This window comes from Astyanax mexicanus, chromosome 17, assembly GCF_023375975.1.
Source record: "Astyanax mexicanus isolate ESR-SI-001 chromosome 17, AstMex3_surface, whole genome shotgun sequence".
In the NCBI taxonomy this organism is placed as follows: domain Eukaryota; kingdom Metazoa; phylum Chordata; class Actinopteri; order Characiformes; family Acestrorhamphidae; genus Astyanax; species Astyanax mexicanus.
The window spans coordinates 12,920,296-12,992,384 of record NC_064424.1 but is presented as its reverse complement, the minus strand read 5'-3'; the positions used below and the strand labels follow the sequence as shown (position 1 = coordinate 12,992,384).

Here is a 72,089-nt window from a genome sequence, read left to right as displayed (position 1 = left end):
GTATCGTTCACTGTAGAAATAGAATCAAAAAGACTTAAGCCAGAAGCAATGCAGACAAATAATAATAGATGCAGTACCAATCAATAGCTGGGACACACCTTAAATTAAGTGGGTTTTTTATGCATTGTAGATGAATACTAAAGTCATCTAAACCATGAAGAAAACATATGGAATTATTTAGTGAACTAAAAAGTGTTCAATCAGGAATGTTTTATATTTTAGATTCTTCAAAGTTGCACCTCTTGCTTGGATGACAACTTTGCACACCTTGGCTGAATTTTCTCAGTCAGCATTATGATGTAGTCACCTGGAATGGCTTTTCAGTTAACAGCTGGTCAAGAGTAATTAATTTATTTTCTTGCCTTCTTGCCCAAGAGCTTTGAAAGTATCCTCAAATGCAGTCGCAAAGACATTCAATAAACATTATGATGAAGCTGGCTCTCATCAGGTCTGCCCCAGAAAATAACGACCAGAAGTTACCTCGGTTATAACTCTTAAAAGTTCATCACCCCTGATGAACCAGCAGTAACTTGTATTTTGGTTTGTTTAACATTTTTAAGTTACTACATAATTCTTGATGTGCTCCTTCATAACCTCTATGATCTAAGTATTCATTCATGAAAACATTAAATCAGTAGGTGTGTCCAAATATTTGACTGGTACTATATATGATTCTTAAAGAGACACTAAACCCTAAACCATATTTTTCATTAATAGCTGAAATGTGTTCCTCTGAATTAAAGAAACATACCAATACTGCTCAAAATTTTTAGAATCCTTTTCTAAACCCATAAAAAATGTCTGCCGCTGTCATACCCTCGCAGGTTCAACTGAGCTGTAGTCGAGGATGATGTTTCTGTTTACTATGGTACCCAGACATTCACAATATGCAACTCAATTAATCAATAATACTGCACCCCTGGTAATGTCCACCGCTAGCAAAGGCACACTGCTGCTGCAGCTCAGCCTAATCAGCTCTCCCTTCTGCCCCACCTCTAAACCCATACATCACCCAGTGCCCCTTCCAAACTACTACTCCCATTTTTTTTTTACCATTTTTTTTATTTGAGCTGAGGGTGGAGTCAGCAAAAGACTAATTAAAAACATGGTAAGTCTCAGCAAAAAAAGGTAAAAAATGGTTACATAATATTTTTGGTACATTAATTATCTACATGATGTCAGTATGAAATGATAGAACCTGTCAGTTTTTTGTAAAATTAGAATAAAAAAGATTTTACAGAAAACAAACCTATTCATATTAATATGAAATATTGTTTTTTTTTATCTAGCTAAATGTTAAAAGGAAAAAATGCACAGTTATTTGTGTAGTTATTTATTGTAGAAATCAAATCTGTGTAAAGGATGTAAAATTATATACATGGAAAATTAGTAAACAAATGTAATTTGGCCAGGAACCTAAATCATTGTCTGCGACTGTAGCTACACAAGATAGAATATACATGTTGTAAAATGTATTTGATATTTTAAAGAGAGTAAGTTAATTGGGACTTTTAATTTGACATGACACTCTCCCGCTTGCCATCGGATGTGGATGGTGGTTGCTTAGCAAAGCCGCAGTTTTGGCCTCCGTTAAGATGGCCGCTCGAGTGAGCCGCGTTGACTCGAGCTCGGTCGTGGTTTCTGATGGAGGTTTGGCTCCGTTTCAGTCTGAGGGTCTTCTGTTCAGCGCGGGGGCTGAGCTCGACTCTCTGCAGGCTGGAGGAGAGCCGTTCCGCCGCTGCAGCGCCAAGCTGAGAGCTCTGAGCGCCTCTGGAGGAGCGACAGTGAAGACCGAGCTGAACCTGCTGCTGGACGAGCTGCTCTCCCACAACTACAGCCTTCAGAACAGTGGCCACAACATAACAGCACAGGTAACATACCCAGCACAGCACAGCATTCACTACATAACAGCACAGGTAACACACGCAGCACATCCTAGGTAACACACCAAATACAATGTAATAGCACAGATACCACACCCAATACAACATAACAGCACAGGTAACACACCCAGTCCAGCAGCACTGCATAACAGCACAGGTAACACACCTAGTACAGCATAACAGGTAACGCTCCCAGTACAGCACAGGTTACACACCCAGTGGAGTACAGCACAGCACAGGTAACTTACCCAATACAGTGTAACAGCACAGGTGACACACCTAATACCGTATAACAGCACCCACCCACTCCAGCTGCACAGTTAAATCGCTCACGACCAACTGCCATAAATGCACAGTTTGCCCAAATACAACAAAAATGAGTGTTACTCTGAGTTTGATAAGCATTTGCTCTATTTATCATCTCTTATAGGACGTGTGTGTGGTGATCGTCCATGCCAGTCGCCTGATTCCTCACAGCCAAGAGCACCTTGTGATCAAACTGTGCCAGCTGATTCACCAGCTGCTAAACCAGCTACAGGTTTGTAATGATTATTAATTACAATGACTGCAGTCATATTGCTCTCAAGCCAGCATAACTGATACAAATAAATATTGCTTGTTGGCAAATTGCAGGTGATTGTGGATGAGCAGACACTCTACACACTGGTATCATACTGCACACGTGCTCTGCGGACATGCAGCTCATGGACCCACTCTGAGATATTGCTGGCTGTCTCATCGCTGGTGTATGGCAATGGGCCGAGATGCCAGCAGGTAAGAGTTACTCAGATTGTTGCTCTGTTTGCTGTCTGGTTTTGTGGTAAGTGCTTTGCTTAAAACTCTCGTATTTCTCCAGCACCTTCCAGAGCTCATTGGACCAAATGGTGTTCTTCTAAAGTATGGTGACCCCAAGCAGACTGACATAGAACTGCGGCGCTCGTCTGTACACTGCCTGGCCAACCTTTGTCTTGGGTTTGTAAAATAATTAATTTCATTTGAAAGCTTATGAAACTTTGTCCATGCTTTTTAAAGATTGACTACTGTATTATTACAACAGTTTGTTAGGGGTAAAGGCCCTTTTACACCAAGTAAGAGTTTTTGAAAGGCATAACACTGGGTATGACTCTTAGCGAAGCGAAACATTCACACTGCTAAAATACAGTCCAACATGTATTTATTTATTTTTTTCCCCCCAGGGCTAGACTTTTCATGGCTTTTAAAATGTCTATTCTTTCTGTTTATCTGCTTTTTTGCCCAAGCATTTGCTTTAGTGTCTTTTGAGTGATGGTTTGCCTATAATCCTAATACTGTATAATCATGTGTTGAATGTGTCTGTGTTTGTGTTAGTGTTCCTGGTCATCCTTATTTGGAGGAATCTTACAAAGGAGTTTGTTACAGAATCTTCTTGCACAATCTTCAGTCTCTGAAGCCGTCTGATGTTGAAGATGTGGTCTTTTGCACGGTCAGTATCTGTCTTACAGATATTAATTAGTCAGCTTGGTTATGGAAGAGCTCAACTTAAAGGTTGGCAGAATGCCCATATCTTTGTACTGTTCTAAAATGTATTATTGTAATAGACAAAATGTGCTTTAAATTGTGCTATAATATTCTTACCCTTAGTATGACCTGTTTCTGTTTTTTGTTGTGTTTTTTTATAAACTGTTATTTTCTACTGATTTTAAATCTTATGTATCATTTTCCCAGTTGTTGCAGAGTTCCCTAAAAGGCATTCAGTATTTTCTGAATGGGGCAAAATGGAAGTCTACTCCTGATCAGGACTTGGGCACCCTATTGGCTCTACTCAAGGTAACCATTACATCATCAGCTGCATGGTTTACACAGTTGCTGAATGAGTAAAGGTGTAGTTAAGTCCTCTTTGCTATACCTCAGAAGAAGTTTGGCTTGTGAAAGTTGAACATCACTAGTCGCTCCCAGTCTCTCTTTCTCAGGTTATTACCATTCAGCAGTTGCTACATTACCAATGTTGCATTTTTTTAAATGTATTTAATTAAGTTATTTAACTACATTGTTTTATGGGACTGTGTTTTTGTTTTTTCTGTATGGTAGAAATATATGTTCTATGGGTTGCCTGGAATAAATGTGGAGATGCCTCAGGTTCTGTACCCAGCGCCTCTCCCCCAGTATGAGGCAGTTCCTGCAGCCAAAGCTGAACCTGCACAGGATGTACCAGCCCAGAGAAAAACATCAGGGGTAAGCAAGAGATGCTTTTTGTTGCTCAGTTTTAAATGAGTACATGAAAATAAACTGCCAATTTTTTTTTTTTACAAATCTTGCTGTTCAAAAGTTAGGCTTTTTTGGTTTTGTGCTGAAGGTAAAACGATAATCAAACTAAATATTTATGTATTTTTTGGAACCTTTCCTCAGTTCTATTTTTATATATGGAATGCATACAAAGCTGATTAAAATAATGCCTGCTTGTAGTGGTGAAACAGGCCACGAAGTGTTAAATGCGCCTTACTTTTATTTTTGGTCACATCTTTGCTGGGTTTAGGTTCAGTGATCGTGGAAGCCAAACACTTTTTTTCATTTACTAAGTAATCCCAGATGTTCCTCAATAGTTTTGATGTGTTCATTTGTAATATGCTGCATAGAAAATAACAGAAATACAGAAAAATTGTACGTATTCATTTTTAGTAGCAGTTACTTATAAATATATAAGAGCAGAGTCACTTGCTGTCTTCAAACGCTGACTGAAGACTCATCTTTTAAAAGATTTCTTAAACTATTCTAAGAAGTGAGAGGGCAGATTTGTGTATCTCTTTATCATAGTCTCTACAAACTAGCTATGGATATTTTAAAGTAAACAACAAAGCACTGTTGTAAGTCACTCTGGATAAGGGCGTCTCCTTAAATGACACAAATGTAAATGTAATTAATAGTTACCTAATAATAATATTTGAAATTAACCACTTAAATTTCTTTAAATTTCTTTCTAAATACTAATATTTGTAGTAAGACTTCAGTATTTAGTAACTAAATAAAAAGTAGTGTTTTCCAGCAGAGGTTTATTACTGGAGAATGCTAAATTATGCTAACAATTACTCATAGGACTAATCACTCCATCCTTGCACCCCCAGTCCCAACAGAATAAGAAGCGAAAGTCACGGGGGAAAGGGAAGAAGGCCAAAGCAGAGGGGAAGACAGATGGTGGACCAGAGGAAGGAGATGATGAGGAGCCAATCTCGGTCCCCGTCAGGACTGGAGGAGGTGGGGGAGCAGGACGGGGAGAGGGACGGATTGGGTGGCCCAAAACCTCCAACCCCCTCACTCTGCCTCTGCAGACAGGAGCCCACTCCCAGTTTTACCCCAACTGGAAGAAAAACAGCTCCGACTCGGAGTTCTCTGACCCTGAAGGAGGAATGCAGTCCAAACTCAGGTTTGATAACACCCATCTAATCTCTATACTCCTACAGTAGTACTTTTTAGCACTGATTCATGAGTTTTTTACGGACTCCCTCACAGCAATTCTGAGCTCAGTCTCAGTTTTGGCTTTCCCAAAACACTGTGCATCCAGTTCAGGAAGGGCTTGTTAATTAGCTGCTAAATTGGGTCAAAGGATACCTGCTGGTCTGCAGAGCTTTGGGACTAGAATTAAGAACCGCTGTTCTGAAGTTCCATACTTTTGTTTAAGCAGGATGGTCTATGGCAGGGGTCGGCAATTAAGTGTGGCCGCGGGCCAGATTTATTCCAAGCCATTACATGGCGGGCCACAAGCACTTGGCGGGGGGGGGGGGGGTGGGGGGGGGGGGACTGACCATTGGGGGCGCTATTAATGATATACCTGTTTGTTAAATAAAAAAAAAAAAACGAATAAAAAAAAAATAACAGAATAAAGAAGCTAGCAGTTATCTAACAGCCCGTGTCAAAAAATCTTTAATAAATTTTTCTGTTTTGGAAAATTAAGTTTCTAAATAAAGAGCATTTTTGAGACGGACTGTCCGATTTTTTTTTTTCATTATAGTTCAACCTCCCGGGCCAGATGTTTCTTGCTTGCGGGCCGCATCTGGCCCGCGGGCTGCCTATTGCCAACCTATGGTCTATGGTGTCTATGGTGTGCTCTATCTATCTATCTGTATCAGGAGTTAAAGTAGAAACTATGAGTCATACATTTTGAATTATGGGTCGGTTTTTCTTACTTGGATAGTTTTTTTAGGTGGTCAATAGGGCTATATATCAGCAAGGACTTGCCGATGCAATACATGCAATTAGGGCTGCCACAAACGATTATTTTTATAGTCGACTAATCACCGAATATTTTTTATGACTAGTCGACTAATCGGATCATACGTTAATTGAATATAAAACACAGTTTATCACAATAGAATGCAGCTGCTATTATACAACCAACATTAGATTTCAGCTATATGCTAACTAAAAATAAAAACAATTAAAATCATAGTTCATTAAACCTTTAATGAAATATGCAGCTTGTTGTAACAGACAATTATTTTACTGTTTAGCATAAAGTGTAAACAACTGTGTAAAATAAGGATAAGGCACTGGCATTTATGAAACATCTCAACCGTGAGGTTGTTTGAACTATTATGAAAAAAAGGTATATTAATAAAAAATGCCTCTCTGTCCAGATATTGTGTACATTACCGTACACAGGGCAGCGGTCTGCACAGATCTGATTGGCAGAGGAGAGCGTTTGGTGATTTTACACCACACATGACTGATCTGTGAGTTTACTGCACCGAAAAGCACTGAAAACAGAAGCCACTGTCAGAATGAAATCCTTCTCTGTAGTTTATCGGTTTGGGACGGCATTTGTGACAACGTCTGGGTCCGGATCCGGATCGCGGTCCGCCTATTAGTGACCTCTGTTTTAAAGCTATCAAGATGAGTAAGTTAAGTACTAAGTTAACGCTCTGTTTACGCTAATTTTAGCAGCTAAATAGCAATTTAGCTTCTTCGTCATTTAATCAGCCACAACATGCCTCCTTTTCAGGTGCTCGTGCATCGCGGTTGTGCTGCCGAGGAAGGCAAGTTCTTCATTGCAGATATTGCATTGCACGCGTTTCACTTTTATTTTCTTGGTGATCCCACACTTTTGAGTTCTGTAGCAGGGTAGCCATGAAACCAGAGCCTGTCTGTATAATGTCCTGAGATGTCGTCCACTACCTACCCCGGTTTCCACTACTGCGCATGTGCGTCCAGGACAGAAAGGCAGTCGCAGCAGTTTGGAGAGAAAAACAAAGAAAAAAAAAAAAAAACGACTAATCGACTATTAAATTAGTCGTCGACTATTTTAATAGTCGACATAATCGTGACTAGTCGACTAATCGTGGCAGCCCTACATGCAATACAGGGGTTATGATTCAGTATATTGTGATGTATTGCTGTTTTAAAAAACACACAATTCAAAAAATAAAAGTAAAAGAAAAACTGTCTATCCAATCAGAACAATGGGATTTAAAGATCAATTAGGAAATTTGTTTCTAAATGGATCAAAGTGTGTAATCAAACCGTTTATTCCTGTGTTTTTGAGAACAGTATTGCAAAACGAAATATTGCAATGCCTCAATATATACATCAGTATTTTCTTACATCTCATTGGGCAAAGACAGGTTGCTTGGCATAAAAGCAATCAAGGCCATTCTATTTACATTTAATTTGAAATTGATGTAGAACATATTGATTTTTACAATTATAACTGTTTTAAGAGTGAAATTACATTGCAACTGGCATCATTGGGTCCAAGCACTGAACGCCTTTATGAAGTCATTAAAGCACAAATAGAGAGCAGTGATTTTAAGATCAGTCTAATTTATAATAGATGTGGGGTCTCTAAGATGTTTTTCTGGGATGACTTGAACTTAAATAGATGTTAAACTCAATAAGTTTAAGTAGTTCCAATGGGGTTACCCCTACTTTTCTATTTTGGATTAAATCAGGCCAGAATTACCAGAATTGTTATTTTGGAGTCAGAGAGGTTAGGTTTCTATCTTTTCACGTTTTTCTATTGCTCATGAGTGTGTAAACAGTAAAATAGTTGTGTGTACTGTGGTTTAATTAGCTGGCCGCTCCTGTTGTAGGCTTTACCAGGCTCGCGTGCGCCAGAGTGCTCTGCAGTGTTTCCTGGCAGTTGTAAAGAGTGTGGAGAAGAGGGTCCTGCATGGCTACTGGTCGTCTTTCATTCCTGACGCTCCTGGAACTGGAAGCCCTCCTTCACTTACCCTCCTCACCATTGCTCTGAAAGACCCTTCTCCTAAGGTACCACTGCCAGACTGGCCAACTTTTCAACTAATTGAAAAAAAAAAGTTTACTCATGTTCTTTGATTTTCTACCCATGTGATTTTGTGGATGTTTCCTAGGTGCGAGCAGCATCGTTGCAGGTGCTCTCCGCCCTTTTAGAAGGTTCTCGTCAGTTCCTGTCTGCGGCTGAGGACACCAGCACCCCCCGTCAAGCCTTCACTCCATTTTCCGCTACATTAGCAGCCAGTCTGAGAGAGCTCCACCGCTGCCTTCTGCTGGCACTGCTGGCCGAGTCCTCCTCCCAGACCCTTATACAGGTCATAAAGGTAATGATGCATGCACACACACAACGCCGTCTATGCATTAACTGTTTGTCACTGTGTGTAAATGTATTTATGGTTATGATGTCACAACTATGATGAATTTAAAAACAGGCTGTGTTTCCATGTATGTACTGCATGAAATAGTCAGTAACAGTATTTACACATCAGACATTTATTTTATTAAAAATTAATTTTGTTTTTTTCTTTGATATGAGCTTTTAAAAACCTGATGAATAATATTTTCAAATGATGATATGTGTGCTCTGTTTCAGTGCCTTGCCCACTTGGTGTCTAATGTGCCTTACAACCGTCTCAGACCAGGTTTGCTCAGCCCTCTGTGGAAACAGATCCGCCCATATGTCCGGCACAGAGGTAGGCCACCCTCACTCATTCATTAGATGCTCATCTTAAAGACTTGCATACACTTGAGATACATGTCCAGTTCTTGCCCATGGAACTATTATGTGAACAACCAGAGAGGATATTTAGTTTTTTCATTGCACATGCATCACACTTCAGTATTTATATAGCTATACACCAGACTTGCCAACATATTTGCATTTTGCGTAACAGGCACGCATTTTGACTTACTAGTATGCTTGTATATTCCCATGCTCTAAAGTATACATATTGTTTGAGCTTGCAATTCTCTATTTTGTCCCAATTTTGTCTGTTGTGAATGTGTTTGTGTTTCATCCACACTTCATTTTCCTCCAAATTTTCAATACACCATTGCTGTGCTGAAGGGTCTCGACATTCTCCTTCTCTCGTACTTGCTCACACACTGATTCTGTCTCTCACACACAGATGCTCTTGCACGCACACACATAGCCGATGGCACCGTGGAATATGCAGCTACACTAGGATTTATTTCCTCCAATTAAAGCTCTCTGTTAATTTCATTAACTCAGCACATAAGAATATTATCATTTTAAAACTTTCAAAACTGCCTTGAGATAAAATAAAGTAAAAAAAAATATATAGTATCTAGTCTGCCAGACCTAAACCATTCTAAACTATTATTACTGTCCCCTCCCAAAAATACAGAAAAAAAATACCAGGGGTAGATGAATGGGGTGTTTGGTGGTGGTTGCTGGCATTAAGTGGGGGGATTTATACTCACAAAATTCTTTCATGGTTGGCAGGTTTGCTTGAGTTCTGTTGTGTTTTTTGTAACTCAAAAATTGTCCTGCTGGAGAGAGAATAACACAGACAGTAAAAATTACACAGGTGTCCAGGTGAAAAAGAGAATTACCATAGTGCAAATGTAATAAATGTAATCACGTCTGAATAGGGCAGCAAACCATTTGTTATTTAGTCCGTGTTCATACTGGACAGATGGCAGATGACTACTTGAGTGCACTTTTGAATGTAGAATATTATGCATGACTCACAACAAGTATTTGGAAGCTATTTAATATTTGAACTTAGTTTAATGGTCATCATGCAGGTGGTTCATTCACATAACATTAATTTGGATGTCTTTATGCGGGACATTTGTATATACTCACTCGAATATGAACGAAGGGAAACAAATTATGTATAATGCAATTTACTATGCACCTATATTTTCCCTTGTCTGTAGCATCACTTATCTCTCTGTCTACTTGCTTCTCTTTTTTCTTTCTTTTTTTTTTTTTTTTAGATGTGAATGTCCGTGTGTCCAGCCTCACTTTATTCGGAGCGATAGTCTCTGCTCAGGCTCCTCTGCCTGAGGTGCAGCTCCTTCTGCAGCAGCCCAGCCAGAGCATGGGACCGGGCACTTCTGGAGGAGCTACGCCACAAGAGCAGTGTCTCAGCTGGAGGCAGCCTGTCCGCAGGGACAGAGAGCCTAATCTGCCCTCCCCTGGCGGGACTGGTGTGGATGGTGTTTTGGAGGCACCTTGCTGGCTGCTGCAGTTGTGTGTGGCTCTTGTTACCCAGCCCAGAGACGAGCCCTATTCCGACAGCGATGCAGCCGGGTCCACTGGAGGTGCACTGGAGCCTTCCCCTGTCCGCCTTGAGGCACTGCAGGTGAGAGAGGAGGGGGTTTAAGGGACAGTACTGTAGAATGAAAGGATGTGCATCCTTATCTTGATATAGTTGGATAATGAGATTTTGGTCCATGGAAATGGCGTACCCTCAACTTCGAAAAAAATAAAATAAATAAATTCCAAAACCTTAACATTTATTTAGGCTCCCAAGATTTACACACACCAAGCCCACTAGTAAAATCCCCAGTCACAGCTAGTGAAACTGTAAAATGTAACTTATGGAAAGTATGGTGGTGGTGGTGTTACTAGAGAGCAGCACATCACCGCCAGCTCTACTAGTAACAGGAGTACGGGTGGATGCACAAACCAGACCATGTGACAATAATATTTCCTGTCCCAGTGTTCGCAGGAGAGGAGCTTAAATATGTTAAATATGTGTTAAGTATGTGACAGAAGAAAAGCTGAGGATATTTTTGCTAGGCTAAAAGCTAATGCTGGCAGATTGGATTTTACTAACTCTTACTTCCTCCACTCCCCAAAACAAACTACACTACATCACTGGACTACAAACTGGTTCCAAACGCATTTCAGGAAGAAAATCACTGGCTTATTTTTTTTTTTTAAACTAGTAAGCTTCGAGAAAGCCAAACCTGGGAAATCGAAATGGGGAAAGGCTAAAAGTAACCCCAGCTACATTGCTTGTATTGGGTGGTACTGGTTAAACAGTAAAACAGAGCTTCAACCTGCCCTCCTTTAAAAGAGAAGCAGTGTGTTTAGTTTTGAGGGATACAGGTTGTGGAAAAGTTTGAACCATAATTCTGCACTGTATGGTCGCAAAGATATTATTTAAAAAAAAAAACAATACAGCTGACAAGAGTTTATATGAAAGGTCAAAATCCAAAAAAAAAATTTGCACAATTTTCCTATCATGCCAAAATCCATCAAACAGACAATCAAATTTTATTGACTTTATGTTTGCTCCTGTTATTTGGCATTGTAGCTGTAAGGGACATTTTGTTAATGAGTAATGGTATCTTAAATCCCACCCCCCACATATTAGCATTAGAAGGACTGTATAACATGTGATATGATTTTGTCCCTGTTTATGGAACAGTATATCATAATGTTTGTAAGTCATATATATTTATATTTGTTTTAAATACAGAGCATTTGAAATAACTACTGAAATATCCTTGCATGAGACTGAGAATGTTCTCATGCTCTCCTGACTTCTAAATTGCTACTCTATGAGAGATTTCCTTGGAACATGTTAATAACTGGTTGCACTGCTGTCTCTCTAAGTAAGCTCCAGCTAGTTTAGCATCTTACAGCCCATGTCTTTTCAACAGAAAAAGCACATAATTAGTCTCACTCAGGCTGGATAGATAGATTTATGTTTTTTATACAGTTGTATAAAACGGGCTTCATAATATGAAACTCCAGTTCCTTGGTTTGTGTGTGTGTGTGTTTAGGTACTGGCTCATTTGGTGAAAGGCTACTTCGCTCTGACTCAGACGTCTCTGCTGGAGTTGGCCCAGCTCAGCGCTCGCTGCCTCAGGGAGCAGGAACCCTCTGTGCAGTTACATGGAGCTAAGGTGACGCTTCGTCCATCTGTCTCTCTTTTTCTGTCTGTCTATCCGTCTGTTTCTTCTCTCTCTCTCTCTCTCTCTCTCTCTCATATTCTCCCTCCTACTTGTTAGATTCTCAGTAATGCTGTAATATTTTATGTTTTTGTAGTTGCTGGAAGAACTGGGAACAGGGATTATTCAACAGTACAGATCTGATGCTAGCACTTCTGAGAGTGCCGGTGCTGTGCCTCTGTCTCAGGTAGGTCAGATTAAATGAACGCAGTCATGTACCACAGTTGTATTCATACATACTACAGATAATTTTGTATAGATGTAATTTCTCATTTCTTTTCCATTTGTGACAGGTAGTGCAGTTCTGGTCTGAGGTTCTGACTGGTCCACTGATAGGAGCCTTACAGAATGATCAGCACCCAACCTTACAGACCAGCGCATGTGATACACTCTCCTCCATCTTACCTCAGGCCTTCAGCCAATTTCCTGTAAGTGTGCCAGTCCCAGTAGTAAGTAGTGTGTTCAGACTGATTAAGGATATAGGATGTATTGTTCCACCCATTTTATGTTGCACAATTAAATTGTTAACATGTAAACACACTCAAAAGTCATTTAGTGGGGCAGAGCTCAAACTGTTCATAGTATCCATGATATAAACCAGACTGTAGCCCTATCCGGACAGGATTAGTTTCACAGGGGGGATGTCTGTGAAAAATATTTTACACTTCTAATCAGTAATAAAACTTGTGCATTCAGACTGCCATTAAAAAACAGGAGGACCAGTGAGTTTTAAGGCTTTCTCAGTCACAACATCGCGTTCAGTAGATCCTCCATTTCCACTCACTGCTGTGTTTAAGTGGATCTCCATGGCATTCGAAGTGTAATTACGGTGCGTAGCATTGGACAAATAGTTATTTTTTAAACGTGAGGAGACGAAACTCAGAGATGTGGGTCCGGACAGGAATTAAATTACTAGAGGACCACGGAGTTCGGGAAATAGTAGATAATTCAGCCTGTAATTTTCTTAGAGGTCGTCTGATAGTCGTTCCGGATGGAAGTAAAATCACATTGTGCTCACATTTTACACAGACCTTAGCTAACAGTCAAAAATGTTTATTATAACTTAAGAACAAATTCAGGTCAATGTTACTCATGATCAGACCTACCATTAAGATTGCAAATCAGCTCCTTGAAAAGCTCCGGTCCATATGAAAAGCCGCTTGTGATCTGCCGTTATATTTAATCAGTATTGATTAACAAACACACACATCCAGATACATCTAAAAATATTCCAAACACAGATTATATTGTTTTACTTTTGTAAAAAAAAGTTTGTAGGGAGGTAGTGCCCGAATTACCTTTTTTTTATTTGCTAATGTTTTTAGCATGTTGGAACAAATTCAATGCACACTGAATGGTTCTTTTTCAAAATTTGAAAGATCATGGCAGCCTTTTTTCATATTTATGGAAAATCCAAAATAAAGGTAGAATGTTTCTCCCTGTACTCAAGCTTGGAATACTGTCCTTAGCCAAAATTACACAAAATATTGAAACTGTGAGAATGTGAGTGAGTTTTTTTCATTTATTTATTTATTTATTTATTATTTACTTGTATAATTATATTGTCCTGATATTGTTTTTTCAATGAACTTATTCACTCTGTGTGTTTTAAATTCTGTAAACCTGAGCAGTGGTACTTAGTGCAACATAAGCACTCTGCTTCTCAATGTTCAATGTCAAAGCAAAACAGGCAATAATAAAGATTTACTCAAATATAATCCTGATACTCAATATGGATGCCATGACCAGGTGAAATAGGAATCTGATGTGATTCCCAATGTGTTTGTAACTCATTATCTTGCATCTGTCTGTTTTTTTAAAGGACAAGACTCAGGTGCTCTGCATTACGATCTTGCTGGGGCTGACCTACAGTGAGAATTCTCTGGTAAAGGCAGCTGCAGTGAGAGCACTGGGCGTCTACGTACTCTTTCCCTGTCTGAGAGAGGTAATGTATGCCCCTTCAGATCGTGGAACAACATGAATTCCTCTAAGAGCCTCAACCTCTGCTGCCTCGTGCTGAATCAGATCCGTTTCTTCATCTGTCGCTCTCTCTGACTCACAGGATGTGATGTTCGTGGCAGACACGGCCAATGCTATCCTCACCGTTCTGGACGATCGCTTTCCCAATGTCCGTGCCAAGGCTGCCTGGTCGCTAGGCAACCTCACTGACACACTCATTGTCAACATGTAAGGGATGGAGAAATTTGTGTGTGTTTTGTGTGTGTGTGTGTGTGTGTGTGTGTGTGTGTGTGTTTGTGAGTGAAATGCTATGAATCACTTCAGTGTACCGTTTTTTATTTTTTTTATTTTTATAAACACCTTTCTTTGTCCTCAGGGAGTCTGTTGAATTGGAGTTTCAGGAGGAGTTCTCTGACATGCTTCTTCTGAAGATGCTCAGATCTGCCACTCGAGCGTCTGGAGACAAGGATAGGGTGTGTGTAGAGTATATATAATAACCAGTTGAGGTGGGCATGTTTTAATTGGAGGCAATCCTAATATAAATAAATATGCTGTGTTTTTCTTAAGGGAGCACTAAGTGATCCTTTCTGCCACTAGGTGTCACACAAGTGTACCAGCATTTCAGACCAATACCAATGGTTTTTATTCAGCCATGCCACCCTCCTTTCATTCAGAGTGACCTTACTAGCATTATCAGTCTATATTCGTGTTGGATGTTAAATAAGCTGTTGCTAATGAATTATAGTAATGCGTTGAGTGTTCCTAAAGTGTTTTATCATACTAACATGTATTGTAGGTGAAGAGTAATGCTGTGCGAGCTCTGGGGAATCTTCTTCACTTCCTGCAGCCAGCACACCTGAGAAAGCCAGCGTTTCAGCAGCCCCTGGAGCAGGCTATGAGGGCCCTTATAGATACAGTCAAGGGAGATGCTACTATGAAGGTGCGCTGGAATGCCTGCTATGCTCTGGGTAATGCATTCCGAAACCCTGGCCTCCCTCTGGGTGAGTATGCTGTCATGTGCTGTCAGTTGTTGTAATCCCGTTTTATAATATATCCTGTATAGGGATGTCTAAAAACTATAAATTGTATCTTGATTTGATACCAATACTATGTGTAATATTGCAGTGCTTGATACAAAAAATACAATGTATACCAGGGGTGTCCAAACTTTTTTTGTTGGGGGCCAGAAGGAGAAATATATTTGAAGTCACGGCCCACAGACTCTGTAATAAAACAAATAATGAAATATACCGCTTTAAATAATACTTTTTACCTGATTATTTCATTTACACACCATTTTACTTGACTTACTATATTTATCTTTGACAGTGTTTTATAAACTAAGATTTTTCAAATTGATGTTTCATTTTATGATGTCTCTTAATATTAAACTCCTTAATTACGGCAAGTTTTAGACTCTTTGGCCCGTTTTTCTGCGCTAGAAATGCGCACTCTCTCCGCTTTTAGATTCTTTGCCCCGTTTTTCTGCGCAAGAAATGCACACTCTCTCTGCTTCCTTGGCCCGTTTCTGACACCTAGCGTTCAAACGTTGAATCTCACATTATAAAAACCTGCTTAACACCGGGCCGACTTTCATTCTATTTCTAAAATACCAAAAAAGGAAACGGGCCGCAAATGGCCCACGGGCCGTAGTTTGGACACCCCTGGTGTATACACATAAGTATTGGGACACATACACATTGTACCTACAAGAGCTTTTGAGACAGTTCTAATAGCAAGTGCGAAGCTCTGCACAAGAGATGAGGTGAGGTGGTCAGCATCCTGACCTCACGAACCCTCCTCTCACTGAATGTGATCAAATCCTGAGAGCAGTGCTTTTTCAAATACACTTAAATTTGAAAGAAACAATACTTTTGTCCATATAATGCATGTGTCTTGAGTTAACTTGACAAGCCTTAACCTTCTAATTTTTGCCAAGGGTACAAAAGAATCCTTAATTTTCTGTCATGCTTGCCTTCATTACCTTCTCAGGCACTGCCAGCTGGTCTGAAGAGGCCTACTCCGCCCTCTCATCTGTCGTCACTTCCTGTAAGAACTTCAAAGTACGCATCAAATCTGCTGCTGCTCTGTCTGTTCCTGCATCACGTGACCGCTATGGAGACACGCGGCAGTTTGCCGAAGTGTGGTGTGCCTTGGCCCAAGCTCTGGAGCACAGTGAGGAGACGGAGGATTTCCTTGAATATCGCTATTGCACTAGTTTACGCACCGAACTCTGCCATGCTCTCCTTCACCTGCTGTCCTTGTGCCAACTGGACGATCTAGCCAATGTGCAGGCATCACTGAACAGCCAATCAAAAGCTGTGCTTTTGGGCTTCCTGGTTCACTATCTCAGTGATGTTGCTCTGGTTTCCAGGCCTGAGGATGTAAGCGGGGAGGATGCAGGAGATCAAATGGAGCCGAGGGACAGACTGAAGGAGCTGGAGCAGGCCCTGAGTAGACTGAAGGAGCTGGAAGGTGAAGATAGAGTGGATAGTAAGTCTGATTTGGACACGGTAAAGATGTTTTTAGAGGATGTCTCAAAGAGCTGTGAGACAATAAAGGCTGCAGAGGGACTGGATGCTTCTGTGACTCACACTAACTCACCTCCAAAGTTTTCCTCAGACTGATGTAAGCATTACTGTAATGCAGACGCAATGAAACTGCAGATCATGTAAAGCCAAGCTTCGCAAGCTTGTGATCTCTTTTGTTTATCGACCAATCACAGGTGTTCTCACTTAGTGCCTTTGTTCAGTCAGTTTCCATGTGTGCGACATGACTACAGTCTCTGTATGAAGTCTACAGTTGTTCATTTCTCTGTACTTGTCACATAGTTTGCCAAATCCAAGCAATTATTGTCTCTGCAAGGTATATGCTAAGGCCTTTAACATGTGGGAGATCTACGCCTGCCACTATAACTTTTTTTTTGCACAATATATTGTCCCATAAATTATTGTGATTTAATTATATTAGTATATTATTTTAATTTTAAGATCTTGTCATGCCAGTGATATAATGATAATATGGCATAATCATGCTTTCATTTTTTAAGAGCAATAAAATAATAATTTAGAAGAATCTTTAGTCACTTTAATTGGAATACAAAAAAGGTTAAATATACTAAATACATAAAAACAAAGTAAATAAAAATACTTTTTTACGTTTTTAAGCTAAGTCAGCATAACTGCTCAATCAAATTAATTGTCTCTTCTCACTAAGTAAACACAATTGACATAATTGAGGGCAGCAAAAATAATTCAGGTTTTGTCTATACATCGTATGATACATTAATAATGTATTAATAATATATTTCTTGTCACTGACAGAACAAATGACAAAAAAAACAAATTATTCAAGTTTCTTTTGCTTCTGATTGTTTCTTACAGCAACTAAATGGCAAAAGGATTTTAAGTGCGCCTTTTAAAAGCCGCTATCAGTTAGCAGTTCATCCGACGTACCTTGTTTTAACAAGGTACACGGGCAGACTTCAGTCTAATAAACTCACCTCTGAAAGGTGAAAGTTAGCAGCAAATGCTAATACTGCTGCATAGGGGTGTCACGATTCTCTAAACCCTCAATTCGATTTTATTTCCGATTTTAGGGTGACAATTCGATTCTCTTTTATTTTATTTATTTTTTTTTACAGCAGAGAGGCCTATGCCAGTTTTAGATTAGTCTGGTCAGTCATTGCTTTGATTCATTAAATTTACAATATCTTATTTTAAAAGGTGGGCTTGATATAAGTGATGCAAAGTGATCTGTAATACACCACATTAGGCACTAATGGTCAAATTTAAATAATTTAATTAAGATATATATGTAATGCCATCTAGTGGCTTTTTTTGGTAGCAGCAGTGTGCACTGTTAAAACAGCAATGTGCAACAACACAAAAAAAATACAGAAACAGTCATGTACAAAATAATAGAACCATTAGAGGCTTAACAAACTGAACTCTATCCTACTATAACAGTTAAACATGAAAAATAAGACTCGGTCCCTGAGAATGACAAGTTTTTTTTCTTAAACAAATATATATTATTAACTCTATCTGAGAGAAAGATGCTCCTTAAGGTACCAAAATTATTAACATATTTGAGGCTAGACAAAACAACTGTTATTTTTATATTTTCAAGTTTTTCTTTAAGAAGATGAGAATGTCCACATTCTCTGGAGAAAGGGCTGCTCTTTGAGCAGTCACACTGTCTGCGGCGTCGGCTACAGTGCACAGCGACATTTGTGTAGCGTGCTGCGCCATTTGTGTGCTTGCGTAGCTTAGAGGGAGGGATCGTCGATTATCTTTTTGATTTTAAATATCAAAATCATGACACCCCTACTGCTGCAGCCCCTTTGCTGGAGAACTAAACTGAAACTCCTCTATAACTCTGTATTTTAGCGCCGTGGCTTTACTGCTTTTTACAACCTGACTGGTAGAATTTATACATAATGCGCACCGAATCCTGAGGCCCACTGACTATAGTTCGAAAAATATGGTATAAGGACAGCCTCATTTCTATAGAAAATTCGGCCCACTCTTTATTTATTATTTGCTTATCCAGACTGTTAACATGTAAGTCAGCCAGTGTGTCGGCTCTTCATGTGTATCAAAGGTGCTTTTCAGTCCTTGGTCACTAAGGAGGACTTTTGTTTATTAATGACCATACTGTTAGACTGTAAACCATTGATCTAAAGGTCTAGTATTTGTCGTTTAGCCTTGGGTGGGATTGTCTGCTCTATTTAACACAGATAAATACTGACCTTTTAGGAACAGCAGTCACAGCTGCAAAACACAATAAAGATATTTTAAGTTAAACTGACTACTGGACCCATTTCTAATGAACCTGCGCTGTCTGCAACTGACACAAATCACCTGCAGAGGGCAACAGTGAGCTGAGTGGATGCTTGTTTGTGATGAGACACAGTGATAAGACAATTACAGTCTGCTTGAAGATAGTAATGACAGAAGTAATAATATTGATAATATTAATACAATATTTGATTAGTTACTGTTATTGGGCAAAAGGGGGTCTCAGTGAGATATTTCAGAACGACATACCTATATGATTGGTACACTGGGTTAGTCTGGAGATTAAATTGACATTGTCCTAAAATCTGTGGTAAGTGTATACTGTAACACTGTCAGCAAACAAAATTCACAGAACTACATTTAGGACCATGTGAATGATGTCACAATAAGGAAACATGTATTGCACCACCCTGGCACCACCCCTCACCCATTAATTCTCACCAGAGCCCCGTCCAGTAGATCAGACGATGAAAACTTTTCGGGCTGTACTTAGCATACAGCAGGATTAGCCAGCAGACTTTGTCTGATGGAGGGATCTGTGGCAAGTCAGCAGATGAGGTGATGAGGAGATGTAAGTAGTTTTAAATAGAGTTTTGTGCTTCTATCACAAGGTAGCCATGAACTAGCTTGTTTGTGTGTCAAAGGCTCAGAATAAACCTAGGTGTGGATAGCAACAGCTTATTTGCATAAAAGTGACGGAGCCCTTAAATGTCTCATACTGAAAGGGACTGAAAGTAGCAGAAACAGAGCTTGAGAGATCTCTTTAATGTGCAAACAACTTCATTAACATGTTTTGTATAGCCCATATACCAAACTTGTGTAAAAAAAAAAATAAAAATAAATAAAAAATACGATATATGTCCACTTTAAACAGAACAAAATAGTGTGATGCAAATATATTGCAGGCATAAAAGATAAAAGTAAAATCTTAATAAGGCATTATAATTGCTTCAGATTGTTCTGTCTCATCATTAATTTCAGGATCTTAGAGTTCCTGAGAACTGAACTGTATAAAGGAACACATGGCCTGAAATGCCTCACTGTAAGGTGTTGTTGATGGCAGGGTGAAAAAATAATAATGTAGATAATAATTTACTTTCTTTGGATTTTTTTTCTTGCTTGCTTGGCAAGACTGAGGTGTTGTTTGACAACAGTGCCAGTCATCTTGAATGCGTCTGCATATTCATGAGAATTGCAGATGAAACTACACTGACCCACACTTTTACTAGAGTTTTATTCATTCGTTGATTTGAGAGAGCATCGTGCTTAGTGGTTGCATTAGAGACTATATAAATATTTTATAAACTTACTTGTGATTTAGTTTTGATTTAGAGTTTTTGTTGTTTTGGTAGAAATTAATTCATTGGTTTTGTTAGTTTCTGTTAACAGTATTTTTCGCCCTATAAGGCGCACTTAAGATACTGCATTTTATAATTTGCCTTATAATCTGGTGTACCTTATGTATAAATTTTACCAGTCACGTATTAAGGAGCAGTAAAGCCACACAAGAGTATACAGGAGTTTCAGTTTAGTTCTCCAGCACCTAGGCTGGAGCAGTATTGGCATTAGCCGTTAACATACTAAGCGCTACCTTTTTTGCTGGTCAGAGGTTATAAGTTATTTGTATTATTGGCCTGTAACCTGCTGCTAACCCCGGTTAGCACTGCTGGATTATTATTAGCCTCTAGTGCCTAGTGTAGTAAGAGGCTAATGCTAATCCAGCAGTGCTAGCCGGGGTTAGCAGTAGGTTACAGGCCAATAATACTCTCTTTCAGAGGTAAGTATTATCTGGCTGTAGTCTACGTGTTTGTCGTGTTAAAATAAGCTATGTGGGATGAAACCCTAGCTAATATCGCCCTGGGGTAACGGAACACTCCGGGTTCTTCAGTGTAGAACTGTCGGGTGGGATTTACTGCTGCACCCAGCCTTAGTGGAAATCTGGATATCTAAGCTTACTGTAAAAAATATGGTATCTCTTTTTTATACTGGCACATGAAGGTAACCCAGAAACATTTGATTTTGTGTACATTTGGGGCAAAGTCGTTGATAGCATAAATTCCATAAATTCATATGATATTAGATCACCTTTGGTCTTTCTCATAATCACTTTAATAGCCCAAAGTTACCTTAATAAGGTTCTACAATGGGTTTCTTAACCTTTTTGAATGTATTTCCAGTACGCTAGTTCAACAGGAAAATGCTCATCCACATACCATCACAATAGCTTGCCTTGAGGACTCAGATACTACTCTATGGCTAGATGCATCTCCAGGCCTATCCCCAACTCTGTTGGATGTGTTTGATGCTTTTTTACGCACTATCAACACTCCATCCCTGGGAATATTCAAGCTGCCATTACCATTAGTAACCTCTACAACTCCATGGTGAAACATCCGGTATGTTGCATTACACACTACTTCTGCTGACCAGGGCCCATGACTACTCACCATAGTTTATTTCTTTTGGTTAAATTCCTTTTGGGTGCACCTGTTTTTGACGATGATTGTAGTTTGTGTCCCACTCTTATGGTGAGTGTAGAATACCAACAAGTACATGAGTGGGTAGATGGCGCTCTCTCCCCACATCACTCCAAAGGGTGATGTCGATCAGCACAAGACGGCTGTGAGCTGATGTATCAAAACCGAGTCGCTGCGCTTTCCTCCGAGGGTGCTGTGACACTACTTGCTAATGCTACATCAGCTGCAGTTTGATAGGAGGCAGTGGCTGACTTCACATGTATCGGAGGAGGCATGTGCTAGTCTTTACCCTTCTGGTATTGGGGCATCACTAGATAGGGGGTAGGGAAGTCCTAATAAGTCTGTTGGGTAATTGGCCATGTGCATTGGGTAGAAAATGGAATAAAAATTTGGAAAAAAAGAAGAAAAAGTCAAAGAATCAATGCCTATATTGTTTTAAGAAAGAATAAATATTGGTATGGAGCCTATACTAAAAGGTTGTAATATGTTACCAATTGTTTATTTTGTGGCTTATACAGTGTTGTTTTTCACACTGTACTTGTTACTTATTGTTCTTAAGCAACTTTTGCTGTTGACCTTCTTGACCCTCTGCCGTTCGCTTACTGATTTTCTTTTAGATTTGGACACAATTGGCCTGGAGTCCCACTTTCCAAAGCAATCTAGAACTTTCTACTTAGACTGGGCCAGTACTGGTAGTGGGTATTGAGTTGGTACCATCTCTAACCAGCTTCTAATCAGCTCTGAACGCATTTGGGTTTAATCAGCTATCTCTGGTGTTGGGATGTACTGATGGAACTCTGTCCTCTGAGAGCTGCTGTTCACTGAGGTGTGAAAGAGAAAAGCAGACGGAGGAGCGTAGAGGGGGAGGAAGACGAGGGGCAAACGTGTGGTAGTGCTGAAGAACAGCTCAGGCAAGCGTGAGGTTCAGTGCGAGCAGCGGGGGGACAGAGTCCACTCGTCTCTAAACGACAGGGGGGGTGAGGGAATGCTGATTCAGGCACGTCCCCGAGCACTCATCCCCATCCTCCCATCCCCATGGTGGGTGTTTGTGGGTGGACTGGGCGGCTGAGCGGACAGGATCTGAACATGTTGGACATGTTGAGGTGTCTTAAGAAATGTAGGTATCAATATACAATGACCCAAGGCAAGCGTCTTCGGCAGGCCCCTGTTCTTCATATTACAAACCCTTCAGTTTGGATAAACAGACAAGCAGACATCTCAGCATCTTAGGAATATTAGGAATTATAGATAAGGATTCTTTTAATTCAAGAATTAAAGAACCATTTAGGACCAAAACTTTATTTTATAAATCGTGTGTGGAAAATTCCTTCGTTCAGGTTGCGTAAATGCCCAAAAACAGTAAAGACACTGTCCGGACATACCAATTTTGTTGAAGCACATTCGTTATGAAACAGTCGATTAACTTAAGTTACTGTTTAGCCAAATGATTGCTTACGCTATGAATGACTAAGAACAACTAGAAACCTTCTCACAGTCAAGAAAGTGAAGCGAGAAGACTATTCATACGTTACCTTTATGTAAAATAATACTAGTACTCTCCGAACTCTTGTAGAAACATCTTAATCAATACACTTATATAGTGTTGAAAGTGCAGTTTGTACTAAGAGCCAGTGACCCACTGTCTGGGACGTTGCCCACATCACATGCGCTTTCTGAGATAATTTGCCCGTTTTTTATGATTGGTCTTTTATAGGGCCTGAAATCTCCTCCAACTCTCAGTAAAAACCGTTAAATCCGGGATTGCGTATCGTAATTGCTGAGTTGGCCTTCAGGCCTTTACTGTCTCGTAAAACACAGCAGCGACATTATAACATGTCAATGTGGCACTACTACGAGAGTGTGGCTCAGAGTCATTGCACTTAGATACTTGAATTATGCTATAAAAACACTACAGATGCCCTGAATATCCAGTAGTGACCAATAACATTAAAAAAAAATATTGTACTAGAACTAGTATTGTAGGTGACTCAAAATGTTCAATAATGTAGTGACACATAAATGATATGATATGTGATAAAAAAAAAACACATATTACATTCATGAAACAAATAAATGGTACAGGAATGGATACATTATGTGTGAAAACTATCTAAATTAAATGAATGTGGTGAAAACTCATACATGAGGGAAATATAGGGAAGTAAGAACATATCAGGGCTGATCTTTCAATATCTATATATTTTTACATTTAATAACTAAAATATATGGTTTGAAGTTGACAGAAGCTAATCACAGACATAAACATGTAATAGTACTGAAAAAAATAAAAATACATTGTAGGTGCCTCAAAATTCTTCCCACATAACAGGGTGGGTTACTGGAGGAATTCTTGATAAAACTTTAAGCTTGGTAAAATCAAGCACCATACTAATGATCGAGCCCTCAATAGCTGTTAAGGGCTGCTAGAAGAAGTATCTTAAGACTAATAAACTATGATAAAAGCTAGAGATCCTTGGGATGCATTGCCAGGCCTTTACATGCAGCTGCTAGTAGTTGCTGGTTGTTTGGGGGTCTTCAGTAAATGAAAAACATTTTCTATGAGAGTATACTTTATACCATCACAAAACAAATAACAGTAAAACAGTAAAAAAAAAAAAAAAGTGTCAAATATCTGAGCATGTTCAATATAATTGTATTCCTGTTTATTGTACGTTAACTGCATTTTTTTGTTTGGGGCATTTGAGCAGAAATTACAGTTTTATACATTTCAGAATTCATCTTTGTACAATCAACCATCAATAAACACCCATTTGCAGCTGTGCATGGCATGCCATAACACTGCCTCCACCATGTTTGACAGATTATATTATGTAGTATGCTTCAGCCCATTTAACCATGTAACCTCTTTCCTTTCTACCATTCTGGTGTAATTTAATCGTGATTTTGTCCGTCCCAGCTATTCTAGCTTTTTTTTTCTTAAGCTTCTTTTCTTAAGGTAAAACTTCTGTATTTACATTCACATTTCCAAAAAATATGCTATTATTTATTAGAGTATACTTTATACCCTGAAAGAGCAGTAAAAAAAATGTCATTTGATAAATGTGTCAAATGTGTGAGCATGTTCAATATAATTGAGTTCTTGTTTATTGTACGTTAACTGCATGGTAAATGTTGCTCATCATGCAAATGAACTCATAGCTGGTATTGAAGTTAATGATTAACACAGTGATCAAAAGAGCCTTTATATAACATCATATGTTTCGCTACAGAGATCTATTTTTGACGTATCAGCAGCCCTTTAGATTGCTGGTGAAACTGGACAGACACATTTGCAGGCTTGAACCGGTTACAGAAATACTGAATAGTAATTTGATTTTAAGAGCCCATGATGACAAATGTGTCACAGATCATTCAAAAGGAGAACTCTGTCCATCACTTTAACTCTGTCTGTAAGTGACATACAGGGAAGGAAATAATCATTTGATCCCTTGCTGATTTTGTAAGTTAGCCCACCGACCAAGACATGAACAGTCTATAATTATAAGGGTAGGTTTAATTTAACAGTGAAAGATAGAATATCAAAAATAAAATCCAGAAAATCACATTGTATACATTATATACATTTATTTGCATTTTGCAGAGAGAAATGCAAACTATACCAACAGTCAGACTCTAAGCTCTAAACATGGGCAAGACCAAAGAGCTTTCTAAGATTGTCAGACTGTTCATGTCTTTGTCAGTGGGAAAACTTCAAAAACAAAATCAGCAAGGGATCAAATCATTATTTTCTTTACTCTATACTGGAAATCCTAGATATGTCACAGGACAGTAGGTGCTTACTTCAAAAAAACAGCTAATTTTTTAAAGTGTATTTTAGCTTTAGGTCTGCTTCAACACATTTAACTAAATAAAATATCACATTTTACATTTAACCAGTTATGGCCCATTTTAAAAATAAACATGAAGCTGTTACATACAGCACTGTGCTAACATTTTAGGCACATAACAAAGAACAATAATATAAAAGCACCTTTTATGGACAGTACGTGTTTATTAGTTAATTAAACACTAGTATTAAATACAAAGAAATACAAATAACAATTGTGCCAAAAGTTGGGATTTTACATGGCTGTTCTCCTCATGGGAGTCTAGTTTTGTTTTTTATTTTTGTTCATCATAGCAACACCTGGTTTAGTATATCAGTGTTTAATGATGGTAAATCAGGTGAGCTGCTGTTGTAATTGAACGCATCCACTGGGGTGGATTTCCTAAAAAAAAGAAATTCTTGTTACTTTTTATTGTGTTTATGTTTATTGTCATCTGTTCAAATAATATGTGGTGTTATCAAGACAAAGCACACTATTTTTGGGTAATGTGCTAAAGTGTCTAAAACTTTTGCACAGTCCTTATGTTACATCAGGATCTTACCAAAAATATTTTAAATATTTTAAAATATGTTATGTCAGGGGTGTCCAAACTTTTTTTGTTGGGGGCCAGAAGGAGAAATATATTTGAAGTCACGGCCCACAGACTCTGTAATAAAACAAATAATGAAATATACCACTTTAAATAATACTTTTTTCCTGATTATTTCATTTACACACCATTTTACATGACTTACTATCTTTATCTTTGACAGTGTTGTGTAAACTAAGATTTTTCAAATTAATGTTTAATTTCATGATGTCTCTTAATATTAAACTCCTTAATAACAGCAACTTTTAGACTCTTTTGCCCCGTTTTTCTGAGCTAGAAATGCGCACTCTCTCCGCTTTTAGACTCTTTGTCCCGTTTCTGACACCTAGCGTTCAAACTTTTAATCTCACATTATAAAAACCTGTTTAACAGCGGGCCAATTTTCATTATATTTCTAATATACCTCGCGGGCCGCTTCAAAAAAGGAAACGGGCCGCAAATGGCCCGCGGGCCGTAGTTTGGACACCCCTGTTATGTGATCCCTTTGTTACAATAAGTAAAAATGACATTGACCATTCAATTTATTTAAATGATTCAATCAGTCTGAATTAGCCATTTAGTATCTTGCAAAGCATTAGTTAGGTGCTGCTTTACTGAGGCAGCCATGATACTGGCTTTAAAGCAGGCTTTAGAGTCCCTTAAAAAAGCTTAGTCTTAGGGACTACGCTAAAGCTTGTGTTATTAGTCATTTTTGCATCCTTATCACAAAAAAAATAAAAACTCAAAAGTCAGATATGAGTTAAAACAAAATTCTTTGGCTGCAGTGAGCATAGGTGGGTATGGTTGGAGAAGAAATTACGCAGAATTTAAAGATAAGAACACCTCTCCATGCATCTGTTAAACACAGGAGTGGATGGGTCATGCTTTAGGCTTGTGTTACAGTCAGTGGCACCAGCAACATTTCATTGGTAGAGGAAAAACGGAATCGATGAAAAACTCATCGTTTACTTGATTGTGAGAGTAGAGTATGATCGCCTATGTAGACTCTGAGAAATGATCAATCACTGAAGAGAGTTATGTGCTGAATGTATCATATTGGAAACTGGGATTTGTTTTAGGGACACAAGTGTAACACACTGTATAATTATGGTATCCAGTTCAGCTCGTGTACCTCAGGGAAAAAAGAACCTTAACAAATTATTCATCCGAATCTGCTACGCTCTACTGGTCCTTTTGCAATGGACCTAGTTTCACATCCTGGAAAAAAATGTCATTTCACTAAGTTTGGCATTAACCACTGTTAATCATTTAACATCAGCCCCTTGCTCCTAAAATGTGTGAAAAAGGAAGACATGAAGTCAAAAATACAGTATGGGATTTTATTTTTATCAGTATCAGTTGAAGGCCTAATGGAGGAGGAGGAATCATTACTGACCTCTAGTTTACCCATAAAAGGTCTCGAAATGCAGCAGACCGGGGTCCAACTGTTTGTCTGGACAATAGCAAACCGTAAAAACTCCTTGAACAACACTCTTTAATCTAGAAAACACATATAACTCTTGCCCAAGCAGTACTTTTAAACACAGTTATTTAGGGAGATTTTCCTTGTCCTGATGATTAATTTAAGAGGATTTGTTATTGATCAGGAGCCAAATTCGTAGGAGCACTTAAAGCATTTAAATGACTAAAAGACAGATTTAGTAAGGGTTTGAAGCACCAAAACAGAACTAAAATGATCTCGGACAAAAGTGAGAAACTTTAGCCAAAGCGATTTACAGTACAATAGAACAAACATAATAAAATCTATTTGTATTTCTATAGACCTTTATAGAAATTTGGTAGCAAAACAGGGAATCAGACAAAATATAAAACGTGACATGGAAATAAGGGAAGCATTATTGAAACTATACTGAGATCAGGTTAGTTAAATGATTTGTTGAGGTGACCTTTAAACTTTTAACATGGGTGCAAAGAAGACAGAATCTGTATTGGACCGTTTAAAATCCTTTTTTTTTTCTACAGTGCAGCTGTTGTTAAACACATTATTTAATCTATGTTAATTTTACTCTATATACTGAACAATGACAAGAATGACAATTATTTGAAATCATGATTGGGCTCTATTTATTGATATATAGATAAATATAAGGCTATTATATGTTATTAAAATTTATTTTTAAGGACCCCCCCCTCCCAAAAAAAAAACTTATTTTCTTTCAAGTTGCCCTATGGAACACTTAAGAGACCCACCATGACTAAATCTGCAAGTCACTCTGAATAAGAGTGTCTGCTTAATGACATAGTTGTAGCTTTTCTCAATACTTTTATATGAAGTGAAAAAAATAGTTCCATATTGTTCTCCACCATAGAGAGAAAAAACCCTTTAACAAGTCAAATTTGCCACTAGTTTGGTCGCAGAGATTGCATGGATTGGTTGCACAGTCCAGATTTTTGACAGTTTTCTTGCCAGTCGTTGTCTGTTCCTATATTACTACAGTCCATGTTAGATTTAGACCATATACAATGTAAAAATGTAAACTAATTCTAAACTTCTAACAGAAGGCAGACAGTTTGTAACAGCCCTGTAACTTTCATGTCATTACAATAATTCAAATCGTTTGCTGAATTCACAAAGTCTTTATGATTACCGGTGGTATATACATAAACATGCAATAAATGCACTGGTGTGGCTGATTTACAACCAAAAACAAACATTTTATTCATGTTCTCAAATTAGAATACTCACAAATTCCTACTTATTTGGAAGTATTTTAGCTAATGTTCATATTTACAGTTGCAGACACAACCATAAATCTTTCTAAAATGCAATAATTATTATTATTATTTCTTTTATATTATGGTATAAATAATTAATAAATAATGTATATAATTTTGTTTAGATATTTGTTTTATTCCCTGAGCTACACTGAAAGAGTAATCTGAGTTTAATTAGATCAAATTATATGTAATTACAGTTCTTAAAATTATTGTTCTTGAGAATCTATAGTAATTTGATTACATATTTTTACATTTTTAAAGCCATTTTTATTTAAAAAGCACTAAATCAAGTTAAATTAAGTTTAATTAAGTGTGATATAACAAATACTTAGCTTAATTGTAAGATGATATAGTGAGTTATATAGTGATTGTGATTACACTATTTAGTGCTATATACAGCTCTGGAAAAAAAATGAGACCACCTAAAAATGATGAGTTACCAAATTGAAACTTTTTGGAATATAATCAAGAGGAAGATGGATGATCACAAGCCATCTAACCAAGCTGAACTGCTTGAAATTTTGCACCAGGAGTGGCATAAAGTTTTCCAAAAGCAGTGTGTAATACTGGTGGAGGAGAACATGCCAAGATGCATGAAATCTGTGATAAAAAAACAGGGTTATTCTACCAAATAATGATTTTTAAACTCTTAAAACTTTATGAATATGGACTAGTTTCTTTGCATTATTTGAAGTCTGAAAGCTCTTTTTGCATCTTTTTTGTTATTTCAGCCATTTCTTATTTTCTGCAAATAAATACTCTAAATGACAATATATTTATTTGGAATGTGGGAGAAATGCTGTCTATAGTTTATAGAATAAAATAACAATGTTCATTTTACTCATGTGCCTATAAATAGCAAAATCAGAGAAACAGATTGTGTGTGTATATATATATATATATATATATATATATATATATATATATATATATATATATATATATATATATATATATATATGTGTGTGTGTGTGTGTGTGTTTTGTTTTTGCTATATTGAGCTATATTGAAAGTGTAAAGTCCCCTTAATGTAAATATGAGTTTAATTACATATAATTAGACTTAATTACAGTTCTATAGTCTACAGAATCTATAGTCATTTCATTATAGATATTTTAATTTATTTTAATTTAGCCAGTAGCCACTTTTATTTGTGCAGCACTAAATTAAGTTAAATTAAGTATGATGTAATGAATACACAGCATAATTTTTTAGATGTTATAGTGAGTTATGTAGTGATAGTGACTAACTGGACTCAATTGGGTCAATTATTTGAACTCAGAGTCCAGTCTAAACATGGCGAAGCAGCTTTTATTTATATTATGCTGCATATAACTGGAACAGACTACCGAAAAATATTAGAAATGCTCCAAATGTAGAAGTTTAAATCCAGGTTAAAAACTCTTTTCTTGTGCTTTTGACTAAAGCACTTTATTTTACTGCACTTTTTTATTTTTTTACCTTATTTATATCTTATCTTACTTTATTTTTTATTATTATTATTGTTTTAAATATTTGTTTTTCTTTTTAATGCATTTTATTTTTCATTTTATTTTTACAAATGTTGTTTTAATTGTAACTGTCTTAATGTTTTTATTTCTCATGTAAAGCACTTTAAATTGTTATTATCAATTAGTTTCCATTTTGATACGACAATCATACAGCATGGTGAAAATATCGACCAGGAAAAAACGCTATAATTTACATTAAGACGTTTTAGTAGTTTAGTCCACATGTTCAAGGCCAAAGTCACTGTATTTGCATATTAATGAGCAGAAAGCTGCTTCGGTGTAACGGGTCTCGGTGTGTAGACTCCGCCCACCGAGGGGGGCGGGGCCTGTCCCTCAGCAGGTGAATTCTTATCACAAAAGTGTGTGTCCGCGCGAGACTGAGCTCATCACAGCGCTGTCTGTAAACTCTCCTCCTCTAAGAATCTCTCCAGCCCGAGCTCCACTGTTCCCGGGTCCAGGCGCCGCTGGCTGGATGTTTTACTGACATGGTGTCCAAGCTGACCTCCCTTCAACAGGAGCTGCTGAGCGCCCTGCTGGACTCCGGCCTCACCAAGGACGCGCTGCTGCGGGCGCTGGAGGACCTGCCCCCGTGCCCGCAGGGCCTGGGCATTAAAACCGAGCGGCCCCTTTCTCCGGTCAGCGACTGCGACTCGAAGCCGGTGCTGCTCACCCTGGGCCGAGGGAGTAAAGTGTCCGGGGACGAGGCCTCGGAGGACGGGGAGGACCGGGACACGCCGCCCATCCTGCGGGAGCTGCAGGCGCTCGACACGGAGGAGGCGGAGCAGCAGCGCGCTCAGGTCGAGCGGATGCTAGCGTGAGTCTGGATCAGTGTGTGGGTGGTTCAGATTAAAGCGCACAGTTACAGTGCTTTAACTAGTTTATTCGTTCTGTTTTAAATTATATATGAAATATTTTATTTATTTTATTTATTTATTTATATAATATTTTCTTAACAAATAATTAACTGATTCAGATAACAAAAGTATGATTTGTTTTCTTATAGATTTGTTTTAAATAATTAATAAATACCTATTTTATTCTCATTTTTTGTTTATTTATTTAATAAACAAAAATGAGCTACATTAAATGTCAGAGCTCCCTTTAATGTAAATTATAAACAAAATGACAGTTCTTATGAATATGGTTAATTAGAATCTATTTATATATTTTTTCACATTTTAACCAGTAGCCAACTTTTATTAGATTAATTTATTGTTTTAATAGAAATAGAAATGTCTTTTTTTAAACATAACAGAACATTTAAAACTAGGTACGATTTTTTTTTTGTAACAAAAAAAGTTGGTGCGAATGCTAATCTAACTAGCCAACCAAGCTAAGTCAAATGTTTTAAAGTTATGTTGCAGCAAATTTTGTGGAAAATGCGTCTTAAACTAATTATATGTCGTTACCTTATTATATGATCATATTTAAAACACATATTTTAAAACGAAACGTGTGGAATAAAGGAGCGAAACTTAAAAGTATAATCAATTAGGCCTAACTCACCCGTCTAAAGCTGCTGTCCTGTTGGAACTTGTTGAAAAAATGTTAAGGTAAAAGTGTTGAGCTGGGTGACTCTAACAGTATGTAAATAACTGTGTTTAAATAACCGTAACAGAGTTTAGATCACTGTAACAGCTAGTGCAGATAAATGTCACTGGCTGCATAATTGACTTGACAAAAAAGACAAAATATTAACAGTGTCTAAATACTTATATTTTAACTCTTTATAAATGGCTACACTAAAGCGTAAATTTAAGAATCAGCCTCATGTACCTGTTTTGCGCTTCCTTGTCCGATATTATAATGTAAGCCCCCTGTGTTGAATCAGAAGCTCCTCAGCGGTTAAATTCAGCCGCTTTTCAGTAAAGTCAGCAGTGCGGGTCCTGCTGAAATCCTGAAGTTTTACCGGCTGTATTCGCGACTCACAACTGTAGAAACCAAAGCGAAACCACGTGGAGCTGTTGTTATTAATTTAATTCTATAAATCATCAACAGAAAGATACACATGTCGTATGATTAGAGAGAAAAGATATGTTGGTTATTCATTGTCCAGAGTTATAGGCCTAAATCAACATCCAGCTGAGCCCGCGGAGGGATTTACTCCTTAAAACAAACACAGACCGCTCACACACACATCCTCCACAATTAACACTCACACCACGTTTATACTCTTTACCTGCGGTCCAGATTACTTACAACCTTTACATTCAGTCCTGGATCCTGACTTTAAGAGTTAAAACATAAAGACTTCTAAATAATTGTACATATTTAAAAAATATATAAAACACTATTATTATTATTATTATTATTATTATTATTATTATTATTATTATTATTATTATTATTATTATTATTGTTGTTGTTGTTGTTGTTAATGTTATTGTTGTATAAATAATAATTAATATACATTAATAATCTTTATTTATGTTATGAATAGTGATATTAATTGTACTGTTTATAGTAATGTTAAAAATTAGTCATGTATTTATATAAATATAATATTATTATTATTATTATTATTAAGTTAGTGTTATTATTATTTAATGTTGTCGCCTATTATAAATAACAAAATATATATTATTTATAAGATAAGAAAATAAGATAAGATCAGATAAAATAATCATTTTTTAATCCCACAATGGGGAAATTTGCTATGTTACAGTAGAACAGAGGAAAGGCTAGAGAAACAGGTAAGGGAAATATATAAACAAATAATAATAAATGTACATATACAAAAGATTACAAAAAAATATAAAATTACTAAAAAAAATAATAAAGAAAATATATATACATCTAGTGCAACTAAGATAAGGTCAGAGGACATATGATTATGGTAGGTTGTAACCAGTATTATTGCACAAGGACTAACAGTGAATAAATAACAAATAAATAGTAGATGATACCAAATAGTTGATAATACCAAAATAATTGTTTTAAATACAACAATTAAAAACAATAAGAATATAACTTTATCATTTATTAGTTATTAGATCATTAGCAGTATTATTATTGTTTTATGGAATATAATGTTCATATTTTATAACTAAAATATGCAATATAATACCTATGATATAAAAGCTAGTACACAACACAGGCTGAAAGTGATACAATTAACTATTTATTTTACCAATAGTCTTCCTAATGAAAAAAAAAACAATAATAATAAATATATAATAATATTATTAATAAAAATAATAATTGTAATTATTACATAATTGAGAGCCCTCTCTAAATGCCTTTTTCAGTGAGGATCCATGGCGAGCAGCCCGCACCATTAAGAGCTACATGCAGCAGCACAACATCCCACAGCGGGAGGTGGTGGACGTTACAGGACTGAATCAGTCTCACCTCTCACAGCACCTCAATAAAGGGACCCCCATGAAAACAACCAAACGAGCTGCACTGTACACCTGGTACGCCCGGAAACAACAAGAAATCAACCGACGTAAGCCCTTACATTTTATTATTATTTATTTATTTATATTTAAGTATTTAAATATTTTACCACATTTGTGTTTCGGTTTATTTCCTGATGTTCCAGCCTTCAGTTGTTAATAAGCAATATTTAGGCCTATTCTTCATTGACTATTATAAATGTTATAATGATTTGATAACTGCTAGGATACTAATCTATAAGTTATGTTGTGTAATTGAGTATGGAACTAAAATATGGACCCAGATATGGTTCAAGGAATTAAATATACTCTATACTATAGCTATTGTAGTATTTTCCTCAGTTGATCTCTTTCTGTATGTGCAATTTCCTTGAGCGCTGCATTCTCTGTGGGAATCCCTTCCTCAGTCTGCAACGTCTATAAGTGTGTCTCTTATTTTGCACCCAATCATGTCCTCCTCTTATTTTCACAGAGTTCGACCGTGTTGAGGGCTCTGACCCCAGTGACTCAGGCAGTCAGGATCAGGTCCTGTTTTTTTTCCCAGAGTTCAACCATCCTGGGCAGAGCATGGGAACTGCGGGGGGTCCCGGAGCGCCGATGGGAGATGAAGGTGAGCCAGGCTCAAAGAGACTCAGAAGAAACCGCTTCAAATGGGGGCCAGCGTCTCAGGAGATCCTGTACCAGGCCTACGAGAGACAGAAGAACCCCAGCAAGGAGGAGAGAGAGGCACTGGTGGAGGAATGCAACAGGTAAGACTCACTTTAATTGTCTATGGGATGATTGTGTTTACACTGGGCTGGTTTATAACAGTCAGCCAGTCTGGTTTACCTATATTTAGCCATACTTAAGTGTGACATTCTGTTATCTATACAAAAAAATAAGTTAAGCTATGCAGTGTACTTTTAGCCATTTTTATAGATACTTTTATGCCTTGAATCATTCGATTCCACACGAGTCTACATAAGTAAGGCAGGAAATTTGGCTGGAATGCATTTTGTAATGGTAGAAAAATTGTGGAAATTATATTTACCGCAAAACATTACTTTAAAGCATTTTCTGTATCATTTGCAGGGCTGAGTGTGTACAGAGGGGTGTGTCACCCTCTAAAGCTCACGGTCTGGGCTCTAACTTGGTCACAGAGGTTCGTGTTTATAACTGGTTTGCAAATCGCCGCAAAGAGGAGGCGTTCCGGCAGAAGCTGGCAATGGACACCTATCCTGTTCACAACCTGAACCCCTTACTGCCTCACACAGCAGCACATCAGCATCATCATCACAGCGGCACAGAAACAAGTAAGATTCCAGGTTTTGTCTCTGCTGAAAGCCATTCTTGCTCATTCCGTTTTCGCTCATCATCTTTAACACATCCAGAGTCTTTATTTGATTGGAAACTATACTAACATAAAAATAAAAATAAATAAAGATAAAAACAGTACATTTGGATTGTCTGGGATTTTTTGGACTATATCCCAGTATTTATCCCAGTCTTGGAAAATCAGGTTTTATTCATTTCAGATTTTTAGGTGTCCATGTTTGTGCACCGGAAAGGCTGAAGGCATGAAGTGGGATGAGGATTTTGCAGAAATAGGTCAATTTTGTTTAGTTCTGTGTGTGAAACATATAAAAACTGGTTTACTTAGCAGCAGCTTTATTAGCAACACTTTGCTAACCCTCAGTGTGCATAGAATATGGGGGTGCTTCTGTAGAAGCATTGAAAAAAGCGCTGTGTTTGTTTTGATCTTGAATTAAAATATAAATAGTTCTTCTCCAGAATAGTAAGCAGATCCTTTAATACTTTTTTTCATATTACAACCACTCATATTACAACCACTCCTACAGAATTGTAGCCCACTCATTTATATTGGAGTTATAAGGAGAGTTTCAGCCCTTACTGTTTTTTTAATAAAGCAATCAGAACTGATTTAATTTAAATATAACAGTAACACATTTATAAAATTGGTAGTAACAATTTGGTGAAATTATCAGTAACAAATGGTTGAAAAACTATTGTTTTTGTTCATAAAACTAAACATTAAAATCATCAAAAAATATGAAGTAAAAAAATAGTATTTAAACTTGTACTCTACTAACCATTTCTAACCACAACACTTAACAACTTTTTACTGTATTATTGTTTTTTTTTTTTTTTTTTCTAAGCAACAACAAAAAAATATTTTCCTGGGTGGTCTTATTCTTTAGCACAGTACTGAAGGTATATGCACACATAGATACACACACATACACTCAGTGGAATGCACATGAATTATGTGTGTTCTTAAACATGAATATTTATTGCCTAACGGAGGAGAAAATCTGAAAGGTGAGAGCAAATGAGGCGGAATGCAAACTGACCTGTGCATTGTTTCAGAGTGCTTGTGTGTGTGTGTGTGTGTGTGTGTGTGTGTGTGTGTGTGTGCCTGCCTGCCTCTATGTGTGTAATCAGAAATTCCTTTGTTGGCCAAAGCACACAGCCACACCTGTAGACACCTTTACGAGTGGAGCACATAAAAGTCTTGCCACATGGTTGGGGTCAGTTCTCGGTTAACTCAGAAAGCTGGGCTTGGCAGATACAGGAAAATGAATTCACAAATGAACCCGCTAACATTTTCCTTGTTTTTTTAGGCTTTTAAACTTAATCTAAGAAATGTTAATATTCAGTAAATTATTTGGTAATTATGACTTAAAAAAGTAATGTATATATATATATAAGAGTAAGGAACTGAAGAGTGGATTCACATACAGACCCTTAGAATAAAATAGGAAAGGGTACTTTTGCTGTACTAAACATGTCAATATTGATGAATTACGTAAAAATGGAGAAACACAGTGCTCTGTTTTTGGTTGTTTTATGGACTCCCAGATGTGAAACAGGACAAATTTCGCAGAATGTTTGCGGTTGGATTACGCGTTACGTCAGAAGTGTGTGACTCAGAGAACTGCGTGTTTGCTTGTGCTGTGTGTTCTGCAGCAGTCTCTGACCTCGGGTTGCTGAAACATTCTGGGATCATGTTTGTCTGGCTGCCTGATTACAGAAACGGAAATAAACGAAAAGTTTGTGAGAACTAATTCCGGAAAATCATCTGGATACAAAAGTTGGAGTGAGAGTGAAAATAATCAGAGAGAAAATGACTGCGAGTTTGAGAAAGGTCTGCAGGAATGGTCGCATTTGATGTGTAGACATGTTTGTTCAGTACACTCTTATCGATTAGCTGATACAGAGGTATGCAACAAACCAGGTCATATACTCATATACGAATCAGGTCAGTCTGTGCAAATTTTAACTCTCTCTTTCTTTCTCTCTCTATATTTCTCTATCCCCTGCAGAGCTCAGGTTTAGCCAACAGGGAAGCAGTGAGGTCACTTCCTCAACGGCCATCAATCACCACAGCAACAGCCATTCGGTTTTACAACAGGTGTCTCCAAATGGCCTGGACCACTGTCACAGCCTTCTATCACCTGAAGCCAAGATGGTGAGTGTCTTATTGAGACTTGTCAGAGAAAGAATAGAGACTATATCTTTGCTGCTACTGGTTCGGCATGCTGCTGACTGCACTGTGTAACTGAGTTACATTTTTTTAAATCCTGCAGTTTAACTCTACTGTCTCAGTATACATGCTTTTTTAAATTTCAGTGATACTTTTGTATCTGTTAGCTTGTCGAAAAATGCATGTGTAAAGCTTGTTCCTTAAGAGTGGCTCAAAGCAGGAATAACACTTGAACTGACTGTAGGGAGAATCGATGTTTGCACCTGAAGCAACAAAGTAACGCTATGTTGATACTCCATGAGTTCTCTATAGAAGGCTCTTGGGCACTTGCTTTTTCTATTACACATACTCACGCACCCACACACAGTTTCCTTTTTCCGAGGTGGAATTTCCATAAAACATTAGGCAATATATGCAGCTACAATAGCATTTATTACATTATTTAAAACTCTGTTGAACTCAGTAACTCAACACATTACAATATTCTAATCTAAAAAGCCTATTAAAATACAGAAAAAAAGTCTAATTCTAGTCTGCCTGGCCTAAAACACACAACACTGTTAATACTGTCCCCCTCCCAAAAAAAGAAAAAAAAAAAACAGCACTGCCAGCATTATAAAAAATTATCATGATCTTAATTATTGATCTTGATCTTAATTAGTTGTTGTGTGACATTATTATATAGCTAATATGTATATTTAAATGGAAACCATTTATGTGCCTATTACCTGTTTGTGTTGTAATAAAAATTGTATGTTTTAATATCGTTTAAAAAATAATTAGAAATAAAGTGACCACTTGGATGTGTTCTTTCGGATTGGGACTCAGTATCGGCCAAGAATCAAAATCAAATGACTCGGGCTCATTTGAATGTAATTGGAACATTTCTGATTTCCAAAACTCAGTTTATTTCCATTGCTACTTACTAGCTATAAGCTGTTAATTAATGAATGAATTTTTTTAAACATAAAAATGACCTTTTCCAGTTTTTGTTAATTAATTTTTTGTAAAGGCCCTGGCAGTTTAATTTTGTACACTCGATTTTGTACCATTTTTGGTTAGTGACTGGACCTGAATATCTTAAATTTAGAAAAAATCTAATGTAACTCTTATCTACTGATCAAGTAATTCCTGCAGTGGCACATATGTCGCACATGTTGCTCAAAGATGAATTAAAAGCTGTGTTCCACCGCATCACTGTTATCAGCAGAAGTGCTACTTTGAAGATTGTGATTGCTGCAGGAAGTTGGACTTTCGCTGCATATAACGTAGATTAAAGTGGGTCACAGAGAAGAGCAAGTGTGGGCAGAGCCCATAATACCATAACAATGTCATTACTCTACTTTATGACTGGAGTGAATGAGCCCTCTAATAAACATGACTCACTTCTGTGTATTCTCAACCCAACTGCTCTCCCTCAAAGATACACCAAACTCAGTGTTTGAAGACAGCGAGGACATTTGTTCTCCGAGAAATAAGAACCCATGACCTGACTTGCAATCTATTTGAGTCTTTAATATGTATTTACTTTGTGTGTGTGTGTGTGTGTCCAGATCTCTGCCTCAGGTGGAGTCTTACCGCCAGTAAGCACTCTGACCAATATCCATAGCCTGTCACAGTCTTCTCATCATCACCAGCAGGCCCAGAGCCTCATCATGACCCTCACCGCACAGAGTGAGTACACTACTCTGATTTACTGCAGTCAGAATAATCTGTTTCCACTGTGTGTTTTTCTCTTTGTTCTGCTTTATTTAGATGATGAAGTTTAATGACTGAGATTCCTCTGAAGTATGATCTATGGAACAATAAATACTAGAGTGTATAAATCAGTGGTTTCTATTCGTAGAGCTATCTTCCTGCAGATTTTAACTACAGCCCAAGTCTAACACACATCATTCAGCCAATAAAGGACATTAGTTGGATCAGGTGAGGTGATTACTGTTGGATCCAAAGTCTGCAGGAAGATAGCTCTTCAGGAGCAGGGTTGGAGAGCAATGTAAACGTTAAAAAAATGTATTAAAAGTTAATTTGTTTGTGTAAAAATTGTGTAGAAAGATATTTCAGTACTATAGGAAGACAGTAGATTAAACAATAAATAGATATACTACACCAAGTTTTAAATTGAGCTACTTCACTTCATTATTTGTTCAATTTTGCAGGATTTAGTTTGACAGTGGTGAATATAACAGTTTTCTTTGAAAGGCTCCTACACATTTAATCAACTAACAATATTATTTAGAATATATTTAATATTTAATATATATATATATTATTAAAAAAAGCGATTCTCGTTTACAATTACAATTTACAAGAAAACAACTTTAGTTGCCTTATTTGGAAAAAGACAGCACTATTTAAAGTAATGGCCAATATATTGTTTCCTTTACATTTAATTTGAACTATTTTTCTTTTTACAAACATAACCTCCTTGTATTCAGTTAAGGAAAAGTTTAAAATCTGAAAATCACTGCATTCTTTACAGGTTTCTAACAGAGGCACGTTTCTATCAACTGAGATTCACAATGGCAGCTACTAGTTGCATTAAACAGTAATTCAAATAATTACATGAATTTGATTAACCTCCCAGCCCTACTTAATAGCTTCTACCAGACTAATGTGTTAGTTATGTAGATATGAGAATGAGGAGGAAACCTGTTTTAGATTTTTAATTACACATTATTATGGTTCAGATTTGGACAGAGACAACTGACCTGCTCCCAGTGCAATGAAAGCCCCATTATATTATTTTTATTTAGTTATTAAACTTTCTTTTTTTTCAGGCCTGAGCTCGCCTCCATCTCAGAGCGTGCCGGTCATTAATAGCGTGTCCGGACTGACCACCCTGCAGCCCATGCAGTTTCCTCACAGCTCCGGCCTCACGCCCCTCACCTCTGTTCACTCCTCACAGCAGCCCTATTCACATTCACACAGTGAGTACGCCACACACACACACCTGCTGACAGACAGCTTTTAGAGATCTCTACTCTACTGTTGAAAAGTGTGGATTCATAAAATTATTCAATTGAAGCAATTTTGGTATGAATACATTTATTAAATGAATATAATCTAATACTAATATTAAGTAATGTGGTACATTTATAAATAATGTATGGGAAAGTATTAAAAAAATAATAATGAGAACTTTAAGACATTGAGATATTGAGATAAAAGCTAATAAGTAAATTTAATATCTTTAATATCTAATGTTAAAAGTTGTGATCAAATTTTAAGGTAAAAAGCTTTACAAGGGATAATTATGAACACGTGATTACAGTGTATTATTTAACATTGAATTTTGTAATTTTGTCATTTTAATTGTATTTGAATTAATTACTATTTTTTATTAATAATAATAAATTAATATATTAATAAATGATAAATTGCTAGGGGTGTCCCTGTCACATTTTTGCCCCTGAGTCCTGGTCATTTGATTGAAAAGTATAGTTTAAAAAAGTCTAAACAATGTTTTAAACTATGTATAGTTTAAAATGTGAGTGATGCATATTCCTTGTGTATCTGTTAATTAATGGCCAATTAGCTCAGTATTACAGAATTACTGAACTTTTTTCAAATACATCTTATTGAGAATTTTTTTTTTGCAAAAATATTTTTTTTGTTTTATTAACTTCTAAGAAATCTGTTGCCTGGATTTTTTCATATCCATAAATGCAAATTTAGAGGTGCAAATTCACAGGCACCAAACCATTATTCCTTGTTTTTAAGACTGAGTTGGATGAGTTTATGAACTTTGCAATGCTTAAACAACCTCAAAGCTAAAAGAACTGTGCATATGTGACTTCAAATGAGTAAAAGACCCATTTGGACCTAAAAGGAACCCTTAATTTTTGTTAATCTTTGTTGCCTCTTGTCATACTTTTTACATATATTTGTATATTGTGATTGTATGTTTTATCACATGTTCAGATCCCTATAATTTACATATGATTTCACATTTTGAATGGCGTTGGATATAAGAGCTGATCACTCATGTTTTCGTCCCTTCCACAGTGTACTCCCCCAAACAAGAACCTCCTCAGTACTCCCACTCGGCTCGATTTTCCTCTATGGATGCAAGCACTATCACTCACCTGGGCTCTAATAAGCAGGTAACTGCCTTTATATTTTTAAAATGAAAACATATTTTCTCACAAATACACTTCACATAAGTTTTATCATTTAAAAGTACATATCCATTTTGAATTGCATTTGATACATTCCTCTTTAAGAGTTAATCACATTGCTCCATTTGTCCAGCTTCTTAAAGACCCTGTTTACACCTTTTCACTTCATCCATTTTGAATTTCGGGATAGGGATGGGCGACATGACAAAAAAACCTATCTTGATATGCTTCAAATTATACTTTACAATACAATCAAAAAATGTTAAGTATAATGATCAGTATCTGTATTTCTTTATAATAGCAAAATCATATGCCTTATAGGGTCTGGGAAACCTGGCCCTTTCTGCACAGATGGCCCATGCACTTTTTTTAAAGTAGAGTTAAATAGCACTATAATACGATATGGTTGTATATTTTATATCGTGTTAAACAGCTATAATATTTTTATTTATTAATCATAAATGAACTATATAAGAATTATATATGGATAAGACCAAGTGTAAACAAATCCAACACACTCCCCCACATTGCAATCAGCTTTTAATCACATATAATTCTCAAATGTAAATGTATGTGGCTAAAATCTTATCAGAATACAATCCATATTCTAAGTTACATAAAGTAACCAGGTGTAAACAGGATTAAAAAGCTGTATCTGCTCAAACAGCTGAATATAAAAATGTCCAAGTAAATACACAGACATTTGTACAACATTATAGACAATGGTTGGACTGTCCTCCAAATATATTTTATATTTCCAAGTAAATAAAAAGACTCACCCAGCATCTTTCAGCATAGAAACTGAAGTTTATTATGATTTATTATTCTTTTTATGCTTAAAATTAAGTGAAAGATGAGCAACAGCAAAACTGTCCTAAACCAGCAGAACAAAATATAACTAGAAATAAATAATTTAATAACTGTACATATTAACTGGAAACACTTCAATACATTTTAACCACAGTGTTATTGTTATTTTTTTTAATACAACTCCATTAAACTGTACTGCAGAGGTTGTAAACACTCTTTGTCTTTGCTCTAGTGCCCTTTGCAGGCTTGGTGAGAATGCACACCTGTGAAAGACTTTCCTTGGCAGCTAAGCAAGAGGAGTGCCTTATACCACCACGGTGGCCATGGTGACCTCTCAAAATAACCATCAGAACAAGTGCAGTAGACGACAAATCAAGAATATTGAGTAATATTTTGTTGTTATTAGCAGTATGAGAGGGCAAAGCTGTGAGAACCTGTTGGAAGAGTTGGATGATTGAGCGTTGTAGCATTAAAGCCAGGCTATTTCAGCTCAGTGCCTTTCCACTGTCCACTGATCAGGCTTCGTTATCTATTGAATGGGGCCGTCTGCAGTGCCCGTGCAGAGTTCTCAGACCCCCTACCGTGCCCCGCTATGTGAATCAGTGTAAAGTCCTCTAAGACGCACCTCTATACTTTTTTCTATGTTGTTATTGTAGATGGCAGAGAATATAGATTATGACCTGGTCAAGCAAGAGAAAGTAATGGTCAATTTATTATGTACAGTACCATTTTTAAATCAGATGACAAACTGTGATTAGTTCAGTCTGATTCCTATATTTGAAAGCAAATCATTTTTTGTATAAAGAAAAAAATTTGGAGACAAAAGTGCCTTTTTTTATGTAATAGTTCATCAAATGTATTTGCACATAATCATGATCATCTGCCAGAATGCTAATGTGATGTAATGCTAACTATTGTAGTCTCTCAGGGACTGGTTTTACACTACCCTGTTATTTTTAATGAATAATTGAGAAAATGTTTGTTTAAGGATGTTTTTCTCTGTGTAAATTCAGGAATTGCTGTAATCATATTTATACTACTGTAAAACGTTGTGTATATTGAAATTATTTTTAAAGGATGTCATCAAAAGTGGTGTTTTATTTCTTCTCTCTCTACTTCATATCTAATGTACTATTTTTAAATTCTGGGATGAGTTTAAATTATGGGATGAGTACAATGATGGTAGTGGGTTTTGGAGAGAAGTCACAGTAAGGAGGAGTGTGAACAGGATGGGGAGTATGTTTTTTTTCCTGATTGACCCCATTAGGTCCGTTTCCTCTGTCTTGGCCTTGTAGTCAAAGGGCGTGTAAAATCGTTTGAGCGGCCACAATGAGGAAGTGAACCAGTGAATTCATTATCCTTCTCCTTTTATCATGTGACTGTTCTAGAATGTGATTAAAGTGTGGATTTTCCCGAGGGGAGGCAGCCAGAGCTACTGACTGAAACCTGGAGGAAAATGTAAACTTTAGTGACCACAAACTCTCGCTTTTGTATACTAACTAGATCACTAATAAGCAGCCAAAGATGACGTTTGAGTTTCTGTGGATAAACAGAGTTCACCTGGCTCCTTGAGGGGTCATATATGATTATAACACCGGTTTGTTTTTACAGCTTTTGAAAAAATTAAGAGACCACTTCAGTTTCTGAATCAGTTTTTCTGATTTTGCTATTTATAGGTATATGTTTGAGTAAAATGAACATTTATATTGTATTCTATAAACTACAAACAACATTTCTCCCAAATTCCAAACAAAAATATTGTCATTTTAAGCATTTATTTGAAGAAAACTAGAAATGTCTGAAATAACAAAAAAGATACTGCAGAGAAAATAATGCAGAGAAATCAGTATTTGGTGGAATAACCCTGTTTTTTTCATGCATCTTGGCATGTTCTCCTCCACCAGTCTTACACACTACTTTTAGATAACTTTATGCCACTTCTTGTGCAAAAATGCAGGTAGTTCAGCTTGGTTTTAATGGCTTGTGATCATCCATCTTCCTCTTGATTATATTCCAGAGGATTTCAATTTGGTAAAATCAAAGAAACTCATAATTTTTAAGTAGTATTATTTTTTTCCAGAGCTTTATATAAAACAGTAATATTATTTTATTACTTATGTATAGTGCTGTTCATTAAATACACAATGAACAGTAAACAATTGATCAATTATTTTATGCTATTTATAGATGTGTTTTTGCCTGTTAACACACTATTACTTTATTAATGCTAGTGTTAGTATTAATTGTGAATAGGAAAAAAAATGTGAAAACTGTAAGTTTTAATCAATGTGGGTTTGTCAGATAAGTATAAATAGAAAAGACCTAGGTTAAAAACCACTTAACTATTTAACCTTTTCTGTCATTTGATTGGTCGAGCATTAATACTGTATACACTGATATGGGCCAACAGATGCACCCTTGGCCCTCCTTGATAGGAGATGGTCTAGGTCGGGTACCAAACAAATCCTAGAGTAGTGAGAAAGTATGTACACTACAAATTTGAGCCAACAGATCCTTAACCGGACATATTACCCAGATTATTTATTACTACAGCTATGAATTATTACCCTCCTTTCTCCATGTTAAACTGCACAGAAATATGCCCAATGTCTGAAACGCTCAAAATGCTGCCTACTTAGGCCAGACTTTAAGGCAGGAAGGTACCCACTCATGTCTGAATCCAAGTTTAGTAATCTATCATTCTATATTTTTAATTGAGTTCAAATGCTACTAGCTAAAGAAAACACAGCTAAACTCTCGTATCTAGTGGTGAGCTGTCTATACTTTGGCATATCATTCAGATAAAGAGACCTTCACCACTACACTGCCTTCTAAGTGAGATCAGCAAGTGTGGGCAGCAAGGCATCAAGTCAGCATTTCCTGTTGTTCAGACACAGCCATGAATAGTCCAGAACACAGGTCCTTCTTTGTGTATTTACTTTCTTGCTCTCACATGGTTTGTTGTGATGCATGAAAACAAACCAAACCAAGATTTGGACCAGATTAAATGAACTATAGGTGTAAAACTGCACAAAGATTCAGAACACACACACACTGTCATTATAGTGTAAAGTGACTCTCCGTGTAACTACAGGTCGTTGCTTATGAAATACAATAGTTTCTGAAATCAGACAGTACAACAAGATGCAATAGTACACATGGATAATAGAATAATATAAACTCTTTATGGTTATCAGTGGTCCCTTTGTAAAATAAGACTGAGCATTTCCCCAAAAATACTAAAGAAAAAAAACAATCCAACTGTTCTATTGACTCTTGGTTCTTAGCAGAGAACGTCAACATCTGTCCAAGCAGTTGTGGCACTCTTCTCTTAAATTGTACTGTAATCAGCAGCACAGAGCAGGAAGTCATTGTAGGCTCGTATGTAGGTGGAGGGAGTCATGCTGGGAGGTGAACAATAGGGGTCAGAGTAGAGGCAGAAAGAACGAAGGCCTGCTGTTCGACACAAACCTGAAGAATGTCTCTATCTTGTACCCTCTTTAGATTCTCTGATGTCTGTCAGTTTAGAAGCTGCTGATACAGTTCCTGTTTCTTTTACCTCCTCTCTCTCTGTTCTCCCTAAAACAGTGACATCGTGTCTTAGAATGCATGGACAGTACTTGTTACAAATAATAGAAAATTGATTTCTGAAAAAAAAAAAAGACAAAAAATATGATTTACCTTCACGTCATTGAAGAAGTGATGTGAGATTTCACTCTTCTTGTCCAGAAAGAAGAGCGTTCTCATCCAGGTCTTCCTTTGTCTCTAAAGCTAGCCTTAGTTTCTGCCAGAAGACTTTGGTATCTTCTCCAGGTTTGGGCCATTTGAGGTAGGTCTTCTTTTTCACCAGCTTACGCATTTGATGGTAAGGAGACAGCTGCTGCGTAGGGATGTCCTCTAGGAAGACTAGGATCAACACATCCTTCTGCTCATCAAACAATCTGAAGTTGGCCGTCTGGATTTCTTTGGAACACCAGTTGCTCCTCAAGTAATTGTGAGTGATTACACAAATGGTCTTACGGCTGCTGTATATACCGTCCATGATGTTGTCCAGGATGGGCCTTCCTGGCTCAAAGTCCCTGTGATGTAGACACAGTCTCCAGCCCTGCTTATCCTCCAAATTGGGCACCAGCTCCTCCACAACCCAAGGTTCATCCTGGGCATTGTAGGAAATGAATGCGTCGTACTGGAACCTGAGTTGCTGCTGTGTCTGTTTCTTCTTGCTGTCATATAGGAAGGCAAGAAATAAGTAATATGCATAGACCACTTGCCAGTGAAGGAAGTGATAAATAAAAGACACCAAAAGGGTGAAGATGACCACGACAGAGCTGCAGACGAAGCAGATGAAGTCCACATTCACATTACAAGATTCTGTATTGAGGTCTGTGAGGCTTTTGCCTCTCAGTGAAGGTGGGTAGCTGCAAGCATATTTGCTCAAATAGATAACCTGGGTATAGTTATTATTCATCGCCCAGTCAATGAAAAAAGCATTGCTACAGTCACAAGTGAAAGTATTATTCTCTAAGTCAAGGTACTTCAGTCGAGGGAGCGACTGAATCAGTGTATCGTTGATTACGTCCAGTGTGTTTGCAGGGGCTTTTAACACTGACAGTCTTGAGAGATTTGCGTTTAACAGGAAATTGAGGGAATGAAGCTGAGTTCTGGACAGGATGAGCTTTGTCAACCTCGGTATTGGGCGAAAAACCTCTGCAGAGATGGACTGCTCAACTAGGAATGTGTTCTTCGAAAGATCCAAAAAAAAAAGTTTAGGGGTGGAGTTGAATGTATCTGGATGCAGATGATCAAGATTCACGTTTCCACCGTAGAACATTTCCAAGGAGGTTAAGCCTTGAAGCAGGTTTGAAGGAATTTTACCAATACCTTTTCGTTGGCTATGAATAGTCAGTATTTTCAGTGACTTTAAATATACAAAAGGAGGTGTCTTCAGAGTGTCATCCTTGTATGAAATGTCATTGCTGAATAGTTCCAGTTGTCTCAGTTTGGGCATGCCTGAAAACACAGCTGGGTCTTCTATAGCTTTTTCTTTCAGTCTGTTAGAAGAAAGCGACAGGTACACTAGGTTTTTAAGGCCCGTAAAAGTGTTTGCTTCAATCGCGAAAATCGGGTTGTCAGAAATTATCAAAGTTTTAAGATTAGGCAAACTCTTAAACGTTCCATTTGTGAGTACACTTAAACTGTTGTATGTCAGCTGTAACTCCTTTAAGGAATTAGGACCACATTCGAACGCATTGCCAATTTCCAATAACTTATTAGTGCCCATTTTCAGGATTTGAAGATTTTTTAGATCTTTAAACAGGCATGATTCAAGTTTGGAAATTTTGTTCGAATACAAGTAGAGGTGGGTCAATTGTGTTAAATTAGCAAAGTCAGAACAGCTTAGCTTCTTAATTCTGTTTCTGCTGAGGTCCAGAAATTCAAGTGTTGGGAGCATTTCAAAACCATGTGAGACCTGGGTCAGGTCATTGAGTTGGAGATGCAGTGTCTTCAGCTGTGTTAATCCACTGAATACTGGTGCAGAAATATGTGATATTTTATTATCGGACAGGTCTAGCTCTGTCAGGTTGAAGCAGGTTTTGAACATATGCTCAGTCAGTGCTAAGATGTTGTTCCTTTTTAAACGTAGCACGTTAAGTTGAGAGGAGCATGCAGCCTGTAGAAGAAGCCTCACTTTCACCTTCTTGTTGTCACTCATTCTTAGCTTATGCAGTGAGGCCCAAGTCAAGTTCTGAAGTAATGCATCTATACTCTCTACTGGAAATTTGACCCCACTCAAGTAAAGTGTTCTCACTGAATTCAGAACTGTCTTATCAGTGATGTTCCACAGCATGGGTTTATTTTGACCACACTGTGAGAGATCAAGGTGGTCTAGAACTGGGAAAATGTTGTCCGTTATTTGGAACGTGGTAAAAGTATTGTTAGACAAATCCATTATTTTTAGAGCCAAAGGTGATCTTGACAGGTCATAGGAGTTAAACACATCAAAGCTGTTGCTTCCGATGTACAGTTCCTCCATATGTGGTGACGCAAACACAGGCTTGATTCTGTCAATTTGTCCGAACTTATTTTTTGAGATGTTCAGTACTTTTAAACTGGAAAGAGTATTGAAGGCATGTTGGTCGATGTACTCAATTACATTCCAGTCAAGACGAAGCACTTGCAACTTAGTTAGCCCACGCAGTAGATCTGCGGACACTCTTTCCAGCTTGTTGTGGGAAAGATTCAGATCAGACAAATTGGGAAAATGATCAGAGGTACCCTGTTGTATCCATGAGATGTGGTTATTTGATAAGTTCAGATTTCTCAGGTTCCAAAGGTCCTCAAAGTCGCCAACATTGATCTTTGAAATGAAGTTATAGGAAATTACTAAATATCTGGCTTTGCTGGGTATTGGTGAAGGAACCTTAAAGAAGCCCATTTTGTAGCACAGAACGTTTAACTGGTGCGTGTCATTTAAAGCACCTTTTACAGTACAGTTCTGTAAAGAAAATGCATCAATCTGGATAATGAAGATGAACATCCATAGAATAGTGTGTGATATGCTTCTGATATCTTTTGAAAGTCCTTTTCCAAGATTTGCTGCCATTCTTGCATTTCTTGAATCAGATCAGCTGGTCATCGTTTGAAGTCCTACTGTTTTTTTTTGTTCAGTAAAATCACAGCAGATTCAGCAGTTATGTTTTGTAGAACAGACCCCGCCTAGTGTGAAAAGAATACAGTGTTAATCCCAGCCAAATTTCCATCTATTTAACAGTAATGACAATAACAATACCGCAATTGTATAAGAAAAGAATCTAAAACTTTGATAAAGCAACTGAAACTTATTCGAAACATGGGGAACATTTTTCTTTTGTCTTTTGTTCTCAAAATAGGAGAACACTTCTCAAAATAGGAGACAAGTTTAGGAACCAAGTTTTTCAAACAGAAGTGAGCAGAGAGATTGCAGCATCTGTGGATTTCCACAGACAAATCATTCTGAATTAAATCTTTCTACCACGTCAATACTCACGTTTTCATCATATAACCTCAAACCAAAAAATATAGATGTATTAATATAGACAGTATTAAAAAATGTCAATTAAAAGGCTTCTTTGACTTTGAGTTTGTCATGTTGCATTTTTTTTTTACATACATTATATTACATATACAGTACCAGGCAAAAGTTTGAACACTCTTCTCGTTCATTTTTTTTCTTAATTTTTTAGTTTTACTTATTCCCTACATTGTAGATTAATGTTTAAGACATAAAAACAATTAAGCTACACATATGGAAATGAAAAAGTGTTTCTCCTCCATAATCCCCTGACCTAAACCTGATTAACTGAGTTGCTGATTTGGGATGAGCTGGAGCTTCACAGTGTGAACTATTGTTCAGCACCTCCAGGAACTCCTTCAAGACGCTGAGAAAACTATTCCAGGTGACTCTCCCTCATGAAGACACTGAGATTAAAATACCAAGAGTGTGCAGTTCTTTCCTCTAAGCTAGAAGAATCTGTAAAACTGTAAAACATTAAACAATTCTGGTTTGTTTAACTTTTTTTTTTTTTACATAAAAATTATACATGTGGTTCTGTATATCTTTTTAAATTTACAGGGTCAAGAAAAAATGTATTAAAAATGTTAAAAATGATGTAATAGAATTGTAAATACTATAAATACAGGCAGATATACTTATAATAACATATGTTTTTAAAACAATCTTATTTTGAAAAAGGTACATATGCTGGTAAACTTACCTTCTGACTGTTGCTCTTCTAGTTAAGCTGGAAATGTTTCTTTTACAGTGAAGAAAGGTATCTTCTACTTTCAACTTTACTTCTGCTTTTCACACACACACACACACACACAAACATGTGCGCGCCCACACACACACATACACACAGATCATAGCTGGCAGAACATGAGGACCAGCCCTCTCTCAGTGCTCAGTACATTTATTATAAATGTATAGTACATTGTATTTTTTTAAATGCATTTATACAAGGTTTCTTTAGAAGCCAAACTACAAGAAAGCCCTTAATACTTTTGCTTTTAACTCTAGAGACCTGGAATCGAGCAGTATTAGCAGATCTAAAATAAAAAAGGTAAAGGTAAGAATAATTATCAAGTAAAATTCTGTTTTCTCCTTATCTAGTAGGCAATGTTAAATAATGGTTGTTTTAAGGTTGTTTGTTCATCCTGAACATTAAAAGATGTAATGCTACTATTGAACGTTCTTTGCTATGTGGGATATTATTCCCTGTTAAAAATACAGTTCAAAACCAGCTAACCATCCAGAAAATAACATACCCTATGCTGCCCGTTAACCAGCTCTCAGGTTTTTTTTATTGGTCAGTCATTGTGTTGTGTGTTAAAATGAGTGCTACATAATAACACACACACACACACATATATATGCATTGTTGTATTCTCTTGTATTTCTTGTATTTGTTTTGTATCGTTTGTATTTTTCTGACACTGCTGTTCTGTCCTCTGTGCTGCTGTAACATTGCATGTTCCCTTCCATGCTGTGGAATTATTAACCTTGTATGGCATGAATTATAATTTTTGGAGGAAAGTGCCATTTTTGGAAGCTTTGGAGTCCCTGTGGATATAGCACACTTTTGATTACAAGCTGATCATTTGAACCAAGTGTTAACAGTTAAAGTGCAAGGAAGCACCCAAAACATGCAGAGTAGAAGGAGGTCTCCACCAGTAGCAGAGATAAAAACCACTGCTTTATATATAATACTTTATAAAGTTGTCTATCTGCACAAGACAACAATAAAAAAAATACTGTTTTAACAAGTTTACAACAAGAATATAAGAATAATTTCAATTTGAGCCAAATTTAATTTCTTCTTGTTTCTTGCACATATAACCTACATGTTTTTATTTATGAGCCACTCACCATATTACACTGTTACACTGTACCATGTAACATTATATAAATAAATAAATAAAATCAATCAATAAGATAAGTAAAGAAACAATCAATCAACCAGTCAATCAATCAAACAAACAAACGAATTAACAAACAAATAAATAAATAAATAATTAAATACATGGGTTTCTGTGAAATGGCTTGTAGGTGCTACTTGGAGGTTTTAGTTTGGTCATTGGTGATACATGGCCTAAAAAGTTAGAGAACTACTGCACTATGCCATAGGCGGTAATATAAGGTTTCTATAATCTTATTTTATCTTAAAAAGAGAAGCAGCGCAGCCACGTGGGCTTCAGGGGTAACGCTCCTCAACATATGTAATAATCAAACGTCGAGCTGCTTATCGCAGAGAGCGTGCAGTCAGGGAAGCTCCTGTATCGATTAGTGCGGACTTTTCCCGTCCATCTGCACAGAGAGTGATGGACGCGGTGGACCTGTTTAAGCGGCTGGGAGCCGGAGCGAAGTTTAATTTTAAACGCTTTGGAAAAGATGCGGACAGGTTTAAGGTAAGGGCCGTGTTTTTATCACTCTGAGCTGCACGTGTTTTCTTCAGCGGGGGCTTTAATGTTCGGGAGTTGGAGTTTTTTTTTTTGGAGGATTTGTCGGGCGAAGTCTGTCAGTCTGTGCTAACATGTGTTAGCTAGCTAGCATCGGTTCATACATATATAGCTAGGCTAGTTAGCCAGGGTAGCTAACTTCCCTGGAGAACTAGCTAGAGTTAACAGTTAATTATTTAGTTAAAGAACTCCTGTGTAAAATGGTGTACTGAAACATAATTACGAGTACTAAACTTTGTTGAATTCCGAAATACATATTTTTTTTCCAGTTTCTACAAACAAGTTTTAGAATGGGTGTTATATTTTTGCCCCTGTAGAATAATCGCTTTTTCTTCTGCTAAAAAGTTTAAAATAGTTCCACACTTGATTGGTAGAATTCGGAGAGCCTTGACATTTAAAATGAGACATTGAGACCTTTGAAAGTGCACCAGAAGATTATTAAAATAGTAGCACTAAGCTAGTTCTCCGGACTTAACTTTAAGATGTAAACAGACTATTTTAATATACTTCCAGTGCACTTTAAAATTTCTCAATGTCTCGATTTAATTGTCTAGGCTCTGCAAATTCTACCAATGAAGTGTGGAACTATTTTGAGCTTGTTAGCGGTGGAAAAAAATATTTCTCTCCAGGGGCAAAAATATGCCCTATAACGCCCATTCTAAAACATGTTTGGAGAAACTGGAACAAATTCTGGTTTGCGAAATGATTTCAGTACACCCCAAGTCCATTTTACACCGGAGTTCTCCTTTAATCTAGCTAAAGTAGCTACTTTTTGTAGGTAGGATGGTTAATTAGCTAATAAGCTGTATGTGGTTTATAATTTCTTTATAATCACACATGGCTAGGTTGTATGTTTAGATAGGTCAGCATGCTGGTTAGTTAAATTCCCTTACAGACACTCATGTGATAAAAAAAAAAAAATACAACACTTTTGGACACTTTTTCATCTGCTATTTTTTGTCTATTTTTGTTAATATCGGTAAAACAGGTAGGGAGGTCTCAGAACAAGGAGGCTTCTAAGTCTTTGGATGAAATTAATTTCTTTGGGATCAAGCCCCAAAAGGAGACGACAGTACACGATAACAACAGTGAAGATGAAGAGTCAGAAAACCAACAGACTACAGTCACAGAGAAACGAAAACGCAGCACCGCGGATGAACCATTAAACAAATCAGGGAAGAAAAGGAAAGGAAATAAGGAAGAAACAGATGGTAAGAGTTCATTAGTAGAGCTCATGACATTATTCAGGTCTTCTTTAGATCTTTTTTAGAACTTTATTCTCACCTTTTTCTTCTGCTACACAGATGAAGAGAATGAGACTGATGGAGATGACGAGAGAGAGCTGGAGAAGGAAGGGATCCGGTGGACTTCGTCCCAAGACAAGAAGGCTAAAGGGCCTAAGAAAAAGGCAAAAGACGAGCTTTCACTGAAAAGATTAAAACAGCTTCACCGTGAGAAGGTGAGGAAAGCCTCGTCCTATACTGTACATCAACGATGTGACTTAACTCTTAATGATCTGAACTTTGAATAAACAAAGCCTAAAAGCAGTCTAATTACTGTGAGCTTGTTTAACTTCTGTTACCTTTCATTTTAGCTCAACCAGATCAGACACAGTAACAGGATAAATGTACACGGCACAGATATCCCAGACCCTCTTGCCACGTTTGAAGAGCTTCAAAAGGAGTATGAGCTGGACCCAAGGGTCATTCAGAACATCAAAGCAGCAGGATTCCAGACCCCCACACCTATTCAGATGCAAGCCATTCCACTCATGATGCATGTGAGTTTTTTTTTTTTTTTTTTTTTTTAGTATTTATACACATCATTAAATGCTTAGTATCTAGTGTTGATCTGTAGTCTGAAATGTTGGTATGAATTCATGTTACATTATGTTACATTATTCTTACTATGTAGAAATGTTTCACAGTGGTGGAGATGGGTTATTCGAATTAATGAATGTGAATCAGCTTTCTGATGCTGTCAATTTTAATAGATAAAATAAACCTTTTTTTTAAGTACAATTTGTTTTTAATTTGTATCATTTACATTGTAGATTAAGACTTGGAACTTTAAAAGAACACACATGCAATTAGGTAGCAGACAAAAAGTGTAACCATTCCTGGTTCTACCTCATAAAGCCAACTGAGAGAATCAGCCAAGAGTGGGCAAATCTGTTAAAGGGTAGCTAAAGGTTCTACTTTAAAGAATCTAAACTTTATACTGTAAGCACACAATTTTGGCCTGTTAACATTTTTGTTTATTTTCATAACACGTTTTTTTCATAGATTTGATGTCTTTAATATTAATCTACAATAAAGAAAATAATATGAATAAAATATTTTAAAAATAAATTTGTGTCAGACAGATTGCAGGATGCAGATTGACCAAGATATTCCCATAGGAAACATATATTTTTCATATTCACCACTCTTGGACCATCAAGTTAATTTAAAATAGTAAATAGTAGAATTTAATGGTAACCAATATGGCAATATTTTTGTTGACATAATTATCTCTGTTTTTAATCTCCACCACAGAAAAGTAATTAAAATGTTTTTATTTTTTTCTAAAATGGACCAGTTCACAAAAAAAAAGCGTATTAAAAAACATCAACGTGGAACTGCCTTTTAAAATGACCTACAGTTATGTTTTTTGTTTTTGATGATTCTTTATGTTTTAGAGTCGAGAGATTCTGGCGTGTGCCCCCACTGGCTCTGGTAAAACCATGGCCTTCTGCTTGCCCCTGCTGGCCCATCTCCGCCAGCCAATGAATAAGGGCTTCAGAGCCCTTATCGTAGCTCCTACTAGAGAATTGGCCAGCCAGGTGAGATTCACCCACTTAACCTTTACACACAGTTAACACACATACTGTTATTAGACTTTCAGTTTCTGGTAATGCTACAAAACTGTGATGCTGACGTATTTAACAGTGAATTATAATGTGCTTTTTCTTGAATTGGTTGTGTATTTACTTACAGACGCACAGAGAGCTGCTGAAACTGTCAGAAGGACTGGGTTTCAGGGTTCACATGATCAATAAAGGAGTGGACGCAGCCAAAAAATATGGTCCCAAATCAGCTAAGAAGTTTGGTAGGTCACCGTTCTGTATCTCTTTTTAAGATTTAAAGACAGTGCAGATATGCTGTTCTGATATCTGACAAATCTGATCTTTCTTTTACAGATATACTGGTGACCACTCCTAACAGGCTTATTTATCTGCTCAACCAGGACCCTCCAGCTGTAGATCTCAGCAGGTAAACCTCAGTTGCAATCTAGCTTAGAGGCTGCACAGTCACATGGCAAACACTTAAAGCCTGAAATCCAATTTATGCAACGGTATAAATGCAGGCTTTCATTTAAAAATGTTACAATGCATTTATAGTGCATTGCAACCTGCATTTTGTGCATTGCTGCAGAGTGGGCTATTGCTTAGGTATGTACGATAAAATAATATATATACTAATATAAAGTATAATAAAACAGTATTTATAGCCCTTTTAAATATATTAATTCTGTAGCTTGAAGGATATTTTAATGCACACTGAACTGAATGCATTTGTTAACTGGAGATGATTAATCCTGTACTGAACTGGGGATTTTATTACTATAATGCCTCTAACGGCTTCAATAATAACATTGTAAATTGATATTAAACTTGTCTTACTTGTACAATAGAGCTTTTGAGAAATGTCTGTTAGGAGTGTGTGTGTATATATATATATATTTTTATAAAACACTAAGGGTTAAAATAAAGGCTTTAATTACATATGGGTTTACTTTGTCCCAAAAATTACACAATATATGAAGAAATCAAAAGTTCATTTGCAAAAAAAATGATAGAAAGAGACACGCCAATAACTGTTACATGGCTTCCTTTACAAAACTAAATATTTTAAATAGCTCCATAAACACTATAACAGACATAAATACTTAATGCTTTAGTATTCAAAACTGTACAGTAAGTCACAAACCTTTATAAAACCGTCAGTAACTTGAAAAATACAGTGACGTATTTTTGGCCATATCGCCCAGTGCTAAAACACACAAAAAAGAACAGAATTTATATTTTGTAAAGTAGGTTAGTAATAATAATAATGTAACTAAAATCTACAACAGTAGTAAAGTGTGAAATATTTAGTACATGCGCATAAACAGTTACACTTTCATAACAAAATACTGCTATTTAAAAAAAACAAAGAACTTTTATTATAACAATATTATCACAAACTGTTCAATATATTTAATATGGCACAACCTCTACTACAGCTAGAGTCAAAGTGCCAGATGGTATCCTGTATTTCTCCCTAAGACATAAGTGTTTTAAATTTCATCTTGTACAGAAGGACTGTGCGTTTACGCAGCAATAGCCAGGTGTTGGCATTTGCACTAGCGTTTTTGCCAATAACAATAATAAGTTCCAGGCCAATAACTGCTCTTCAGATTTCAGTGTTTGTGAACTCGTTCTCTCTCTCTCTCTCTCTCTCTCTCTCTCTCTCTCTTTCTCTCTCTGTTGTTCAGTGTGGAATGGCTGGTGGTGGATGAGTCGGATAAGCTTTTTGAGGACGGTAAAACTGGCTTCAGAGATCAGCTGGCCACTATCTTCCTGGCCTGCTCCTCTCCTAAGATTCGACGAGCTCTTTTCAGTGCCACGTTCACCACAGAGGTTGAGCAGTGGTGCAAGCTCAATCTGGACAACCTTGTCTGTGTTAACATTGGACCCAGGCAAGTTTTGTATTCACTGGACAAATTAGTAGTTTAGTTAATTATGCTCTAATGCACTGAAACTTATTTGTCTGTAATATTCCTGCTCATAGAAACTCTGCAGCAGAGACAGTAGAGCAGGAGCTTCTGTTTGTAGGAGCAGAAAATGGCAAGCTGCTCGCCATGAGAGACCTGATTAAAAAGGTGAGGATCTGAGATTTGTAATAGAAACGGCTACGATTCATGTGTGTTAGGTGTGGGAATTACAGGGGGAGTGCACAATAATGTTAACAGTTTTTTTATGGTACAGTGATTCTTCCATACTCAATATACAGCTCTGGTTTCTAAATCAGTTTCTCTGATTTTGCCATTTATAGGTTTATGTTTGAGTAAAAAGAACATTGATGTTTTATTCTCTAAACTACGGACACATTTTTTCCCAAATTCCAAATATAAATATTGTTATTTAGAGCATTTATTTGCAGAAAATGAGAAATAGATGAAATAACAAAAAAAAAAAAAAAGATGCAGAGCTTTCAGACCTTAAATAATGCAAAGAAAACAAGTTCATATTCATAAAGTTTAAAGAGTTCAGAAATCAATATTTGGTGGAATAGCCCTGTTTTTTAATCACTGTTTCCATGCATCTTGCATTTCAGTTTTTGTGATAAATTCCTCAAAATGTGTTTTTGCAGGGTTTCATGCCACCCATGCTTGTGTTTGTTCAGTCCATTGAGCGGGCCCGAGAGTTGTTCCATGAGTTGGTGTATGAGGGCATTAATGTTGACGTTATTCATGCCGAACGCACACAGCAACAGGTTTGTATATTATAATAAGAAGTCAAATTTGATGTATTTTAAGGTGAAATCATTCTACTCAAAAATGAACTAAAATGGCACAAAGTCTTTCCCAATAATTCACCCATATTTTGGATGCACTGTTTAATGAATATGCTTGATTAGGTTAATAATAAAATGTAGTCTAAAGGAGAACTGCCACTTCTTCCTAAAGTCTTGTGAGGTTGTCCACCACTAGAGGGCACTCCTGAGAGAGTCCAAAATAAATAGGTTCTTATGGACTCTTTAAAATAATGTTAGTGATCTTTATTTTTTATTTAATTTTATTTTTTAAGCTATTTAGTTACATTCTCTTTATTTCATTGTGGACTTGTTTATAATGAGTTATAATGAGAACTGCAGTAATGGTTTGGGCATATTGTGAACCAATTGTAGATTTTATTGCTAACCAAGACTGTATAATTTGTAGTACTTCTCTGTTAAACCTGTTGATGCAGCATTTTTGCAGAAAAGAAACCTCTCACTCACTCACCCGGACATTAAAATGGAGTGACAGAACCAGTATAAACAGAACATGTATAAACAGTAGTGCAAATATAGTGGTATAATAGTTTAAGGCTGGTAAAGTGAACAAGTGCATAAAGTTATTTAAATGTCACAGTTGTAGGGGGAATGAAAGTCAAGAAAATCATGTTAAGGGTAATAATGTGTGATGATGATATTATTATAGAAATATAATATCTTGAAATAATATCCAAAGCTGCTGTTATAATAGCTTATAATTGGTGTATTTTTTTATTTATTTATTTTCTTCCTTATTGTTTTGTTTGGTTGTTTTTTTTAACCATCTTGCTGAACAAAAGAAACTTTGCCACAATTGGGGAACTGTTTTCCTGCTGACTCAATTTATTGTTCACTTAAAACCTATCAAGCTCAATTATGCTGATAAAAAAAATGATCCATTTAAACTTTGTTACTGTGACCAGTGTATAATCTGGTGTATAATCTGTCCTGTAAACCATGTCTTCTAATGTGTAGTTGTTTTTTGTGAGAGTGGAAGAACTGCACTATTAATGTTTTTAAACTCTGTCTTTGGGTAGAGGGATAACGTGGTCAACAGTTTTCGCTCCGGGAACATCTGGGTGCTGATCTGCACGGCACTAATGGCTCGAGGTATCGACTTCAAAGGAGTCAACTTGGTTGTCAATTATGACTTTCCCGCCAGCGCAGTGGAGTACATCCATCGGATAGGTCAGTCCCTCCAGTTGAGGATGTTCATGTGTTCACTACTGTATCAGAATCAGCAGCAGTACATTTTATTTATGGTTGAATAAAACATTCAGCCATATTTAAACACAATGTTTTTTTTTTTTTTTGGTTGTTGGAAAAAGTGTTAATGTTATTGTTCTTTGGGGCCGCGTCTGTCTGTAGGTCGCACAGGAAGAGCAGGCCATAAGGGGAAAGCCGTTACATTTTTCACCGAAAATGACAAACCTCTGCTGCGGAGGTAACTGTATGACTCAGACTAACTGCGCATTATGTGTTTATATGTGATTTGGGTTAATCTTACATGTGCATTTCTATTTTTCTATATACCTTCAGCATTGCCACAGTAATAAAGCAAGCAGGATGCCCTGTGCCTGATTACATGATTGGATTCAAGAAGCTTCACAGGTACAAACTATAACTTCCAGATTTTTGAGCCCTCTTACAGCATCTCCTCCCCTTTTTATTTATTTATTATTATTATTTTTTTTGCTTATTCAAAATACCACAAAAAACAAGTCAAGTGGTATCACTTCTCTTAAATATTGCTTCTAAAGGGAGATACATATTGTGGGTTAAAGCTGTGTGTGTTTTCATGAATAAACAGTATTTTAATTTTATTTTAACAGCAAAGAGAGACACCGTCTTGAGAAGAAACCACCAAAGAGAACAACAATTCGCACAACTCCCCTCTGCCTTATAAAAAAGAAAAAGAAAACAGACAAGGGGAAAAGGTAGAGTTCTTCATCTGACAGCACACACTGCCTGATCTGATATGTTGATTAAGCATTAGTGACTTATTTATGTGGCGTTACATCTTCCATGCTTCATTTCTTATTTAGTTTTTATATATTGTGACTATGAATGATTGTTGAATAGGAATGGGGATATTTTGCTGAAATTTTTAACAATATGGTGACCTTTTTTTGGCTTTTTTTTTTTTTTAGGAAAAAAGGAAAAAATGAAGCAACTGTTCAAGCAGGTGGAGACAAATCAGAAAAATGTACAAACAACTGAGTCTGAACCCTACATCTTTCTAAATTCGTTTTCTTCTGTACGCCTTCTGTTTCTAATAAAACAACACAAATACAAAAACATGTAAAATATGTTTGTGTTTATTTTTGCAAATGCATGTTACTTAGAAATAAGACAATAAATGTAGAGTACAAACACACTTGTTGGCAATAACAGAAAAACAGCAGTTTCCGCTGTGTCTTGTTTCTGGTATGTTCCCTTGGGGTGTTCCCCCATGCATATAAAAGGCTTGCATTTTGCATTTCGTGGGGAATGATGTGTGGAGGCATCTTCTTTCAGTTCTCATTAGTGTGAGCGAACATCTTGCTGAGACACCTTTTTCTGTTGGTACAATGTGCCCTTTTATTCTTTTTCATTCTTCAGATTTTCGTATTTTTAGTTATTTAAACGATGGAACATTGAAAATTAGACAGATTTGAGATCGACTGAAGAATTTAAGTCTAATATTGATCCGAATGTAAGATGATTAAAAAGAACCAGCTTTGACAAGAAACATCAAACAGAGGTAAATGCTGGGTAAGTATTTTGGCAATATTATTTGGTTCTTATTTAGTTCATTCTTATTTGGTGCTAAACTATATATATATATATATATATATATATATATATATATATATATATATATATATATATATATATATATATATATATATATATATATATAAATTATTTATTATTATTTATTTATGTTTTTTATGTTATGTTTTTTAATGTTTATTTTTATTTTGGTGTCAATTTCCTTCCATTATTCACTCTTTTTCCAAAGCATAGTGTGGCAGTGTTAGCAAGTTTTATATAGCAATGCCCTGTTCAGAAGGAAGAAAAGTGTTTATGCTGAATTAAGAATTAAATCAATAAACCTAACTTCTCATAACCCCCCACCCTTCTTTATCTCTCTCTGTCTCTCTCTTTCTATCTCTTATGCAACAAAACTACTCAGATATTATAATAATGTATTAAAAGGCTTTACTGTTTGCCACACTACACATTTGTCTCACTCTTAATATAAATAAAGGGAAATACCAGCATTTAAGCATATTTTTTTAGCGCTTGATGCCAATAATATAAACAATTTTGCCAATCTTACATGTATTTTATTAACATTTCAATTTTTGCTTCTTGATTAATCACAATGTTTTAAATAATCTGATTGATTTTTCATTGATTGACACCACACAATTAATTGCATTGACAGCCCTAGTATATTTGATTATATATATATATATATATATATATATATATATATATATATATATATATATATATATATATATATATATATGTAAATATATATATATATATATATATATATGTAAATATATATATATATTTCTTTTGTCTGTGTATTAGTGGGGGTGTGTGTACAAAACAATATTCATACACTGAATAGCAGGAAGCACTGTTGGTTGACATTGCCATATCATTTGGGTGGTCATCTGATTGCTGGCATTATTAGCAGAAACAACAATGGTAGGTGATTCTGTTGATATAGTATAAATTTAAATATGGTACTGTGCAGATTTACTGACTAACTACTTTAATAATTTGGATGCGATCGATCTAGAACAGGAACTCGTAGCATACTGGTGACCGCCATTGTGTTTGATCAAGTAGACTTTTTTAAAAAATATATAGAACAGATAATCGTGCATATAGACGCAGTAAATCAATCACTTGGAACTTTATTATCATTTATAAATGTGAAATTGGTTACATTTAGACCTTCCTCTGTCTCTAATTTGATGGAAAAGCATCATGTTTACACAGGCCTAATCCTGCATGATGCAGCATAGTCCTATGTTTAGAAAATGTTTCATGTCAAAATGAACAACAAATAGCATTGATGAAATAGAACATTACTGTTTTTAAGGATCATGTGTTTTTGTGGTCAGACATTTGCTTTGAGAATGTGATTTTTTTTTTCTTCAGTTTCAGTTGTCGATCTTACTTAACATCAAGTCAGAATCGTTAACAGCTCTAACACTTAACCTATAGGTTAGAGGTGTGCCAAAAAATCGATTCACATAAGAATCTTGATTCTCATTTACTACGATTCAGAATCGATTTAAAATGTCCCAAAATCGATTCTGAGGGGCGGGTTTTAGACTGATTTTGGGCTGGGTATTTTTGTTGGACCTGGCAACCCTGGGGATAGCGCTTGTCCTTTCAAACGGAGATCTTCCAGACACACACAGAGCGTAGGTGTTTGAGAATCACCGGTAAGATGGCAGAACAAGCACTATATTACATTAGATTAACGTGTAGTTTCAATGTTTTATGGCAGAATGCTTCATAACAAGCATAAAAAAGATCGCTAGTAGTTAGTTTCAGTAACTGTTAGCTAGCTAACTAGCTAACTTTCCAGTTCCACCTTAAATAACGCTACAGGTGGCAGCGGGCTGCAGCATTTAAGGCGGAACGGAAAAATACAATAAGCTAATCAGAGCTAATTTCAGCTCCTCATCACAGAGGAATTAAGGAATGGACCATATGAATTAATTTCTCCACCTCCTGCCCCCTTTCTGAAGAAATACAACGACCTTAAATTAACTAGTTAATCAGCAGCTGCTCCTGAACTTTAGCGCTCCACTGCTATCATCACATCAGCCCAGCAGCGTCACCTACACACCACCGCTAGTAGCCTGGTAATAAAGCAGTGTTATTTATTATTTATTTATTGTTCATTAACGTCATTGTGATATCCCAGTGATTCCTCTGTCACTGAGGACCCACATTCCTGCACATTTTATTGTTTTTGTAACACATTACCTGCTCCAGGACCAGTGTATATTATGGAGGGTTTTTTTTCAATAAGATTCATAAGCCAGAAGCAGAAATTTTTATAATTCAAATCGTTTTGAATCAAAAATCGATTTTGAATCGAATCGTGGCCCCCAAAATCGGAATCGAATCGAATCGTGAGATAGTAAACGATTCCCACCCCTACTATAGGTTGTCTAGTAAACTGGCTGTAAACCTTATAACCCTCATTATGCTTATATGTTTAAAGCAAAATGACATTTACTATTAAACAAAAGGTAAAAAAAAAAATAAAAAATCTTATTTTCAAAATTTCAAAGTTTTTGTGTTTTGCTTAATAGAGCATGCTTGCTTATTTGGCTGCTTCCTTGATGACAAAGAACAATGAAAAACGTAAATATTTGTTTTTGTACATTTTGGTTGTACTTTTATGGTTGATGATGAACAAACAACATTAAAACACACTTTGTTTATCGTTTCCTAATATGCATGACATCTGACATTGAATCAATGTTCATTTAAATGTTTTAAATGGTTGGACTGAGCTCTTTTAAACTTTTCGGTGAAATGTTCTTCCCACTAACATTAATATTAATTAGGGGTCCAAGCACTGCAAGATTCCAATGAAACAGTAGTTTTGTTAAACATAAAATTCTTTAGAAGGCATCCAAGATTAAGAATTAAGAAATAAGTGGTGCTATAAAAATGAAAAATCCTACTTGGCCAATTATGTTGCATCTTTTCCTGCTGCATATATGGCCCATTTGATAAGTGACTTATTAAGGACATAATACCAAAAATATGTCTGCAGTTTATTAAAGATTGAGGAATGAAATTTTTAAACTAGTCTCTGGGTTATTATTAAATGTTTGCAAATCAGGTAGGTCTGGATTAAAAGAGAAGTAGTTCGTCATTGATTGTCTATGGGCAATCTGCAGCAATGTGATGTTCTTGCTTAAAAGGCTTTAAAAATTACAATTACGACGTTTATCTAAATTGTGCAATATTACTCAGAAGGACTCCGGCAATTGAGGCTTGCAGTTATATTCATTTTTATTCTTTAAATGTCTCTTTCAACACTACAGGACCACATTAAAGATTATACGAATAGAATACAAACTATAGATATACATATGTAATGTTATGACATATTTCATACATATAAGTCCCTAAAGCCATAATTATGATGTCTGAGATCAGTGTTGTTTCAATGCATTATTATTATTATTATTATTATTATTATTATCTGGGTTGAGTGCTGTGTGCCATTTTGTGCTTTAAGTTAATTTTTATGTATAACAAAATGTTTTTATTCAGGGCACTGGAAATTCTAAAATCAAGCGAAAGAGACCAGAGAGTCTGAGCGATGTTTGTAGCAGACAGTCTGTGCAGCAGGATAAGGTATTGTGCTTCCTTTTTACTGTCTGATCACTTTATAATCACATGATTTAAAAAAAGCTTAAACGAGAACTCCAGTGTGGACTTTTGGTGTGGTAAAACATGATAAAAAGTACTTACCTTTAATGAATAGCCCACCTCTGTTCTGATTTCTGTTTGTCCAAATACCCTTTAAACTGACACGGGGCATAATTTGCCCCGATAAATTACTTTTTCCACCGTTATCCAGCTCAAAGTAGCTTCACACCTCCTTCACACATTCTCCTTGCTAGAATCCGGAGAGCCCTGATATTTAAAACGAGGCATTAATAACTTAAAAAGTGCTCAAGAAGCTTATTAAAAACCTCTGTTAACATCCTATAATGCTAGTTTCAGCTCAGTCCACCACCATCACTGTACTGAAAATAACATAGACAGTCTGAGGGGTGTTTCAGGGGTGCTATTCATCAAAGGTAAGTACTTTTTTTATCGTGTTTTACTACACCCGAAAAGTCCATTTTACACTGGAGTTCTCCTCATTTTCCTTTTTATTTTCATTAGCTCTCAATTCAATGTGTGGACGACCCTGAGGGAGTTGGTTCTGTGATGGCTTATGATAAAGAGACCTTCCCTATGGCCAAACAGCTTCCGGTATGTGTCCTTTAGTAATGGCTGCACTACTACTAAAACAAAATGGCTGCCACTAATTGTTTAATTGTAATACACAGGAAAATAGCTTACGTGTTTTTACTTTTTTTTTGCTACAGACTGAAGAGGACAAAGTTCAAGTTATCAAGGAGCACTGATATGGTAAAGTTCAGTCTTGTAAAACCTCACTTCATTCGCTGTTATAATATAGGCCTGAATCCAGCAGGAGCATGCAAAAATAGTAGTATTAGTCTTTTTTTGTATTTATTGTACTGATAATGTAATGTAAAATATTTTGATTAAACATTCACAGTACAGTCTAGAAGTGAACTTTTGAATAAAAACTTTGTTCATTAAATATTGCCACAAATATTGCAATGCCCTGCTAACCTCCCAGCCTGTGTAGTAAAACCACTCCAAATGATCCAGAACGCAGCAGCACGTCTGGTCTTCAACCAGCCAAAACGGGCACATGTCACCCCGCTGCTCATTGAGCTCCATTGGCTACCAGTTGCTGCTCGCATCAAATTCAAAGCTCTTACAATCGCCTACAAGGTGATGACAGAACAGCTCCTTCCTACCTGCACTCGCTCCTGAAGGCTTACGTTACCTCCTGGCCGCTGCGCTCCTCCAATGAACATTCACACAAAGCAATCCAGACTGTTCTCATACAGAGTTTCCCAATGGTGGAACAAACTACCTTCTACTACCAGATCAGGAGAATCTTTCGCTATCTTTAAGAAACTCCTGATGACAGAGCTCTTCAAAGAGCACTTACTCTCCTAACACCTCTAACACAATAACTACTTCTAATCTAATTTCCTTCTTCCCCTCCTTCACTCCTCTATCCTTTTATTTCCCTTCGACCTCCTATAAGCCCTATCTAAAGATGTTTTACCTTTAAACTTCTATTACTTTGTACTTGACTATTGTAAGTCGCTTTGGACAAAAGCGTCTGCCAAATGCAATGTAATGTAATGTAATGTAATGTAAAATATAGGATAGTGGGAACCATTCTTCAATGCAAACAACTTTTAAAAAAACCTTCAGAAGAAATGCAAAAGAGCTGTGTGTAAACCCATTTAAAGAGAATTCAGAGCTGTTGTTACTCTCTCTGAGAGTGAGCAATCTATTAAATACTCAAAGAGCACAAGGCAGTTCTAAAACAGGTAAGAGGAGATATGTAATTTGTTTGTGTAATACTTCAGAAACTAATTTCAGATATTTAGGGGACATAATGTTTTGTTTAAATGCATTTTTGGCATTTCTATTTTTCCAGTCATTGTAAAATTCTGGTTAATAATGAATAGAACTGCCAGATTCACACTGTGTGAAAGTTTAAAAAAAAAAAAAAGGAAAATAAAGATTTTTGTTATGATAGATTTTCTTATGATAGATTTTCTGATGTTGTTTTTTTCAGGGGAAAAAGTGAAGAAACAAATCTGAAGGATGTTCAAGCAATTGAGGCAGAAGATTAATGCATCAATTAATTTTAGAAAAAAAATGTACAAATTCCAGGATCATTTGCTGTCAATAAAAGGTACACAACATTTTCTGTAGTAAGTCTGATTGTGGTTTGTTCACTTTTGTGGTTTTGTATCTCTTGTACAAAAAGGCTTGCGCTTGGATTTCCTGCGGAAATAAAAGAGTGAAACCTTTTTTTTTTTTTTTTACTTTGACACAAATTTATTAACAAGACAACTTTTTTGTATTGTTATAATGTGTAACCTAGATATTTTGTATTAGAGATGTATTAGAGTTTTATTTTAGTTGCTTAAATGAACTAAAAAAAAGGCTAAATGTTGTTTGGTTTCCTTAATCAAACATTATTCAAAAATATATATTTGAACAACTATGGCCTTGTATGTAAACCAATGCCCTTTTTACCACCTGTATGTGAGTCCTAAAAGTAGAAAAATAAGATAGATAGCAAAAATATATAGTTTTATTGGTTGTTAGACCATTTATTTAGTAATAGAATATTGAAACTGTTCCATCCATTGGTTAATTGGTCAATACCTTATCATGCTGCACCAAAGGCTGATCAATTCAAACACTTCTCAGACTCTTATTTATACTATATACACAGACTAGCTCAAAAATAACACATAGAACATTAGTGGATTAATGAATTAACCAATGGATGGTACAGTTTCAATATTCTATTACTAAATAAATGGTCTAATAACCCATACAACTATTCTTCTATTTGATATCTATGTGCTATTTTTGAGCTAGTCTGTTTATAGAGTACAAATAAGAGTCTGAGAAGTGTTTGATCAGCCTTTGGTGCAGCATGATAAGGTATTGTTTTTCTTTCTCACTGTATCTAGGACTACTGATATATTGCACTTGTAATTGATTACCCAGTTTGTAAAAAAAAAAAAAAAAAAAACCTGTCACATACCGAGTGTGGCTTTCCTGCCTGTTTTTTTTTTTTAACCATGTATGAACCTCTATTTAGTTTTTTAATTATCTGTTTGATTTTGTCCAGTTTGGTTTGGTTTGCCCAGATTTTTGCCTCTTGACTTGTTTGCTTGGTTAATGACTCTGGTTTTGCCCATGTCTACTTTGTTTGACCTTGTGTTAGTGTTTTTACTAAAGCCTAGCTCTTAAAACCTGTGAGCCCTTCACCTTTTACATCCGTGGGTGGGTGTCGGGTTTGTTTCTCTGTTGCGGTGCGTTCTCTTTTTGACAGTAGAAGCAGTACAGATTTACGGGCAGCGTGCAAGCAGGAAACACATCCTGTCTAAATCTAAAACAATAGAAAACATGTCTCTTTTGGGTGTTTCATGTATTACCATGTTTGAATAACAAGGACAACATTTAAAAATGGAGGTTTAAAAAAGATGGATTTTTTTATATATCTGCTATTAAAAATAAACACAACCCCAAATTAGTATGAAAAATGAAAATTGAGTTGAGGATTAAATTAACATGTGGAAAATTGCACATCAACAACACTGGTATTGCTTAAAAAACAGAGAAACTGAGCATAGAAAATGATCCACAAATGAATACAGATTGTTTGGTACATCACATGTCAAAAATCACACATACAGGGCCAACATAACACAGCCACTCATCCTTAACATGCAATCACCATGTCTACTGCCACGCACTGCTCAGAGATCCCTCAGCACTGTACTGTAGTGTGTGGTACTCCAACCTGTACCTTTAGGAGTTTCTGATACAATGTAATGTTTGAATATTGTTATCTCACCTTAGTTAATTCCCTTATGCAGACATCCCAAGTTGCAAAAGTTGATTTCAGGGAGGTTAGCCCCACCCCCCGCCAAAAAACAAAACAAAACAAAAAAAAACTTGCGCACACACCAAAGGATAACAAAACTTTACTTTTATATTAATTCATTTTAATTTATTTTTTTTACATTAAATTTAGAGTATTCAGAGGTGAAATGAATTTGATCTTTTTTCTTTTTGATAGGCCCTGCCTCTGCTTTCCTTTTTTTTTTGACAAAAATTGACAGTTACAATATCACAATTGCACAACATCAAAAACATTTCATATCATATTACAATAATTATTAATATTGCCTCCGCCATGATCTGCTTTCTCTCACTCACTGAACAACTCCCTTCCGGGAGGGGGGAAAAACACTGCCCGCCCACACTAAACTGATTGGCTGTCTCACAGACTCTTTGCAGAGAACAGGCCAATGAGAACCTTCTCTGTTTTCTCTCTCTCCCTCCCACACGCGATTAGAGAAAAAAGTCTGTCGCCTGTGTGCGCGTTTGGGCCGCTCGTTCTGAATTCCGGGAGATTATATGTGCCTCCCGGGCATCAGGGAGCCACTACCAAAATGCGTGAGACTCCAGCAGCTTCAGGGAGACTTGGTTTGTCTGCTTATGGCTGAATTGATTCCAATCCTGAAACCAAATTTACATCAGCAAAGTGATGTGGATGCTTATTGTACGGTGGCCGAGAAAGCCCAACGCAGTGCAAATTGAAAAGCGCTGCAAAAGCACAAAACACATCCATCAAAATTACAACACAGGCGCAGCAAATAGAAAAACGCGCTGCAAATAGAAAAACGCGCTGCAAATAGAACCACAACACAACGGAAGTGAGTCACAACACAACGGAATTTTCCCGGGGGACCTTAAAAGATACTGTACCAGCTAAGCTGCGTCTTCAGTAACGTCTCGGACTTCACTATGTGTACAAAGGACAATAAGTGGCAAACAAGGCGTTTTGTGAAGCAGAACTTTTAATGATATGCACACAACCGTGGTAATCACAGGTAATAAACATAACTTACTTTTCAGAAGCTTGTTTGCCACTTATTGTCCTTTGTACACAGCTGGTACAGCATCTTTTAAGGTCCCCCGGGAAAATTCCGTTGTGTTGTGACTCACTTCCGTTGTGTTGTGGTTCTATTTGCAGCGCGTTTTTCTATTTGCAGCGCGTTTTTCTATTTGCTGCGCCGGTGTTGTAATTTTGATGGATGTGTTTTGTGCTTTTGCAGCGCTTTTCAATTTGCACTGCGCTGGGCTTTCTCGGCCACCGTATTATTGCACTGAAGTAAGGACAACCCCTATATTAAGATAGAAACTGGTAGTGGGCTGTCAGTTCTCAGTTTGATTTGTCTTTAGACTTTTGTCTAGTAGATTTTAAGAGAAAACAACAGGATATACAGACATATTTGGTCATATCTTGTACGCAGTTTAAGACTGAAAAGGGTATACACTCTATATTCTGTTTCTGTTAAAGCTTAAAAATAATACACATTGTAGTGATACATTTGCTACAACAAAGAGAACGCTTCAATGGAAACTAGTGAGTAACTGGGCACTAACTGCTAACTGTTGTTTTGTTCAGTAAATATACCCTTTAGTCTTGGCTAGGTTTTTATCATCAGCCCATAAAACCATCCTGACTGCACCTGTGAAGTATGAAATTAGCTGTGTTTGTTGGATTGAAGAAACCATTTTTCTTTTTTCCCCCAAGGAGAGACCAAACCTGTACTAGTGCCTCTCTCATCACAAGACCATCCCACAACCCTGAAGTGATTAATTAATACTGAAATAATCACTTGTCACAAACAGGAACAGTCTGAAGAAGATTTGGGATTGAAAACACTAAGGTAGAAATCTGCTAATTGAACTTTAATTGATTGACCAGCTAGAAAATGTTTATTTAATTGGTAATAGGAGATCAGAAACGGAGCAGCTATTTTATTTTTCATTTATTGATGAGTGTTCATTGGTAGGTGACTCATTCGGAATATGTGACTCAAAAGTCCGATAGGGTTGTGTTCAGTCTGTGGTGCAAACTTCCTTTCAATTCTGTGTGAATAACCACAGCTCTGACTACCTCATTTTGCTTAGTCTCTGAGGAAACACTTGAAGACATGAATTTGGTGTCACATACCACTAACTCTTTTCAGAGAATTCACTTCCTTTTTATGGAAGTTTTCTACAAGAGTGTGAAGTGAAGTCAAAGGACACCTGTACAGGTAACTGTAAATTCTTCATTTCCTTTGTCATTTTGTTTCATAAGGGCAGCTATTTTGGTTGGCTTGTTTTCTGCTTTGATGTTGATTTGAAGGTCAGCATGCACATGTGTTTGATAAAACACATATAATATGTATAATATGTAGAGAGTGCTTTACCATCTTTTAGAAACGAATTACTCTTAAATTGTGGAATTTTGTATATCATGCAAAAGCATGTACAACATGTGTACATAAAATAATTTTTAAACATCTAAAAATACATATTTCGTACAAATATTTGGGCACCCCTGGTTAAATTACTTGTGTGTTGGAAGTTCTGCACGAAAATGACTACAAATCCTCTACAGAGACACTAATCTAAAGCATTATTACTGTTTATTTTTGTAATGTAGCCTATTTCAAAAATTAAAACAATTAAAACATTTGGATTTTGTTCAAATGTTTTTTGTACAGCCACGTTTAATTTTTAAAAATTGATACAATCAGGGCTTACATGAAAGAAAATTGTAATAAATAAATTATTTTTTTACAAATTACCAAATATTTTTTTTAAATATTTGGTGATGTTAACTTTTAAATATTTAAGCTTAAAAGAGCTTATTTGCACTACTGTTAAATAATATGTATGTATACTTAAAATTCTAGTTATTAAAGGAAACCTTAAATATTTATTTTACAGATGTATTTTTGTCATATGATATTTTTCTGATTAGGAAACAAACTTTACCATCAGACGTATATAACATGAGTAAATATGAAATCAGTTTTAAATTATAATTTTATTGATTAAATGACAAAAAAAAAATCCAAAAAAACTATCTAGCCCTGTTTGAGTAAATGTTTCCCTCCAAAATCGTATAACCTTGTTGTGTCACCTTCTGGCGGGAACAACTGCAATCAAGCTTTACCGATAACTGGCAACAAGTCTTTCACATCTCTGTGGAGGATTTTTTTCCACTCTTCTTTACAGAATTGTTTTAATTCAGTCATATTGGAGGGTTTTCCAGCATGATCAGCCTGTTTCAGATCATGCCATAGTATCTCAATCAGACTTTGACTAGACCACTCCAAAACATTTTGTTTTTTTTTTAGCCCATTCAGAGGAGAACTTGTTTGTGACCTCAAGGTCAGGTGGTACTTGGGTTCTGCAGCAGGACAATGATCCAAAGCACACAAACAGATGGCCGGACATTCTCCTTCAGGATTGTCTGGTAAACAGCAAAAATCCTGGTTCCATCTATTACAGCAATTTGTCTAGGCCCTAAAGCAACAAAGCAGCCCCAGACCATCACACTACCACCACCATGTTTTTATGCTCAGTTAGTGCTGGACGATATGGCAAAAATCTATATTGCGATATATTCCTTAATTTTGGTCGATACCATGTGATTTTGATATAGATGTAAATACTTTAAAGGCCTCAGAAAAACAGCTAAGAATCCCTACAATGGGAATCTGTACACTACTGTCTAAAAATTGAGTTAAGTTTTAAGCCTCCTCTCACAAAAAACTATATAAAACTTAATAAATCCATGCTTTTTTTTTGCATATAGCCTTTATATACAAACAAAAACATCACGTCTCTGTCAAACATAAACCTATTTCCTATATACGTATAAACAATATAAATATCTTTAAATTACAACAGAGGCAGAGCATATTCTATATTGTAAACAAATTTAACAGATTAAAACGATACATTAATAAATAAAAAAAGTGCTTCAACCAGGATAAAGAATACAAAAAGCCTTCATATACATAAAAGAAACATGATTTCCCCATCAGATAAACAATCCTATGGGATTTATCAACTATAAATAAATTAGTTACAACATAAGCTACAAAAGCACTTTAGCCAGAATAAGGAAAATATTGTATGTAGTGGAACTGCTCGAGGTGGTGGAACAGATTAGATGTTTCACAGCTGCTAGTCGGCTCCACTCTTCGGCACAATTTGCAGCAAACTGAAGTCTGAAGTTTGTCAGACCTTCGAAAGCCAAACCAGTTCCACACCAGTAAATTAGTCCTCCCTCCCTTAACTCCCTTATCTCTTCTGCTTAATCAGTTGTGGAAGCTTCTGCATTGCCGTCAGGGGCAAACATTCTGCATCTAAAATTTTCCCCGCTGGAGCCTAGCCTAGCCTAGCCTAGTCTTTATGGCTGCGTGCCTGTGTGATTACGTCATCATGCACTGATGTAGCTCTGCTACGGAGGCTGATTGTTTTCAGCTCTGCTTTAATGCAGCAAACTGACGGCAGTAAAAAAAGGCCTGTAAATAATACAAATCAAAATACCACAAAAAGGACATCACTGTAATTGAAACATTCCTTATCGTGATAAATACCGAAATCGAATTATTGTCCAGGCATTCATTCAGTATAATGTTCTTTTTCTGAAATGATGTGTTAGTTTTACGCCAGGTGTAACAGGACGCACACCTTCTAAAATGTTCCACTTTTGTAACGTCAGTCTAAAGAATATTTACTTATATTTAAGTTCTGGGGTTCATGCAGATATTTGTTGGTAAATGTGAGATGGGTCGTTGTGTTGTTTTTGGTCAGCAGTGCTTTCTGCCTTGGATCTCTCCCACTGAGACCATTTTTGACCAGTCTCTTTCTTATTATTAAAGCATCCACACTGACCTTAACTGAGGCAAGTGAGACCTACAGTTCTTTAAATGTTGTTGTGGATTCTTTTGTGACCTCCTGGATGAGTTGGCCACACCCTTTTGGAATAATTTCAGTAGGCTGGCCACTCCTAGGAAGGTTCACCA

General features: G+C 36.5%; 4 protein-coding genes across 4 annotated transcripts; 3 read left to right on the top strand and 1 right to left on the bottom strand.

The window, feature by feature from the left end:
* Positions 1–1,562: 1,562 nt before the first annotated feature.
* Positions 1,563–18,805, top strand: heatr6 (HEAT repeat containing 6). The gene is made up of 20 exons (XM_049466514.1): positions 1,563–1,871; positions 2,314–2,421; positions 2,517–2,657; positions 2,740–2,855; positions 3,231–3,345; positions 3,588–3,689; positions 3,951–4,094; positions 4,982–5,280; positions 7,943–8,120; positions 8,222–8,428; positions 8,698–8,797; positions 10,071–10,438; positions 11,871–11,993; positions 12,136–12,229; positions 12,336–12,466; positions 13,861–13,983; positions 14,101–14,225; positions 14,374–14,470; positions 14,794–14,998; positions 15,990–18,805. Exons 1-20 carry the CDS (start codon positions 1,596–1,598, stop codon positions 16,622–16,624), a joined length of 3,687 nt encoding a protein of 1,228 aa, XP_049322471.1. The 5' UTR covers positions 1,563–1,595; the 3' UTR covers positions 16,625–18,805.
* Positions 18,806–30,316: 11,511 nt separating this feature from the next.
* hnf1bb (HNF1 homeobox Bb) lies at positions 30,317–42,844 on the top strand. The gene is made up of 9 exons (XM_049466550.1): positions 30,317–30,756; positions 33,191–33,390; positions 33,813–34,089; positions 34,412–34,632; positions 36,664–36,809; positions 38,378–38,498; positions 39,605–39,754; positions 40,833–40,930; positions 41,988–42,844. Exons 1-9 carry the CDS (start codon positions 30,428–30,430, stop codon positions 42,006–42,008), a joined length of 1,563 nt encoding a protein of 520 aa, XP_049322507.1. The 5' UTR covers positions 30,317–30,427; the 3' UTR covers positions 42,009–42,844.
* Positions 42,845–42,937: 93 nt separating this feature from the next.
* tlr22 (toll-like receptor 22) lies at positions 42,938–48,468 on the bottom strand. The gene is made up of 2 exons (XM_015608450.3): positions 45,437–48,468; positions 42,938–45,334 (listed from the first exon to the last, which is right to left on the bottom strand). The coding sequence occupies exon 1, from the start codon at positions 48,357–48,359 to the stop codon at positions 45,468–45,470; it is 2,892 nt and encodes a 963-aa protein (XP_015463936.3). The 5' UTR covers positions 48,360–48,468; the 3' UTR covers positions 42,938–45,334; positions 45,437–45,467.
* Positions 48,469–51,063: 2,595 nt separating this feature from the next.
* ddx52 (DEAD (Asp-Glu-Ala-Asp) box polypeptide 52) lies at positions 51,064–65,387 on the top strand. Its single transcript, XM_049466552.1, has 19 exons — positions 51,064–51,202; positions 52,242–52,464; positions 52,558–52,712; positions 52,848–53,033; positions 53,934–54,077; positions 54,232–54,343; positions 54,435–54,507; positions 55,772–55,975; positions 56,068–56,158; positions 56,650–56,772; positions 57,852–58,002; positions 58,183–58,258; positions 58,354–58,425; positions 58,647–58,751; positions 58,965–59,568; positions 63,130–63,213; positions 63,751–63,840; positions 63,957–63,999; positions 65,258–65,387. Exons 1-15 carry the CDS (start codon positions 51,116–51,118, stop codon positions 59,032–59,034), a joined length of 1,872 nt encoding a protein of 623 aa, XP_049322509.1. The 5' UTR covers positions 51,064–51,115; the 3' UTR covers positions 59,035–59,568; positions 63,130–63,213; positions 63,751–63,840; positions 63,957–63,999; positions 65,258–65,387.
* Positions 65,388–72,089: the final 6,702 nt, after the last annotated feature.

Coding starts and splice junctions, on each gene's coding strand:
- heatr6 (XM_049466514.1), top strand. CDS start 1,596: ATGGCCGCTCGAGTGAGCCGCGTTGACTCGAGCTCGGTCGTGGTTTCT. Junction 12,230..12,335: donor TGTGCCTCTGTCTCAGGTAG/GTCAGATTAAAT, acceptor TGTGACAGGTAG/TGCAGTTCTGGTCTGAGGTT. Junction 14,999..15,989: donor AAACCCTGGCCTCCCTCTGG/GTGAGTATGCTG, acceptor TTACCTTCTCAG/GCACTGCCAGCTGGTCTGAA.
- hnf1bb (XM_049466550.1), top strand. CDS start 30,428: ATGGTGTCCAAGCTGACCTCCCTTCAACAGGAGCTGCTGAGCGCCCTG. Junction 36,810..38,377: donor TATCACCTGAAGCCAAGATG/GTGAGTGTCTTA, acceptor GTGTGTGTCCAG/ATCTCTGCCTCAGGTGGAGT. Junction 38,499..39,604: donor CATGACCCTCACCGCACAGA/GTGAGTACACTA, acceptor CTTTTTTTTCAG/GCCTGAGCTCGCCTCCATCT.
- tlr22 (XM_015608450.3), bottom strand. CDS start 48,359: ATGGCAGCAAATCTTGGAAAAGGACTTTCAAAAGATATCAGAAGCATA.
- ddx52 (XM_049466552.1), top strand. CDS start 51,116: ATGGACGCGGTGGACCTGTTTAAGCGGCTGGGAGCCGGAGCGAAGTTT. Junction 51,203..52,241: donor AAGATGCGGACAGGTTTAAG/GTAAGGGCCGTG, acceptor TCGGTAAAACAG/GTAGGGAGGTCTCAGAACAA. Junction 56,159..56,649: donor TGAGAGACCTGATTAAAAAG/GTGAGGATCTGA, acceptor GTGTTTTTGCAG/GGTTTCATGCCACCCATGCT.